The sequence below is a fragment of the Vulpes vulpes genome, unplaced genomic scaffold (assembly GCF_048418805.1).
Source record: "Vulpes vulpes isolate BD-2025 unplaced genomic scaffold, VulVul3 u000000719, whole genome shotgun sequence".
NCBI classification, from domain to species: Eukaryota; Metazoa; Chordata; class Mammalia; order Carnivora; family Canidae; genus Vulpes; species Vulpes vulpes.
Window position 1 is genome coordinate 28,315 of NW_027325762.1, and position 72,089 is coordinate 100,403.

Genomic DNA, 72,089 nt, shown 5'->3' on the forward strand with positions numbered 1-72,089 from the left:
GTGTATCTAGAAGGGGGATTGCAACTTCCACTCTTCTAGGAATGGCCAAACTCTACAAAGTAGATAAGCCCTTCTACACTGCAACATCCAGTACGTTCTTATAATTCTATCACTGTATTTTACCAATTCTGAGACTTAGGAGGGACATGATGAGTGTACATAAGTTTAAAAGTATTATGTTCCTAGAAAATAGGACCTCTTATCAATTCGAAGTGATCTTTATCTGTGAGAATTTTTTTTTATTTTGAAATTAATTAAGTCTTCATATAGCTATAAAAGCTTTTTAAAATATGTCAGGGGTGGGGAAATAAGGGGGATATTGAATAAATGGCAGAAGACAAGCATCCTCTGGAGAGCTAATGCACAGCACTGTGATTTCTAGCGAACAACACTGTAGTATTATTTCACAGGTGCTACGAGACGAGATCTTAAATGTTCTCAACATACACGTGCACATACACACAGTCATAAAGGAAATTATATAACATGATGGAGATTTAGATAACACTATGGTGGTAATCATATTGCAATATATAAATGTATCAAATAAATACCTTCCACTTTAAATGTATATAATGTTATATGCCAATTATACCTTAGTTTAAAAGAAGGAAGAAAAAATAAATAAAATAAGCATTTGCCTGGTATATTCATCTTTGTACTTTTAAACAGTCTATTCTTAGGTATGAGGAGTATCCCCATAAAAAGTACCCCAACTGGATTTTCTTAACCTTCCCTTATATCACCTTTTTAAAAGACAAGTTCTGATTCTTGATATTCATTGCTATTTTTTATAGTTTAACGACCATTATGATATACTAGTATATTTATCTATTAACATTTGTTGTTACTAATTATATATTTAATATATACACTTAAAAACATATGTGAATATATTTCATCATTTTATTTTGGGCATTGCCTTTTATCTTGCTTCTCATTTCCCTCCCTATATTTTCTTACATGTTTTGATTTAATGATTTTCCCCTCGTGTCATCATAGAAGGTATGAATACTATTTCTATCCCCTTAGTGGTTATCCTTAACAGTTCTATCACGTACAATGAACACAATCGAAAGTTTATCTGTATGTTTTCCCTCCTACTGAATAACGAGTCCTGCAGAATCTCCTGTCTCACATGTTATGTGTAAGTCTTTTATTTGTGTCTTGACTTTTAAAGCCTGATATGGAATCATTATTATTTAACACATCAGTGTGGTTTAGTTTTATACATTCTTTTTTTTTTTTTTTTTTAGTAATTTTTTTTTTTTTTTAATTTACGATAGTCACAGAGAGGGAGAGAGAGAGAGAGGGGCAGAGACACAGGCAGAGGGAGAAGCAGGCTCCATGCACCGGGAGCCCGACGTGGGATTCGATCCCGGGTCTCCAGGATCGCGCCCTGAGCCAAAGGCAGGCGCCAAACCGCTGCGCCACCCAGGGATCCCAGTTTTATACATTCTTAATGATTACTTGACTTTTCATGCTTTCTGACCTTCAGAGGATCTGATGATGGTAAATTCTTCTTTTATATTTGATTGAAGATGACTTTATTTTTCATTTGTTATTAAGTGAAAGTGTACAAATCCAATTAGATGTATATAACAGACTATTTTTCACATCTCTTAGCCATTTCCATCTCTCTGTATTGCACCATTTGCAAGTTCTTTAGAATCAGCTATCAATTATCTTCAGTAGGAACCTGTTAATAGGACCATTTCAGTTTTTAATTTCCGTTAATATTTTAAGCTTTTGTAAGTTTTTATTTGGTTCTTTTCAATTATGCTTAGTTTTTGATAAAATCTTATTTTTTCCTCATGGTGCTTAGGTCTATTTAAAAAATACTCCTGCTTTCTTTTAGAGGCCGATTTGAATGGTAAATGGTTCTCCAACCTTTTATTTCCAGGTGGTAGGTGTCCTTCTGTCTAAAATGAGTCTCTTGTAGACAGAAATAGATGGGTCCTGCTTTTTTATCCAGTCTGAAACCCTGCGCCTTTCGATGGGGTCATTAAGTCCGTTCACGTTCAGAGTTACTATTGAGACAGAAGTTGCACTGTTGGGTATTTACCCCAAAGATTCAGATGCAATGAAACGCCGGGACACCTGCACCCCAATGTTTCTAGCAGCAATGTCCCCAATAGCCAAACTGTGGAAGGAGCCTCGGTGTCCATCGAAAGATGAAAGGATAAAGAAGATGTGGTCTATGTATACAATGGAATATTACTCAGCCACTAGAAACGACAAATACCCACCATTTGCTTCAACGTGGATGGAACTGGAGGGTATTATGCTGAGTGAAGTAAGTCACTCAGAGACGGACAAACGGTGTATGTTCTCATTCATTTGGGGAATATAAATAATAGTGAAAGGGAATATAAGGGAAGGGAGAAGAAATGTGTGGGAAATATCAGAAAGGGAGACAGAACTTACATACTCCTAACTCTGGGAAACGAACTAGGGGTGGTGGAAGGGGAGGAGGGTGGGGGGTTGGGGTGAGTGGGTGACAGGCACTGAGGGGGACACTTGACAGGATGAGCACTGGGTGTTATTCTGTATGTTGATAAATTGAACACAAATAAAAATTAATTAATTAAAAAATACTCTAGATATTTATATAATTTACCTTATCTGATAAATCATTATCTTAAGTTTTTTTTGAAATCTAATGCTGTTATTTGTGCTTCCTCCTGTCTCCTGCTCATGGCTCTTGTTTCTTTGGAGTTATGGGCTCATGTTTGGTGGTCTTTATCTGTTAAAATCCGGTGACCCTTAGGTTGAGGGTATGTCCCTCCAGACAGCATTTGTGTTTGCTTCTGCCAGGCATTCTGGGATGCTATCAATCAAAGGCCATTTTAAGTTTATTTCTTGCTTTAGGGTTTTCTGGTCAGGGAAGTATTTTAGGTCTGAACTCTAAACACACTTGAGGGAAAGACTGTGGTTACAAACTCGAAGGAGAACTCTTTCTCTCTAGCCAGCAATTACTCTGAGACAGTCCAATGTCCTAAGCATCTTCGTCTGCCAAAGGTAGATTATTTCCAGTCCCTGATTTAATTTTGAGTATCACTTTTCTAGGGCCCCAGCACTGTGGTGGGATGTGGTTCCATCTTGTCCTATAACCTAAATCCAGAGCTTGCCTCCCTTTCCATCACCACTGAAAACCAAACCTTGAATTTACGGATACTGGCAAACACCCTGAAGGTGTTCTCATTCTCAACTTAACCTTATCACTCTGGCCTTCGGCTTCAGTTTGCTTTGTTGGATTCTGGGGATTATTGTTACTTTTTTCCCCATAAGTTCAGATATTTGCTATTTGCTTTATTATATCCAGCATGGGTATGTGTTTTGTATAGGACCTCTGTATTTTAAATGACTGTTCAAAGTAACAGAAAAACACTGCATTTTCTTGGCAGTCCAAAAAATAGGATGTTTACTGCTTTTTTCATCTAGTCTAAATCAACAAAATCTCTTTTCACATATCACATGACCTTTGGTGCCTATTATTTCTGCAAACATTGCCCAGTTTAAAACAAAAAACTCGAAAATGTAGTTGTAGGTATTTAAATCAGAAATTTCTTGGAGTTGCTGGGACTTTCATTATATCCAAATGTTTTACTTAAACTTGTATTTTAAAAACATATAAGGATATATCAATATGATGTATATGAAAAGGAAAAAGGGAAGGTTTTCTCCCTACAATCTATCTATAAAACAAGATCTTGTGAAGAAGTCAATCACCATGGCAGCTGCAGTGACAGCTAAGTGTCTGGCAGAGAACAACCGAAGACAAGACCAAGTATCTGGATGACTTCCTAAGAGAATGATAGAAGTTTCCAGGAACAAAAGGCAATGAGAAACAAGGTCTGTGCATCACTGATTAACAACACCCCTCTAATTCCTAAATTTCTTCTTAGCAGGTACTGTCTAGGTAGGCATCCTACAGTGCCCCATGGATACTATGAAAGGTTCTGAGCCAGTGTATGGAGATTATGGCAAAAGCATAAGGGTTTTATAGTTATCACAAGTTTTCAAAAACCCAAATGTGTATTATTCACTGGCTTGGATGGAATAAATAATGTTTTACACACACATTCACACACTCATATATTGATATTTTTCAAATGTTTATAAATACTACTGGTGATTATTTCAATACACTTTATTTACAAATGTCACTGAAATTTTATTACCTTCGCTTATTTATTTTCTCCTATAAAAGACATTAAAAATACAACTATCATGTGTTTCTGTGTGTGTGTGGGCAGGAAAGATGGGCTGAAATTTATGTTAGAAAGGTTCCTCCAATTCAAAAAGTTTGAGAATTATAGTTGTAAAAGGGACTCATTTAAAGAAGTAGTTCTCTGCCTGGACTCCTTCCTTTGTATCAAGAACCATTTGAAGCTGAGGATTCCTTGGGGTTTTGTCCTAAGATTATCAGCTCACACGCTCTACAATCACCCTTCTATGTCAGTCTAGAAAGAAAGGTCCTCTGAGTCCTTTAGGCTATAGCAAAGTATAGTAAGAAGCCATGTTTGCCTTTCATGTCTGTCCATCTCTTTTATCCCTAAATCTTAAAAAATATACAATTTTCTTGATATTACAAGGAAGGATATAATTTCTGACATATTTGGTCACAATGCCATATAGCGCTCCTTGGAAAGAACTTTAATGTGCACCCTTGCAGGATCCCTGGGTGGCCAGCGGTTTAGCGCCTGCCTTTGGCCCAGGGCGCGATCCTGGAGACCCGGGATCGAATCCCACGTCGGGCTCCCAGGGCATGGAGCCTGCTTCTCCCTCTGCCTCTGTTTCTACCTCTATCACTCTGTGTGTCTCTATGAATAAATAAATCAAATGTTTAAAAAAAAAAAAAAAAAAAAACAAGCTCTGTTCCCAGGCCCTTTGCTTTCCAAGGAGGTCTTTGGTCCCGCTGGGGCATAGAGACCTCAACTCTATGGCCTGTACAGCCGAGATGCCCAAGCGTGGGGTTCGATGCAACTTGTCACAAAGTTAGATGCAACAGTGCACAGGCTGGACCCCCTCCCTCGCCCCGCCCCCCACCCCCCCTGCCCTGGCGATCCCCTAGGGCAAGATTGTTCAGACACCCCCGCTCAGAGGCCTTCCCCGGGCCCCCCTCTAGCCTCCGGGGCCCCCTAAATCTTACCGACCCCCATCCGTGTTGGAGCCCTTCCCTGCAGCTCCTCTGGGAGCACCATTTCCAGCCTGGTCGCAGCAGCTCCGGTCAGCCCCAGGCCCCTCGTCGGCCCTCCGCGGGGCAGGGAAGCCGGCGGGGGAGAGCGCGAGGAGCCCGAGGCAGCCGCAGGTGGGCGTCCTCCCGGGTGAGTGGGGTCGCCTCTGGCCCCCGCAGTCCCTCCCGGGCTCCGCGCTTCCTTCCACTCTCTCCGGCTGCGCCCAGGGCTCCGCGGCACACACGGAGGCGCTGGGGAGGGCGGCGGCGGCGGCGGAGGTCAGCGTGGGGATGGCGGGTCCCGCGCGGCCTAGTGAGCCCCGAGGCCTGCTCCTCCCCGTCGGAGCCCAGCGCTGGGGAGGCGGCGGCGGAGGGCGGGGAGGAAGCCCCAGGGGAGCGCTGCGCGCGCGGGAAACGCTCGCCACTGTGCCTGGAGGGATTGGGGCTGGGGCGGCGCAGGGCGGGGCGGCGCGGGCGGCGGGGTCGGTGAGCCAGCGAGCAGGCTTCAGGGGCCGCCTCACCTGGGCTCCTCGTCGCTCCTGGCGCCCCGGAGCCCAGGGCCTGCAGAGGCCGAGGGGGCTGCCCCTCCAATGTCCTGTGTTCGCTGTGTTGCCCTTTGGAGACCAAACAAGGTAGTTTGCTGAGCATCCCCCCTTCCCACTTCCATTGGGGGCGCGGGGCTGGGTGCGGGGTGGGGGCGTCGGGGTCACGCCCGCGGGGGTGTGTGTTTTCTAAATAACACACCTGTTAGAATTCTATCAGTCTTTAATCCTGAACTCCATCTTTTCATTCTTACTTGCTACTCTGCATGGTTTTATAATCTCTGGGTCTGCGCTAATATTTCAGGGCATCGTTTAGTTAAAAGGCAAAGGAAAGATGGGTGTAAAAATAAGAAAAGCAGCCGATTTCAAGTAGAAGTAAGCATCTGCTTGTTCTCAAAGATGCTTCTGGTTTTTAATCAGCTCTGAAGTCTGGAAAACCCTTGTAAACAAGAAAACAAGCTATTTCATCGGCTTTGGTTTCCATTTCACCGCCAAGAAGGATGATGGATTGCGAGTTTGACCTGTCACGTATGGAAATTAGCTTGCTTTATTCAGTCACCCAGGCAATGTTTGGATTTATGGACTCGTCTACTCTTAATTATACATGGCCTTTTGTTTCTTCTATTGTAGATGGATCTATAGTTAAGTATGCAATGTTCGAGAGCTTTTATGGGTCATAGAAAGCCTATCGTGATAGGACTGCAACTATACTAAATACTCAACTGTCACTCATACACAAGTAAGCAATAAGTACCATGTTAGGTGAGTACACACATGCGCATTTGCTAACCACTGCTAATTTGATTTGCTAATCACTTTTGGGTTCAAAATTTACTTTTTAAAATTTATAACAATATACCTCACCTTCCTGAGCAGAACACGATAATAAAAGGTCTTTCTTGACTCCTTGACATAAGCTCATCATGCACTTTATTATATATACTACACCAAATGGTGATGTTCACAGGAATCATTGAGCTGCCACGTGAAGGGCTCCAAAATGTGCCACAGTGAAGTAAGGACTATTCTGGGCTGAAGATAGCTGTGAATCCACAGTACAGGGAGAACTTTCTCTGAAGTCCCCTTATCCATCTAAAGATAGATCCTCCCCCTAGGAAACCTCAATTGTCTTAAATCCTCTCCCCAAAAGTCTCACCCCCCAGGGAAGACCGATTCATCACAAGGCCGCAGAAAGGTAGGCACTACACTCAGACAGACATGGGCACAACCCATCATGTCTTCCATCTGTTCCCCTAAGGACTCACTTGTCTTTCCAAAAATTCATTTACTCTCCCTTCAGTGGCCTTTCTCCCTGCTCCTTTCCCTTTTTAAAATGCTCTATCTGCTCTCAAATCTCACCACATCTCTGGGTATTTAGTTCTTGTCGTGAGGTCCCTTTACATGTAAAATTAAAATTTTATAAACGTGGATGCCTCTACTCCTGTTATTTTGTCTGTTGTCAGTTTTGTTCACAGGCCCCCAGGTACTGAACTGAGGAGGTCAGGAGCAAGTTTCTCCTCCCCTGAGCAGCATTTCTGGCCACTGTCTATGTGGCCCAAACTGCTTTACTCATTTCATTTAAGGTCTTACTCTGTTAATTCCTTAGATGTTTCTGTTTTCCTTCCATCCCTCTTTCCTTCCTCCCTTCCTTCCTTTCCACCTTCCTTTTCCATTTTCTTCCTTCTTTCTTTTTTTTCTCTTTTTTTCTCTTTTTTTTCTTTTTTCTTTTTTCTTTTTTTCTTCCTTCTTTCTATTCCTCAGTTCTCTTTCCCTTCCTCTGTCTCTGCCTCTGCGTTTCTTTCTCTTGCATTAAGCTTCTATTTCATCTGCCATAGTTCCTTTCACTTCTTGCCGTTAAGAGTGTAATCGCCTCCACTCTAATCTTCCATGGGAAGAGAAAATAAATGCCCATATGTTTTAGAGTTATTGCTAAAAGCAGGTCGAGCAGGATTCACCTGAAGACTTTTTATAATAAATTTATTTTTTATTGGTGTTCAATTTGCCAACATACAGAGTAACACCCAGTGCTCATCCCGTGAATGGGTGATGGGCACTGAGGGGGGCACTTGACGGGATGAAGACTCTTAATATAAAACTCTTCCTTCAGTGAAGTGCATGACTTTAGTGTATAGGCCTCGTAATGTCTATTTTAATTCCTCGAAAGAGATTCTTCTTTCCTTCTAGATTTGGTCAGTTGCAGATAACTTACGTAGCTACAAATATTTTCTAGATATATGAAGCATTGTGTATGAAACATACATGTGCATTACGACGAAAAAAGTTAAAATTTCATTTTCATGTAATTAGAAATGTATACACCTTCTTGCACATACATATTCATATGTATTGTATATATTTGTATATGTGTATGTAACAAACTGCACATTTACACAAATTAGTGCATCAGTTTCTTTTGAGTTGTTTTGTTTTGTTTTAAGATTTTTTTAAGTAATCTCTACATCCAACCTGGGGCTCGAACTCACAATCCTGAGATGAAGGGTCACACACTCCACCGACTGAGCCAACCAGGCATCCCTCTTTTGGCATTTCTATTCGAATCTAATCACATGTATATTCTTAGTCTCATTCCTTTATATTAGTTTATAGTTCATGATAGATTTTTGTATCAATTAAACTACAACCAAATTACCTACCAATGAAAAAAAACACCATATCCCGATTTTACACTAAAAATTATTTTATGGAGGGTATTTGTCGTTTCTAATCGCTGAGTAATATAGCCTTTTTCTCAGCTTATATAAAGTACTTTTCAATGAGAAAAGATTTTTGCGTGTACTAGGTTCTAGACATTGCTCTAGCTAGGAGTCAGGGGGAGAGTGAAGGGAGATGAACTGATAAGGCTTCTGAACTACAGGTGTTATTTGGGTGTTAGAAGTGAGGAAAACTATATAAAGGCAGGAACTTTTAAATATCTGTGGATATTTTAAATATCTGTGGATCAAGGGCATTGTTGACCACTCATTCCAACGAAGGCAAGCAGCAATGGAAACAATAGTACCAAGGACTCAGGTAAGAAACACATGACACCTTTTTGGAATTGTAAGTAGTTCAGTAAAATTAAAAATTCTCTCTCTCTCTCTCTCTCTCTCTCTCTCTCTCTCTCTCTCGTAAGTAAATGTGTGAAAGCAGATTGTCTTTGCTTCTCTGCCTATTTGGTTAATATTCTTGGGAATAACTGTTATTGTTATTGTTATGTATCTGTACAAAGACTGAGTCACAAAAAGGACATTTGTGAATAAAAATGACCTTAATTACGTGGCATCATGGAGCAAATGAGTATCCATGGAGATTATGTAGCTAATTCCCCACTCAGAATATTTTCACATTGTGAAGATGTTTGGCTTTTGTTTTGTTCCATTTCGATGTGTGGAATGTATTTATTTGCTAGCCCTATACTTACTTTGTTATAGCTTTTATTTCAAAGAGGCTATCATCTGGTGTATACTCTTAGCATTTAAGGAAAAAAAACCCACATCACATACATCCTAGAGATTGCTATTCAAATCTTCCCTCTATCACTAACTAGCTGTGAGACACTAGGCAATTCTTTCAAGCTTGTTGGGCCTCAGTGGCCTCATTTGTATAAATTGAGGGTTTGAGTCAATGACCTCCTATGACTGCCTGAATTAAAGTGATTATTACCTCTGCTTCTCTGAAGTCCAAATTGACATTCAAGTAAAAAGGTCCTCAGCTACCAACCCTGTACTTTACAGCAGTGAAATGTAGAAAGATTTGTGCTTCTTTATGTCTTTCCCTCTTGAAGCCTGCATGCATTAGCTCTTCCTTGAGTGTTAATGAAAATGTAAATTCATGCTGAGGTAGCTTTCTAATTAGATTTGTTTATAGAGTGATTTCAATTGTAACTTTCCTGAAAAGTAGAAAAGGAAAATGATCACTTATTGAAATCACTGAATTTACCATACATTTTAATTAAGCAAGGTAGGTAATTGTGTTCTCATTTCACAAGTGAGAAAAATGAGTTAAAAGAGCTTTTAGGTTTATATTATGTGCATTTTATCACATAAATAATTTTTTAAAGAATTGTTAAATGTCTAAGATAGTGAAGTACCTGAATATATATACATACATATATAACTTTGACCCAGATCTGTACCAGGCCAGGTCTATATTATATCATGAAGGTTTTGTATTAAGAATCAGGGTTGGGGATCCCTGGGTGGCTCAGCAGTTTGGCACCTGCCTTCGGCCCAGCGTGTGATCCTGGAGACCTGGGATCGAGTCCCACGTTGGGCTCCTTGCATGGAGCCAGCTCCTCCCTCTGCCTGTCTGTCTGTCTGTCTGTCTCTCTCTCTCTCTCTCTCTCTCTCTCTTCGTGTCTCTCATGAATACATGAAAAAATCTTAAAAAAAATAATCAGGGTCAATTACACATCTTTTAAACTCTTTGCTATCTCTGATTTTGGGGAGGCCTTCTATCCCATCCATCTTCCATTTTTGACCCTAAGTTCTCTATTTTCTAGCTTTTATTACTTTTTTTCATCCTCCAGGACACTTTCATCAACCTTGTAATGACTGATAAAAAAGGAAAAGCTGAGACGCCTGGGATGTGCAGTTGGTTAAGTGTTGGACTCTTGGTTTCAGCTCAGGTGGTGATCTCAGGTTTGTGAGGTGGAGTGGCACAAAGGGCTCTGCACTCATTGCAGAATCTGCTTAAGACTTTTTCCTCCCTCCACCTCTGTCCCTCCCCACTGCACTCTCTCTCTTTCTTTCACTCTAAATAAGTGAACATCTTTTTAAAACATATTTTTTTATTCATTCACGAGAGACACACAGAGAGAGGCAGAGACACAGGCAGGGGGAGAAACAGGCTCCCTGAAGGGAACCCGATGTGGGACTCGATTCCAGGACCCCAGGGTCACATCCTGAGGTGCCCCTAAGTATGTCAAGAAAGAAAGAAGAAGGAAAAGCAAAATCTTTGTTGGCCTTACACTACTTCAATCACTGAAATGCAGAGAAATATGAAGTAGCAGAGTGGTAAAGTGCACGCACTATGAAATGGACATTTTTGGGTTTGAATACAGGTTCCAAGGCTTTATTAAGTTTGTAATCTGTGCAAGTTACATGGATTCTCTGTGCCTTGATTTCCTTGCTGGTGGAGTGGGGTTAGTAGGGATAGTATTCAACTGAAGGGTTGATGGTTGGATAAAATGGGCTAATTTTATGAGAAGAAAGCATTATGATATGAAAAGCTAAGTAATAATCCTAGGCATTCTCCTTACATCATTGGAAGCCTATACTACTGGAGTCTTTAAGCTATTCCATTTAATTGGAGGTTCTTGTACTCATCTTAATAACAATTCATACATTTGAGTGATTTATGTGACTTCCAAATTATTTTTTTCCAGTTTTTTTTTAACTTCATCCCTCAATTCCACATTAGTTCCGATTCTAATCTCAGCATCTTTGACCCCAAATTATAATCAAACCTATACCTGAATTGCTTCCTTTCCTAGCATTGGCCTAAAGTTCTTGAGGCCTGGACTGTGCCAAATATCTTAGTCGCCCAGTCATGATTGCTTTGAAGGAAATACCTGAGCCATTTCCTCTGTCCCAGATGACTTTATCATATTGATCACATTCACAACTAGAGAAGGGAACTCTGAAAAAGTTGAGCCTGGAAAGGAAAGTAGGGTACAGAATATAGATTATTTCTCAGTAGAAATGGATGGACCTTTTGTTCAGAATGTGGAGGATGGAGGTACAGTGTGCTGGGTTGATGGGAAATTCATCCACAAGATGGTGCACACTGCTTATCTTTGCTTATAGACATTCCATCTTAAACAAAAATGTCAGATATTATATTTTCACAGAAAAGATAGAATAACAGCTTTTGTTTTGACAGACAGCTTTTGTTTGTCATGTGTTATAATCTGTCATACTTTGTATTTCAAACTCTGTTTTGCTTTGGACATTTATGGTATGGATGTGTGTGTAGGTGTTTGTTTCTACGTGAGAATTGACCCATATGACCCATTATTTAGTCTTCACTAAATAATGTAGACCCAGAAAATTTTGAAGACTGGGGCAGGGTTAGGGGGAGATGGATTCTATAAGAAGGGGAGACTTGTTTTTTGTGAGTATTTTGCCAAAAGTAGAACAATAAGGATATATTGACTATTTTGAAACACTACTTCTATGCAAAGAAAAATGCATGCATTTCTATATTATTCATCTTTTTAATTGCATAGTTTTTCATAAATCACTGCGTGTGACTTTTGCTTCCTTTGTAATTCTCTCACAAGTTTTGTATATTTGCGTTCCACGGTTATCATTCAGTTGTGATTGATAACTTAAGATTGGCAATAGTTACAGCTAAAAACAGGAAAGAAATACAGGTGACATAGGAACCAGTTACAAAAGAGCATATAATATAGCAGAAACAGCAGCCACAGAAATGGAGCCAGTTGCTCATGCATTTAGAATGTCCTTGAGCCTGATCTCATGCATACCACTCTACTAGATGCAGTGTTGCTGAGCATGCCCAACATCACATCTTTGTAGATCATACATAACTCATAGAGGGAGGTCAGGTCACATGATAATTTGATGGCCTGTAGAAAGCTTTCCACCTTTTCTAAGATCATATAAATCAGAAATTGCTTTTTCATAGAAGAGATGAAGAGAGAGAATAGAATATCACGGTTGCCCAATCCTAAAGACCTATGCTATGATGACCCTATAGGGGCCCATCAAAGTCTCCATGCGGCATCCCTATTCAATATATAGACTTCAAAAATTATCATTATCTTCAAAGTCCATTTATTGCTTCTCAATAACTAACCAAATCTGCTCAAAGGTGATGGTATTTTCAAAAGGATAGAAATTAAGAAAAAAATAGTTAAAATAGTTAAAATCTCATAAAGCAGGATTTGCACTATGAGCTCATGACTGCTTAACTCTGGTGCTAAATTTGGGTAAACAAATTTTCTCTCCCTACACAGTAGATTCCTATTTTGAGCCTCTGATTGGGTTGAATTATGTGCAAGATTCCGTGGCCCTAATTCTGGACAATAGACAGTACAGATATTATCGAAATATTACAGAGAAAATGACAATGTTTTCATGTTTGATGTTATCTCCCTATTAGAGTTGAAGAAATAAGTATCTGTAGGTTAACTTACATTTGGTTGAACTTAATATTAGGTTAAGGAAATCATAAACAGTAGGTGGAGGTATAAAATAACAATACTCCTTACAACATACGATTTTATTTCCCTATCATAAAAAAAAAAGGTTACACAAGGCAGGAAACCACAAATGTTGGAGATGATGTGGAGAAAAGGGAACCCTCTTACACTGTTGGTGGGAATGTGAAATGGTGCAGCCACTCTGGAAAACTGTGTGGAGGTTCCTCGGTTCCTCAAAGAGTAAAAAATCAACCTGCCCCACGACCCAGCAACTGCAGTGTTGGGGATTTACCCCAAAGGTACAGATGCAATGAAACGCTGGGACACCTGCACCCCGATGTTTCTAGCAGCAATGTCCACAATAGCCAAACTGTGGAAGGAGCCTTGGTGTCCAGCGAAAGATGAATGGATAAAGAAGATGTGGTTTATGTATACAATGGAATATTACTCAGCCATTAGAAATGACAGATACCCACCATTTGCTTCGACGTGGATGGAACTGGAGAGTATTATGCTGAGTGAAATAAGTCAATCGGAAAAGGACGAGCATTATATGGTCTCATTCATTTGGGGAATATGAATTATAGTGAAAGGGAATACAAGGGAAGGGAGAAGAAATGTGTAGGAAATATGAGAAAGGGAGACAGAACATGAAGACTCCTAACTCTGGGAAATGAACTAGGGTTGGTGGAAGGGGAGGGGGGCAGGGGGTAGGGGTGAATGGGTGATGGGCACTGAGGGGGGCACTTGATGAGATGAGCACTGGGTGTTATTCTGTATGTTGGCAAATTGAACACCAATAAAAAATAAATTTATTTAAAAAATGTATGTTTCCAATAATAGAAATTATGGTAATAGTTCACTAAGACCTTTTACTTAATTCATCACAAAGCCCTATGTGTGCCTGTCAAAAAGATTCCTAATGTGTTAATTCATGTATTTCTTTACAAAAGAACCTCTCACCTGGACAATTACTATAAACCTGTGACAGAGCTTCTCTTTCCATTGTCCATACTGTTCTCCAAGTGAAATTTCTCAAAAGCTATCTGATCAGGTTATAGCCCACTTTAAAATCCTTCAGTGGATTCCTGTTACCCTTGGTTTGAAGTTTTCACTTCATAGAATGGATCACAAGGCCTTTTTCAATCTTCTTGAATTTAGGAAGAGAATTTAGATTATTCTCTAAATTTTCTGCCTCTCCTACTCCCTAATCTCCACCCACTTTGCTCTGCTGGGATGCCAAACCATTTGTAGTCTCTCAAAACAGGTCCTGCTGACTCGTTTATGTAAAGGCCTTCAGATGCTTCCTGGCATGTTATAAATGCAAAATAAGTGCTGCTATTATCTTTACTATCACTCCTGATCCCTGCTTTACTCTCCCCCCACCAAATTGTTCCAAATTTTCACTCCATCTCATTGTCCAGAAGTTAATGATATGGCCACCCCTGACCTACAGGAGAGCCTGGGAAAGGCAATCTTTGAATCGAATGGCCATGCACACAATTGGTTTTTAGGAGTGCCTGGGTAGCTCACTTGGTTGAGTGTCTGACTCTTGGTTTCAGCTCAGATCATAATCTAGAGTTATGAGATGAAGTCCCACATTAGCCTTCCATGCTGGGCATGGAACCTGCTTAGAATTCTCTCTCTCTCTCTCTCTCTCTCTCTCTCTCTCTCCCCCCCCCACCCCTTGCTCTCTCTCTCAAAAAAAATTGGTTTTATTAGAGAAAGGAATAATGTATCATCTTGGGAAGCCATTAGTTCCTGATTATAAAAGTTAATGTCTGAACTGAATTTTTATAATATCACCACTCCCTTGTTTAAAAATACTGGCAGTGGCTTACAGGTGTGCTTACAATAAAATATAGCATCTACGGGAAAAGAGAAAAAAAAAGGTTAAACAGGGCTGTTATGGTGGAGTTGCCATCATTCTTCTTCTTAGTGCATCCTGTAATACGCAGCTACAATCTTTTGGTTCAAGAAGGCTGCACGAGCTCCAGCCATTGATTCCACATTTTACCAAACAGGAATGAAAAGTCACAAAGAAGGATGCACCCCTTCTGTAGTAGTGTGGTTAGGCTGTCCTAACCAAATACCACTGACTGGGTGGCTTAAACAGTAAAACCTGTTTTTCTCATAGTTGTGGAGGGCAGAAGTTAGAGAGGGGAAGATAGATGTGTAGAAGAAAATTAGTGTGCAGGTGATGCTTTTACTAGAGAGAGATGAAATGGACCCTCGACAGGAAAAGAAACAAAACTTCAGTACTCAAAGCTAGAGATCCCAAAATATACAGCTCTTAAAAACATGATGAGAATATAAATACTAAATCCAAACATATAGAAGATCAGAAGTATTAAAAATGAGAAATGACACATAAAGGAGCTTAAACCCTGGGATTGCGAGTAATAAATAAGAATTAAATGCAAGAGGGAGGAGGGGCAAGATGGTGGAAGAGTAGCGTCCCCAAGTCACCTGTCCCCAACAAATTACCTAGATAACCTTCAAATCATCCTGCAAATCTACGAATTCGGAAAGAGAGAACACCTGGAATGCTACAGTGAGAAGAGTTCGCGCTTCTATCAAGGTAGGAAGACGGGGAAAAAGAAATAAAGAAACAAAAGGCATCCAAGGGGGAGGGGCCCCACGAGGACCTGGGCTGAGGACAGGGGAGCCCCGTCCTGGAGAAGCAGGAGCTGCACCATCCTTCCCAGGTGGAAAGGCGCCCCCAAGGAGTTAGAGCCAGACCCCAGGAGGGCGGGGATACCCTCGGGCTCCCTGGGACACTAACAGGCACCTGCAGCGCCCAAAGGAGAGTGCACCGAGCTCCCTAAGGGCTGCAGCGCACACGGTGGGGCCTGGAGCAGCTCCGAGGGGCTCGGGCGGCGGCTCCGCGGAGGGGGCTGCGCGGCCGGGAGCGCAAATCCAACAGCGCAGGCCTGAAGCACAGGGCGCCGGGACACAGCCCCGGATCCGGCTTCCCCCCGGGACAGGCAGAGACCCGGAGGGCCCAGGACAGCAAGGACACTCCTGCCCCGAGCTGAGCAGATCAGGAGCCCCGCCCCGGAGCCTCCAGGCCCAGCAGACAGAGAGCCCCAGAGTTACGGCGGGGGCTGAATCCAGGTTTCCAGAGCTGGCCCCGCCACTGTGGCTGTTCCTCCTGGGGCCTCACGGGGTAAACAACCCCCACTGAGCCCTGCACCAGGCGGGGGGCAGAGCAGCTCCCCCAAGTGCTAACACCTGAGAATCAGCACAGCAGGCCCCTCCCCCAGAAGACCAGCTAGAAGGACCAGTTCCAGGGGAAGTCAAGGGACGTAAAGTATACAGATTCAGAAGATACCCCCCGTGTTTTTTGTTTTTTTATTTTTATTTTTTTTGTTTTTTTTTTGTTTTTTTTCTTTCTTTTTTATTTCTGATTGCTTCCCCCACCCCCTTTTTTTCCGCCTTTCTTTTTCTTTCTCCTTTTCTTCTCTTTTTTCCATTTTTTTTCTTTCTCTTTTCTTTTTCTCTTTTCTTTCCTTCTTTCTCTCCTCTCATTTTCTCCTTTTCCCAATACAACTTATTTTTGGCCACTCTGCACTGAGCAAAATGACTAGAAGGAAAACCTCACCTCAAAAGAAAGAATCAGAAACAGTCCTCTCTCCCACAGAGTTAAAAAATCTGGATTACAATTCAATGTCAGAAAGCCAATTCAGAAGCCCTGTTATACAGCTACTGCTGGCTCTAGAAAAAAGCATAAAGGACTCAAGAGATGTCATGACTGCAGAATTTAGATCTAATCAGGGAGAAATTAAAAATCAATTGAATGAGATGCAATCCAAACTAGAAGTCCTAACGATTAGGGTTAACTAGGTGGAAGAACGAGTGAGTGAGATAGAAGACAAGGTGATGGCAAAGAGGGAAACTGGGGAAAAAAAGAGACAGACATTTAACAGACCATGAAGACAGATTAAGGGAAATAAACGACAGCCTGAGGAAGAAAAACCTACATTTAATTGGGGTTCCCGAGGGCACAGAAAGGGCCAGAGGGCCAGAATTTGTATTTGTACAAATCCTAGCTGAAAACTTTCCTAATCTGGGAAGGGAAACAGGCATTCAGATCCAGGAAATAGAGAGATCCCCCCCTAAAATCAATAAAAACCATTCAACACCTCGACATTTAATAGTGAAGCTTGCAAATTCCAAAGATAAAGAGAAGATCCTTAAAGCAGCAAGAGACAAGAAATCCCTGACTTTTATGGGGAGGAGTATTAGGGTGACAGCAGACCTCTCTACAGAGACCTGGCAGGCCAGAAAGGCCTGGCAGGATATATTCAGTGTCCTAAATGAGAAAAACATGCAACCAAGAATACTTTATCCAGCAAGGCTCCCATTCAGAATGGAAGGAGAGATAAAGAGATTCCAAGACACGCAGGAACTGAAAGAATATGTGACCTCCAAACCAGCTATGAAAGAAATTTGAAGGGGGACTCTTAAAATTCCCCTTTAAGAAGACATCCAGTGGAACAAACCACAAAAACAAGGACTGAATAGATATCATGATGACACTAAACTCCTATCTTTCAATAGTAACTCTGAACGTGAATGGGCTTAATGACCCCATCAAAGGCACAGGGTTTCAGACCGGATAAAAAAGCAGGACCCATCTATTTGCTGTCTACAGGAGACTCATTTCAGACAGAAGGACACCTACAGCCTGAAAATAAAAGGTTGGGAAGCCATATATCCTTCAAATGGTCCTCAAAAGAAACCAGGTGTAGCCATCCTTATATCAGATAAACTAAACTTTACCCCGAAGACTGTAGTGAGAGATGAAGAGGGACACTATAGCATACTCAAAGGATCTATCCATCAAGAGGACTTCACAATCCTCAATATATATGCCCCGAATGTAGGAGCTGCCAAATATATCAATCAATTAATAACCAAAGTTAAGACATAATTAGATAATAATACACTTATACTTGGTGACTTCAATCTAGTGCTTTCTACACTCGCCAGGTCCTCTAAACACAACATCTCCAAAGAAACGAGAGGTTTAAATGATACACGGGACCAGATGGATTTCACAGATATCTACAAAGCTTTACATCCAAACTCAACGGAACACACATCCTTCTCAAGTACACATGGAACTTTCTCCAGAAGAGACCACATACTGGGTCACAAATCAGGTCTGAACCGATACCAAAAGATTGGGATCGTCCCCTGCATATTCTTAGACCATAATGCCTTGAAATTAGAACTTAATCACAACCAGAAGTTTGGAAGGACCTCCAACACATGGAGGTTAAGGACCATCCTGGAAAAAGATGAAAGGGTCAACCAGGAAATTAAGGAAGAATTAAAAATATTCATGGAAACTAATGAGAATGAAGATATAACCATTCAAAATCATTGGGATGCAGCAAAAGTAGTCCTATGGGGTTAATGCATTGCAATACAAGCATCCATTCAAAAACTGGATAGATCTCAAAAACAAAAGCTAACCTTACACATAAAGGAGATAGAGAAAAATCAGCAAATAGATCCTACACCCCACAGAAGAAGAGAGTTAATAATGATTCGAACAGAACTCAACGAAATCGAGACTAGAAGAACTGTGGAACAGATCAACAAAACCAGGAGTTGGTTCTTTGAAAGAATTAATAAGATAGATAAACCATTAGCCAGCTTTATTAAAAAGAAGAGAGAGAAGACTCAAATTAATAAAATCATGAATGAGAAAGGAGAGATCACTACCAACACCCAGGAAATACAAATGATTTTAAAAACATATTATGAACAGCTCTATGCCAATAAATTAGGCAATCTAGAAGAAATGGACGCATTCCTGGAAAGCCACAAATTACCAAAACTGGATCAGGAAGAAACAGAAAACCTAAACAGGCCAATATCCAGGGAGAAAATTGAAGCAGTCATCAAAAACCTCCCAAGACACAAAAGTCCAGGGCCAGATAGCTTCCAGGGGAATTCTATCAAACGTTTAAAGAAAAAACCATAGCTATTCTACTAAAGCTATTTAGAAAGATAGAAAGAGATGGAGTACTTCCATATTCGTTCTTGAGGCCAGCATCACCTTAACTCCCAAACCAGACAAAGATCCCACCAAAAAGGAGAATTATAGACCAATATCCCTGATGAACATGGAATCAAAAATTCTCAACAACATAAGAGCCAATAGGATTCAACAGTGCATTAAGAAAATTATTCACCGTGACTGAGTAGGATTTATTCCTGGGACACAAAGCTGGTTCAACACTTGTAAAACAATCAATGTGATTTTGCAAATGACATATCAGATAAAGGGCTAGGTTCCAAGATCTATAAAGAACTTATTAATCTCAACACCAAAGAAACAAAGAATCCAATCATGAAATGGGCAGAAGACATGAACAGAAATCTCACAGAGGAAGACATAGACACGGCCAACACCCACATGAGAAAATGCTCTGCATCACTTGCCATCAGGGAAACACAAATCAAAACCACAATGAGATAACACCTCACACCAGTGAGAAAGGGGAAAATTAACGAGGCAGGAAACTACAAATGTTGGAGAGTATGCAGAGAAAAGGGAACCCTCATACACTGTTGGTGGGAATGTGAACTAGTGCAGCCACTCTGGAAATCTGTGTGGAAAATCCTCAAAGAGTTAAAAATAGACCTCCCTATGACCCAGCAATTGCACTGCTGGAGATTTACCTCAAAGATGCAGATGCAATGAAACGCCAGGACACCCGCACCCCGAGGTTCAGAGCGGCAATGCCCATGATAGACACACTTTGAAGGGGCCTCAGCGTCCATCGAAAGATGAATGGATATGGAGGGCGTGTGGTCTCTGTACACAATGGAAGATTAGTCAGCCGTTAGGAACGACAAACACCCACCATTTGCTTCGACGTGGATGGAACCAGAGGGTGTTACGGATGAGGGAAGAAAACAATCAGTGAAAGACAAACATTATATGGTCTCATTCTTTTGGGGAGTATGAAAAAAATTTTGAAAGGGAATAGAGGGGAAAGGAGAAAAAAATGAGTGGGAGATGGCAGAAAGGGAGACAGAACAGGAGAGACTCCTAACCCTGGGAAACGAACAAGGGGTGGAAGAAAGGGAGGAGGGCGGGGGGTGGGGGTGACTGGGCGACGGGCACCGAGGGGGGCACTGGATGGGATGAGCACTGGGGGGTTACGCTCTATGTTGGCAAAATGAACTCCAACAATATATAAACCGATAAACAAACACACAAACCTCCCAAGGCACAAAAGTCTAGGGCCAGTAGGCTTCCCAGGGGAATTCTATCCAAAGCTTCAAGACAAAAGCATACTTATGCTACTAAGCTGCTCCGAAAGATAGCGAGAGATGGAACCCTTCCAACCCTGTTCTTGGAGGCCAGTGTCACCTTGACTCCAAAACCCAAGAACCCACCAAAAGGGAGAATCCTGGACCAATGTCCCTGATGAACGCGGATGCACACCTTCTCCACAAAATACGTCCCAACAGGATGCAACGGGATATTATTAAGAAGTTACTCACCATGACCCAGTGGGGTTTATCCCCAGGGTGCAAGGCTGCTTCAGCACTCGGAGAGCACTCCATGTGCTTCTCCAGATCTGCAAGTGAGAAAACAAGAACCATATGATCCTCTCAAGAGATGCAGAGGAAGCATTTGACAAAATACAGAATCCATGCCCGTTCCAAACGCATCAGAGTCCGGGGATACAGGGAACATCCCTCAGCATCTTCCAAGCCATCTCCGAGAAGCCTGCAGCAAATTATCATTTGCAATGGGGAACCCCTGGGAGCCTTGCCGTGAAGACCAGGCACGAGACTGGGATGTCCACTCTCACCACTGCTATTCTCAACACAGTACGAGACGTCTTGGCCTCAGCAGTCAGGCAACAAAACGAAATAAAAGGCATTCAAACTGGCAAAGAAGAAGTCAAACTCTCCCTCTTCGCCGATGACATTATTTTGTACCTAGAAAACCCAAAAGACTCTACCACATGATTGCTCAAACTCCCTACAGCAAGTTCGGCAGTGTGGCAGGATACAAACTCGGGGCCCAGAAACTAGTGGCCTTTCTACATGCGAACAAGGAGACCGAGGAAAGGGACATGAGGAAGGGGTCAACCCCATGTATACAACTGCAGCACCCCTAAAAAAGCATGAGCTACCTAGGAAGAACCCTAACCAAAGGTGTAAAGGGTCTCTACCCAAAATGCTGCACAAGTCTGAAGGAAACTGAGGAAGACACAAAGAGATGGAAAAGGGTTCCATGCTCCTGGATTAGAAGAATTAATATTCTTGATAATATCAACGTGACCCAGGGCAACTTACACAACTAATGCAATCCCTGTCAGAAATACCACGGACTCTCTTCAGAGAGCTGGAGCAAGTCCTCTGAAGACTGGTGTGGAATCCGAGAAGACCCCAAATGGCCTCGGGAAGAGTAGCCAAGAAAACCACTGTGGGGGCAGCACAATGCCGGATTTCACGTTGTGCCACGAAGCTGTGACCGGCAAGACAGTGTGATACTGGCACAAAGACAGGCACGCTGATCAATGGAACAGAAGACAGCATCCAGAGGTGGACCCTCAACTCTACGGGTAACGAATATTCAGCCAGGCAGGAAAGACCATGCACGGGGAAAAAGAAAAGACAGTCTCTTCAATAAATGCTTCTGGGAACACTGGACAGCCACAGGCAAAGAATGAAACTGGACCATTCCTCTCACACCATACAGAAGGATAAACTCAAAATGGAAAGGATCTAAATGCAAGACAAGATTCCATCAAAATCCTAGGGGATTTTTTAGGGAGAACACAGGCAACAACACCCTTCTTGAACTGGGCCACAGCAACTTCGTGCAAATTACATCAGCCACAAAGGCCAGAGAAACAAGAGCAAATATGGATCGCTGGGACTTCACCAAGATGAGCAGCTTCCGCACAGCAAAAGAAGCACTCAACAAAACTTAAAGCCAACGCACAGAGTGGGAGAAGATATGTGGAAATGACCCTGTCAGGTAAAGGGCCAGTATCCAAGATCTCTGAAGAACTTCTGCAACTCCACAGCAAAGAGACCAAGGATCCAATCCGGTAGACGGGCAAGAGATGTGAACAGAAATGTCACAGAGGAAGACGTAGGCGTGGCCAACAAGCACATGAGACAATGCGCTGCATCACTGGCCGTCAGGGAAATACAGGTCAAAAGCACAACGAGATCCCACCTGACATACCAGTGACCACGGTGAATGTTAACAAGACAGGAAGCAGCGAATGTCGGCGAGGATGTGGAGAAAGGGGAACCCTCTTGCACTGCTGGTGGGAATGGGACCTGGTGCAGCCACTCCTGGAAAACCGTGTGCAGGTGCCTCAGAGAGGTAACAACGGATCTGCCCTGTGATCCAGCATGGGGGTGCACTGGTGGAGATGTACCCCAATGATACAGCTGAAGGGAAATGCCAGGACACCCGCACCCCGAGGTTTTGACCGGCAACACCCATGATAGCCACACTGCGGAAGGAGCCTCGGTGTCCATCGAAAGATGAATGGATAAGGAGGGCGTGTGTTCTCTGTACACAATGGAAGTTTACTCAGCCGTTATGAACGACAAACACCCACCATTTGCTTCCACGTGGATGGAACCCGAGGGTATTAAGGCTGAGGGAAAGAAGGCAATCAGCGAAGGACAAACATCATATGGTCTCATTCTTCTGGGGAGGATGAAAAAAATAGTGAAAGGGGATAGAGGGGAAAGGAGAGAAAAATTAGTGGGAGATAGGGGAAAGGGAGACTGAACAGGAGAGACTCCTAACACCGCCCCAAGGCCGAGCCCTGACGTTGGACGGTGCCTGCATCGTAACCCGTCTGAGGGCGCAGATGGGTCCACTGCACCTCCCTGAGACCGGGGAGGGGCCCCGCACCCTCCCTGAGCCACCCGGAGGAGACCTGGCCTGACCCATAGGAGGCACCATCGCCACCCCCCTCCGCCAACAGGTCCCACCACTCCTCCCCCGTGCAGCCCTCTGCCCGGCACCCCGGCGGCCCAAAGGGTGTCGGCCCGGCTTGCCACTTGGGCACCTCCATGTGGCCACCGAGGCCCGCCTTCCCCGGCCCGGCCCCTCCCAGGCACCCGCCGCGCCACCAGCGAGGGCCCGATGCCTCTCCCACAGCCACCCTGGGGCCCTCACGCCTCCCGGGGCCCACGCTGACCTGCGCCGGGGGCCGAGGACTGCAGAGCCGCTGCCGGGAGCCTGGAGCGCGGGGAACCGCGGGCCTGGAGCGGCGGCGCGGCCGAGCAACCTCCTGCCAGGGCCGAGGGGTCACTGCATCTGTGCCCAGCTCCTCCCGCGGCCACGCCCTGGGGCCTTTGGGTCAAGCTGGGGTCAGGTGCCTGGGCAAGATCCCGGCCATGCCCCAACCCCAGCCACGCCCTGGCCACGCCCAGGCCACAGACAGGCCCGCCCCCAGCAATATACCTAACCAAATAGGTAGAAGATCTATACTCTTAGAGCTATAGAACACTCATGAAAGAAATTGAAGCGAACACAAAAGAATGGAAAAAATTCCATGCTCATGGATTTGAAGAACACATATGGTTAAAATATCTATACTACCCAAAGCGATCCACACAAGTAATGTAATTCGTATCAAAATACCACCAGCACTTTTCACAGAGCCAGAAAAAACAATACCCAAATTTGTATGGAATCACAAAAAAACCCAAATAGCTAGAGCAATCTTGAAAAAGAAAGCAAAGTGGGAGGCATCACAATTCTGGACTTCAAGCTGTATTACAAAGCTGTGATCAAGACACTATGGTACTGGCACAAAAATAAACACATAGATCAGTGGAACAGAATAGAGAGCCCAGAAATGGATACTCAACTCTATGGTCAACTGATCCTTAACAAAGCAAGAGACAATATCCGATGGATAAAAGACTGTCTCTTCAACAAATGGTGTAAGGAAAACTGGACAGCCCCATGCAGAAGAATGAATCCAGACCACTTTCTTACATTCTACAGGCCAAAATTAATTTAGTCAAAATAAATTTGAAACCATAAAAATCCCAGAAGAGACACAGAGTAACCTCCCTGATATTGGCCATAGTAATTTCTTCCTAGACGTGTCTCCAGAGGAAAGGGAAACAAAGCTAAAAGTGAACAATTGGGACCTCATCAAGATAAAAATCTTCTGCACAGTGAAGGAAACAATGAAACTAAAGGCAGCCTACAGAATGGGACAAGATGTTTACAAATGACATACTTGATAAAGGGTTAGTAACCAAAATCTATAGAGAACTTATCCAACTCAACACCCAAAAAACAAATAATCCAGCTAGGAAATAGGCAGAAGACACGAATAGACATTTTTCCAAATAAGCCATACAGATGGCCAACAGACACATGGAAAGATATATAACATCACTCATCATCAAGGAAATACAAATCAGGGATCCCTGGGTGGCGCAGCGGTTTGGCGCCTGCCTTTGGCCCAGGGCGCGATCCTGGAGACCCGGAATTGAATCCCACATTGGGCTCCCAGTGCATGGAGCCTGCTGCTCCCTCTGCCTATGTCTCTGCCTCTCTCTCTTTCTTTCTCTGTGACTATCATAAATAAATAAAAATTTTAAAAATTTTTAAAAAGGAAATACAAATCAAACCATGATGAGACATCATCTCACACCTGTCAGAATGGCCAAAATTTACAACACAAGAAGCAACAAGTGTTGGTGAATATGTAGAGAAAGGGAAACCCTCTTTCATTGCTGGTGGGAATGAAAAGTGGTACAGCTATTCTGGAAAACAGTATGGAGTTTCCTCAAAGAGTTAAAATAGAACTACCCTAAGATCCAGTAATTGCACTACTATGTATTTACCCAAAAGATACAAAAATACTAATTCGAAGGGGTACATGCCCCCTGATGTTTATAGCAGCATTATCAACAATAGCCAAACTATCAAGAGAGCCTAAATGTTTATCAACGTTCATGGATAAAGATGTGTTCTCACCCCAGTGAGAATGGTGAAAATTTACAAGAAAGGAAACAACACATGTTGGAGAAGATGTAGAGAAAGGGGGACCCTCTTGCACTGTTGGTAGGAACGTGAACTGGTGCAGCCACTCTGGAAAACTGTGTGGAGGCTCCTTAAGAAGTTAAAAATAGAGCTACCCTACAGCCCAGCAAGTGCACTGCTGGGGATTTACCCCAAAGATACAGATGCAGTGAAACGGTGGGACACCTGCACGCCAATGTTTATAGCAGCAATGTCCACAATAGCCACACTGTGGAAGAAGCCGAGATGTCCTTCAACAGATGAATGGATAAAGATGCGGTCTATGTATACAATGGAATATTATTCCGCCATCAGAAAGGACAAAAACCCACCATTTGCTTCGATGTGGATAGAACTGGAAGGTATTATGCTGAGTGAAAAAGTCAATTGGAGAAGGACAATAATCATATGGTTTCATTCATATGTGGAATATAAGAAATAGTGAAAGGGATTATAAGGGAAAGGAGGGGAAGTGAGCGGGAAAAATTAGAGAGGGAGACAAATCATGAGAGACTCCTAACTCTGGGAAAGAAACAAAGGGTTGCAGAAGGGGAGGTGGGTGGCGGGATGGGGTAACTGGGTGACTGAGGAGGGCACTTGATTGGACGACCACTGGATGTTACACTATATGGTGGAAAATTGAATTTTAATAAAAACAAATGTAAAAACAAAAACAAAAAAAAGATATAGTCTATATATATATATATATATGATGGAATACTACTTGGCCATCAAAAAGAATGAAATCTTGCCACTTGCAACATCCTGGTTGGAGCTAGAGCGTATGATGCTAAGTGAAATAAGTCAGTCAGAGAAAGACAAACACCATATAATTTCACTTATGTATGGAATTTAAGAAATGAAACAGATGAACACATGGAGAGAAAAGAGAGAGAGGCAAACCAGGAAACAGATTCTTAACTACAGAGAATACGTTGAGGGTTGCTGAGGGGAGGGGAGAGTGGGAGTGGGTATTAAGGAGGGCACCTGTGATGAGCACTGAGCAGTATGTGTAAGTGATGGATCACTAAATTCTACCCTTGAAACTAATAATAGCTATATGTTAACCATTAAATTTATATAAAAGCTTGAAACCTAAAAGGAATAATAATACAACAAAGAATGCAGCTAATTAAAAGAGGAAGGGAAAAAGAAGAGGGAGAGCAAGAGAGACAAATTATTACTGTTAATAAAGTAATCAATGGAATAATAAATACTATTTTATATTTTAATAGAATAACAAAAATATTTAATCCAAAGCAGGCAGAAAAAGAGGGAAAATACCACAAAGAACAGATGGGCAGACATGACAAATAGGAGACAGCAAGATAAAAGATTCAAATCCAATGCATCAATAATCATATTAATTATAAATGGTCTGAACAGCTCAATTTAAAAAGCAGAGATTTATAAGTTGGATAAGAAGGCAAGGTCCAATCATATGTTGGTCCAACTGTTTTTTGCTTATGAGAAACCCACCTTAAGTAAAAATGTATACATAAGTTAAAAGTAAAATGATAGAAAAATTTATAAAGGGAGCTGGATTACCTATACAATATCATGTAAAGTATACTGCAGAGCCAAGCACATTACCTGGGAAAAACAGCTCTTTCCATAGTGATAAATGGGACAAAGGTTCCAACTTACCAAGAGGACAGCCTCATCGTAAACATTTATTATGAACCTAATAATGAATTGCCAAAATACATGAAGGAAAAATTGGTAGAACCGCACAAAATTCTGTCCACAGGTACAACGGGAGATTTCAATATCATTCTCTCAAAAATTGGTAGAATATCTGGGCATAAAGTCCATTAGGGCATAGAAGACCTATGAGCATCCTCGGCCAGGGTGGCCTCATTGGCATTCATGAAACACACCGTCGAAAAAAATAAAAAATAAAAAAATAAAAAATAAAAAAATAAAAATAAAAATAAATTTTAAAAAACCACACCATCCAACAGCCACAAAATGAAACATGGATGATAGAGTTCGCAAAAATGAGTTCAGGAGCTTAACCGAGCCAGCCACGTGCCCCTCTTTCTCAAGAAATCTAAAAGAATTCAAGGCATAATCTCTGACCACAGTATAACTAAGGAGAAGTCAGTAACCGAAAGATCCCTGAGTAATCTTCAACAAAAGAATGTATGTCTTCATAACTCTTTGTTGAGGAAGAAGAAAGAAGAAAGAAGAAAGAAGAAGAAGAAGAAGAAGAACAACAACAACAACAACAACAACAGCAACAACAACAAGAAAGATCTTTGAGCCAAAGGAAAATGAAATGACATTTAAAGGCAAAATTTGTGAATTAAGCAGCACTTGGAGGAAAATGTATAATAAAACCCCTGAGTTAGAGAAAGTACAAATCATCTTGAGAAACTAGAGAATATGAGTAAATTAACCCCAAAGTTATCAGAAGAAAATAAAGATCAGAGTAGAACAGTGAAATTGGAAACTCAAAATAACAGAGAAAGATCAGTAAGACCAAAAGCTATTTCTTGAGATCAATAAAATGTATCAACTTCTAGTCACATTGATCAAAAAAAAAAAAAATAGAGTCTACACAATCCTACATCAGGAGAGAGGGGATGTCACCACAAATCTGACAAATGGTAAAGTGGGTAAGAAGGGAATAGTAAAAACAAGTTTGTGATAATCGAATGAACAACGTGAGGGAATGACATAAATTCCCAAAGCTACCTCAAAAAAGAAAAAAAAAGGAAAGTCTTATGGCCCTTTATCTTTAGAGAAGTTCATTTTAGTTCAAACCTTCCTACTCTAAAGAGAGACATACAAATCCAAGTCGAAGGCTTCACTTCCCAAAACGTCTGAGGAAGAAATGGTACCAATTCTACAAACTCTTCCAGAAACCCGCAAAGGAAGGAACAGGTCCCCCCTGGTGAGGCCTGCTTCGCTCTGACCTCAAAGCCTTGTCTGGCCTAGAAAATGAGAGAACAACCTATATGTTGGCAAATTGAACACCAATAAAAAATAAATCTAGATAGATAGATAGATAGATAGATAGATAGATAGATAGATAGAAATGAGAGAACTACATTATTCATGAGCTTCGACGCAAATCCCCTCACCACGTTTTGGCAAAGCGAATCCAACAACACACAGAACCATTCCCGCATGACAGGCAAGCCCACGCCGGGCCACCTTCCCTCCGAGTGCCGCCACTATGGCTCCACCACCGATGGGAATCACCCTCCTGAGACAGGCATTCCCTGTGCAGGAACAAGCTGCCCTACTATCACCCAAACTAAGGTCGGCATCCCGATTGTCTGGGGAATCCAAAGAAAACACGGCTCTGGCACACAGGCATTGCGGTGGCCACAGACGAGGAGGCAAGCTCATGCATGCAGGCTCCTGTGACCACCTGGGGTCCATAATTAATTAACCCCAAGACCTGGCCTGACCGTTCCACAACGGCATGAGACTCTGTGATGTCTGCGTGACAGGCTTACCGACCCACAGAGAAAACAGCCAAAGTCAAGAAATGTCCTTGTTTTGCTGGGTTTACAGGAAGGTGAGGTGGCCTTTCCCATTACACGTCCTTGGGAAAATATGTCAGTGTGTCGCACGTAGGCACCCCTTCCCAGTGACACGTGGAGGGTCTCCCTGCCACTGAGCTCCCTGGAAAACTCACCTAGAGGTGGGGGCCCGGGGTATTGCCAGTGGGGAACCCCAGGGCAGGCCCAATCACTGGGCTTACACCATCTAAAGGGACACCGAGAAGAGCGCCTGCCAACCCAGGCGGGGCACCGCAGCCCCTAACTGTGCCGCTGGCCGCACGGCAGGTGCCTGGTGAACAAGCCGGAAGCCAGATGCGCACACCCCAGGCCAACCCGGCTCTCCAGCGCACCCTGACTGCTCTCCTCAAGCTGAGTAGCTAATCACAACTAAAGACCTGAAACCAGATGGGCCAGCTGACCGTGGGGTGGGCACCTCTAGGGACCAGCCAGCCCGGTCCCCCTGGACAGCCAGCCGCAGCCAGACAAGAGTCCCCTGAGTCCCCTGGCACAGCCCACGAGAGACTCTGTGCTCCGTCACCTGGTGAGGCTGTGGCAAACAGCAGCAGTCGGGTCTCCCTTCTGGGAGCCCTCGTATGCGGCCATCTGTCTGGCATCGGCTCCGACCTGAGACCTCTGGGCTTGGCCATGGTGGAGCATCAGCAGGCCAGGGGAGAACGTGGCTGGGCCCCTCCTGGCATGGTACAGAGGGCCAGCCGGGTCCCTTGGCTGAAAGCTGTGAGTCTTGTCTGGTGGCCTGCCTCGGGGCGCCTGCAGTGGCCCTAGACCTGCCCATCTCAGGTGAGCCGATGGTCCTACCCCTGACCCACCCAATCCGGGCTGTGGTCGGGCCCTCATGTGGGATGACGGTGGCAGCTCAAGTCCCTTCAGGGACAGAGCCAGCATCTGGTGCGTTCCCCGATCTGCAGGGGGACTCAAGCCCCCCCAGGACGTCCCAGCCCCATGGACAGGGGTTCAGAGGGCTCGGCATTCCAGAGCCTCTGCCCACCCAGAACACAGAATCCACTGGGTGTACACTGAAGACGGCACCAGGCAGCGAGCCCCTCAGGATCAGGGGTCTCCCCAGCACTCGGGGGCGTGGGCTGCCCAGAGCAGACGCAGGATGGGCAATGAGCAGAAGCACGCATCCACGGGGTTGGAGCGGCAGACGTAGGGAGTGACCACTGCTGGGTACAGGGCTCTCTGGGAACGTGAAGATGCTCTAACCCTGACCATGGCGACGGTGGCCCAAGTCTGTAAATACACTGGAAATCACCGAACTGCATACTTTACAGCCATGAAGCGTGAAGAGCGTGGTTTTAAACTCAGTACACGTGTTACGCGGTAAAGAATAATTAGGCTACGTTGTCCCCCGGCATACGGACGTGTGTGCAGACCCCCTATGTACTCGGGTATGCACACGCGCATGCACACAGCTTCCCCTCCTCTGTCTACCCGGAGGAATGGAATCACCCTTCATGGTCCCGTACACGCATCCAGCCCATACATCCTTAGCGGGGACCTGTCTTTCCCAGGTTAACAAAACCAGAGTAAAGGTATCAGACTGGCCTCCTGCAGGTGGAGCGTCCCAAGAGATGAACAAGGCAGCGTCCAGAGGCCGCCCAGCCACACCGAGCGCTTACTGCATGCCAGGCCCACCGCCAAGCCCGTCCTGGTGGGGAACTAGTCACTGTATCCTCACCCAGGCTGGAAGGTTTTGTGTCACCTGGACCGGGCCACAGGGCGCCCACACGGCCACCAAACATCACTTCCAGGTGTCCGTGCTGGTCTCTGCAGCCCATGGTCTTCTTCAGCGAGGGTGACCTCACCCCCCAATCCTCTGGGCTCCACCTGTCTGGCATAGACCACTGGCTCTCCCTGCACTCTGGACCCCAGGCGGGCCCCAGGCTGGACATAGCACTCCCAGGATGAGGTGACTGCCCCCCTGCTCCAGACACCATTCAGACCCTGGCTCCTCCCTGCTGGGCCATGTATCAGCCGCCCGGACCCAAGCACCTCACATCGCTGCCCTGCTCCCCACCTGCAGGCCCATGCCCTGGGCAGGGCTGCCATGAAGACCAGACACCATTAAATGCCTCGGATGCTAGAGAGTGGCTTCGTAATACATCAGGATTAGAAAAAGCTCCTGAGAGCTCGCATCCACCGTCTCTGTTCTAGAGCATGCCCCCTGCTCACTTCTAGCCGGGGAAGCCAAGGGAGGCCCCCCACTCAGGGTCCAGACGTCTGCAAGTTGCACGGGTGGACTTGTCCAGCAAGCCGGATGGCCTCCCCATCCGGAGGTGAGGGACACAGCAGGTGACGAGGGGGGCCCCTCGCGCATGCCCAGCTGGCCCAGACGTGCACTGGTGTGCTGGTCGCCTGGCAGGTGCACAGCCCATGCCTCCGGTTGTCATCCCCTCCCTCCCCGGCTCGGGGCCGACAGCTCACATACCTGCACCCGCACACCTACTAACTTGGGTGGGTGGTGCAAGAGTCAGTGTTTTCTGGAGACTCCCATGACCCTGGGGAGACCCGCTGTCCCATGCAGCGCAGCAAAGGCTGAGCCACTGTGCGCGGCAGCCGTAATGCCAGATGCCTCGGGATGGGGAGCTCACTGTTCAGGATGCCACCAAACTCCTGTGCCTGTCAGGCGGGGCTCATAGGACTGTACTCAGCTTCCCCTGGTCCCCATCCTGCCCCAGCACTAGCCCCTCCACCCGCACGGCCCCTCCCCAGGGGCTCCTTTGCCGCACCCCACCATTCCTGAAGCACACAGAGCGCATCTTGCCTGTGCTGTCCAGAGGTAGTCCAGCTGCAGCGTGACATCCACCTGCCAGGTGTGCAGGGCCAGCATTCACGAGAACAGCAGGATGGCCATGATGGGCTTGAAGCCATGCCTGGACACCGCACCACCCCTGGTGGGGGGCAAGGAGGGAAACCTCATCAGTACAGAGGGCCTGAGACCTGTGCACGGGCCCCCGGGGCAGGCAGGTCGGCAGCACCTGCCACCGGCCCGGCTGCAGCACCTCCCGCCCGAACCGAGGCCTCTCTGGCCCTGGGCCCAAATGGACACACGGAGAAGCCGCGGAAGCAGGCAGCGCCTGACGGGTGTGTCCAGGGAGCCTGGCAGCAGCGCACCTACCCCAAGGCCCGGGTGTAGCCGCTGAGCTCTAGGACCAGGATGTAGGACGCGGTGAGCACGAGGAGCAGGATCATTTTGGGCAGGGAGGACACTCGCAGGAAGATGGCCAGTGGAAGCGTTCCCACCAGGCCGCAGAGCAGGGCGTGGGGCGCAGACTCGCAGGGTGAAGTGGCTAGCAGTGTGTTGTGGTTGCCGGGTGTCAGGACCACCAGGGACCTGTTGGGGCTGGAGCTCCAGGCCCAGGGCAGACAGCCCACCTGGAGGGGGCAAAGGGGTGGGCAGAGGGGGCAGCAGCAGAGGTGGAGGGGGAAGGGGTGGAGAAGGCAGGGGCAGAGGGGACAGAGGGTCAAGAGGAGGCAGGGATGGAGGGGATGGTGGGGAGTGGAGACAGCAGGGGCAGGAGTGGAGGGGGCAGGGGCAGAGGGGTCAGGGACAGAAGAGCAGGGGTGGAGGATCCAGGGGCAAAAGACCAGGGGTGGAGGAGCCAGGGGCAGAAGAGCAGGGGTGGAGGGGCAGGGGTGTTGAGGCAGGGGCAGGGGTGGCAGGGAGACGGGGGCTCAGGACCAGCTGCCCTCAGCCCCACCTGCACCGTCCACCTGCTGCTACAGCTTCCTGTGGGAAGGAGGGGATGCCCCCAGGTGCCGCCCGCCCCTCCCTTGCTGTGCCCTCCAGGCTCCTCCCAGTGTAGGCTGGGAGAAGCAAGAGACCCCCCTCGGCCCCCCAGACAGCCCCTGCCACCCTCCTGGTACTCAGCGCCCCACCCCCCTGCCCTGACTTCTGCCCCAGCTTCTACTGCGCACTGGGGAGGGGCTGGGTGTCCCTTCACCCGGAGACAGCCCCCCTCACCCCTGCACACCTCGTGGGACTCCCCCCGCTACACCCTGCTGCCTGCAGACATGCTCACCACACATCCTTGGGCGACGGAGTAGGTCAAGACCACTATGAAAATACACAAGACGGTGCGGATCTGGATGGTCAGGCATCCTGGAAAACACTGGACAATAAAACATATTACTGTGAACACAGGCGTTTCTTAGAGTTGGTTCGGGTCGCAGGAACGGTCACAGCACAGAATGTGCCGCATGCCCTGGTGCCGCTGGCTCCCCACCCAGCCCCCACACACACATCTCAGCTGTGCCCAGGCTTCCTCTCCCAGGTCGACGCTGCCAAAATTAAAAGAAACAAAAACTACTGTCTTTCAGTGAAAAACAACCACACCCGCCACCGTGTGCCCCACACTGTGACTCTGGCACTAGAATGAACTGATTAATTTGAGATTTTTATTACATTAAATCCTTACTATGTCATGTGTTTTGCAAGTTCATATATTGTTATTATATTAAATAAGGATTTACACATACTTGTGTCTTTTTTTAGGTACTTTAAATTTTATCATTTTCTTCACATAGATTTTAAACTGTTTTTGTTACTAGAAATTTTATTTTAAATCTATTTGGGTGAACCTGGGCAGCTCAGGACATGATCTCAGGGTCCTGGGACCGAGTCCCACGTCGGGCTCCCCACTCGGCAAGGAGTCTGTTTCTCCCACTCCCTCTGCCCGTCCCCAAAATTGTGCTCTTTCTTGCTCTCTCTCAAATAAAATCTTTCTAAAAGTGCCTGCACGCTTAATAGAAGGCAGCTTAAATACATTTTGCAATAGTCAACATGTGACTTTGTGGATAAAAGCGCAAAGCTCTTTTTAGATTCACGCTCGTGAAATTTGAAAGAAAAACTAATATAAAGACTGCAGGGACCCTGCACAAGATGCTGATGAGACCCGCAGCCAGCCAGGGCCAGCCCCCTCCGCGGCCCTCCCCTGGGGAAGTCTCGACCGTCCTGTCCCCACCAGCTGGCCTTCTGGGTCCAACGGGACTCCCACGGCGCAGCCACAGTTCCGGATTCCATTCAGGATTCCTGAGCCTGATGCTGCCACACTGCGCAGACACGCTGGGCCCCCAGATCTCAGGGAGAGGAGCCCCCTGCGGTGGCGCCAGCCCCGACTGCTCACACCTCGCACTAGCCACCTCCCTCCCTGTCCAATCTCGTGTCCGCCCCTGGCCGGGACAGAGATGTGCCCACGGACCCTTGCCCGGCCGACAAGGCACACGCTGCTCACGCATTCGCTCAGCAAACGCAGGGTAAGGCTCCTCCGGCTGTGGACATCAGGAGCCCCTGGAGGCACTGCCCAGGCCTGGCCTCTGGTGGCCACTGGTGACTGGAGGGCCACCGGCCGATGCTCAGCAAGCTGTGCCCGGGGTGCAGGGAGGCTGAAGCGGGAGGCAGCCCGGAGTGTGCAAGCGGGGCTCAGAGTCGGGGGCAGCCTGCGGGGCGGATGCGCCATTCCCATTTGGCTGCCAACTGGCCAAGCGGTGGTGGGTTCCGACGATGATGCCTCACGGGGGACACAATCTGCCCACGTGGCTCCTCTGGTCTGGCCCTCCCTCTGCGCTCTACTCACTGAAGGGGACACGCGGCGGGCACTAGCCGCTCCCGGATGTCCTACTGATGAGCAGGGACTTACGAGTCCTGGATGCACTCACCCAGGACAGCTCTGCTCCCGCCACACACGTGCCAGCGCCACACGACGCTCGGCGGAAATGGGAGAGCCAGTGAGCCGCCGGGGGCTGGCCTCGGTCACATCTGCCCCGGGGCGCCCGCTGAGCGCCTGTCACACCGTCCACACTCCGGGCACCCCGGTGCTGCTCCATCGGCTGCCCGGGCGCCAGCTCCCCTGCACTCACTCCACAGTGCACAGTGACATACAGGGACCCGGTGTCTTGGGACCCAGGCCTCGGGGCCACTGAGCACAGCGGAGTGCACAGTGCTGGGCACACTGCCTCGCCGGGTGCAGAGAGCACGCCAGGGCTAGGACGCAGGCTAGCAGGAACCACGGGGTGCTGTGGCCTTGCGTGACCTGTCATCCTCGTCACAGGCCCAGCTCAGGGTCGTGGACACCTGGCCAGCTGGGTGCTCCATGCCAAGACCCCTGCCACATGAGATCGGAGACGTGGGCAGTCATCTGCTCACACTCGCAGGGCCCCAGGGTTCCTGCCCCTACCCCAGCCAGGTGTCTCCCCTGCCCTCTGCCCGCCCTGGGGATCTCCAGGCCCACCGGCAACAAGCCCACAGCAGACACAGACCAGCTCGTGGGCCTTCTCCATTCATGAGCTCGCGGGTGGGTGGGAGCCCCCAGAGCGGCTGGCTGCCCCGATAGGTGAACCCCAGCCCCAGAGGGACAGGCAGGGACTCGGAAGGAGCACGACCAGAACAGTGTGCCAAAGAAGCCACTGCCGTGACACACGTATGTGGAAAGAGTGGTCTGAGTGGGAGGAAAGTGCCCGTGTCCCGTGTGAACAGCACCCACGGGGACCTCGGTGGATGCAGTGTGATGATGGGGGCGGGGACAGCCCGCTCTGCAGACACGGAGGAGGTGACATTCAGGACACGGGGCCCGCTTGCCTCGGCCGACCTGATCGCGGCCAGTGCCGAGGCCCAGTGGCCCCCAGAGATGCAGGGAGCCCCCACCAGCCGAGCTCCCCCCAACCAGGGACCCGGGAAGGGATGCCGGGAACGAGGGTCCCTCCCCGCCCAGTGACAGGCCCCAAAGCCAGCAGACCCCTCACCCCAGCCATGCTGCCGAGCCTACTGCGGCCCGGCGTTCTCACGGGGGAGGGAGGGGACCCCACAGCCTGGAGCTGCTGCTCTTGCCACGGCCCCACCCCCACCCCATCTGGACACAGCAGCTTTGCTGATGTGGAAATGGCCTTTTGAAGATTCAGGGATGGTGTCAACTGGGCAGCCGCCCTTGCAGAGCTGGGGCACGTCCTCCTGGGCGCTGGGGTGCTGTCTGGGCCTGGCGGTGCCCCGTGACCCCCGAAACATTTGTCGAAACGTCAGAACTCTCAGCCTCAGTCATAAACACAGCCAGAGGCGCACGGTAAGACCAGCCTGGATCTGCTGCCTGTGACACGGCACAGGACAGCCCAGGGTTCCTCCCCCAGTGCCATGCCCCGAAGAGCTACCACCCCTGGCCCACGGCCACCCATGGCGGAGGGTCGCAGTGTGACCGAAGGGACGGGTTCCTGACCGAGGACTCCAGAGGACCCAGCTCAGCAGCAAGAGGTCTTGAAAGCCAGACGGTGGCAGAAGGGGAAATGGGTGGACTGGGGCGCTAAAACTCCACGCGCCAGGGCAGGTGACGGCCCCCCAACGAGCCCATGGGACCCCGCCAACAGCGAGCCTGCGGGTCGCTGCCCTCTAGCACGTGCTGCCCACAGCCGGGAGCCAGCGGGCGTGCTTGCCCTGAGACCTCCGAGGCCGTGGTCACTGGCCCGGCAGCAGCAGGAGGTTGGGACTGACGCTGCAGCTGGGAGCGGGGGTGGCCAGAACCATGCAGCAGGGCCATGCCCGCCCACCACCTGCTTTCTACTCATGTCCTCGCTCTCCTGACCCGCAGGTTCCAGACTCCCCCGGGGATGGGCACCAGCCCAGCTGAGGAGGAAGGCCAGGTCCTGGGGAGGGACCTTCCTACACAGTATGCTAGGATGTGCTGCTTCCTGGGGCTGCCTGGAGACGCCAGGGCGCAGGGAGGGCAGCTCGCGGGCTCTCTGCGGGAGATGCCACGGGAGCTGGCTCTTCTGTTACCTGTGAAGCCACGGTCCTGTCGGCCAGCACGCCCACAGCCCTGCAGGAGCGGGACTGCCAGCGTGGGTGCTGAGACCCACCCCCCGTCTCGCCCCCAACTCCTGAGCCTGCATACGCATTCGCTCACATGTAACGGGGTAGCACGCTCTTCTGAAAAGTGAACGCTGCTGGTCACAGAGACCGATGGCCACGCGTGGACTCCATGTGGCCTCTCCTAGCTGTGAGGCCGGTCGCTGCTCATCTTTTCGGTCAGTTTGCTTATACACTCGTGGAGCAAACACATCCGTGGAAAATAGTTGTAATACAGAAAAAAAAAAAAAAACAGCACATCAGCTCCAAACCCGGGAGAAACCCCCTCGGAACGTTAAGCACAGCCATCAAACATGGCCTGGCGGATTGTCCGTGGTTGCACGTCCTTGGGCCACACCATCCACACGAAAGGCAGCCGTGCCAACTCCAGCAATGACCCTGTGACCGCCTGTAAGCACAACAGGTGTGTAACATCGCCAAGGCCACCAGGAGCGATGCCACGGAGCACAACAGGATACCTGCCTCTCCGTGGAGGGTGCTGTGGCCAGGACCCCACGCATCGACCTAGGCACACGGTGCCGGTATCCCGAGCCTGAGCCTGTGGCCGAGGGTGTGTGAGACAGGCAGCCGTGGCCACCGTGGCCACCTCCCTGGGCTCGACACAGCCTGATTTACACGGGCACCTGGAGCTTACGGCCCAGGATGAGGTGTCGCCAGGGGCAGGGCCTGTGCAAGCCTCTGTGCTGGACGAGGATGCGTCCACCCCTTCTGCTCACAACATGGGTCTGCCCAGGCTCCAGCAAGCACCCTCAGAGCAAAGCATACCTGAACCTGCAGAGGCTCGCAGACAGTCCCTTCCTGCCCAGCGGCCAGCCCTGGTCCCACTGCCCCCCACCCAGGGCAGGCTGTCCTGCTCCCACTGGCACTCGTGGCCACCTGGTCCAGCTCAGGCCCCTCCTAGCTCTCACCCTGCACCCTCACGCCCGTGCTCTGCTGGCCCACGGCACTGCAGCCCCCCCCCATCCCCAACTCCTGGCCTCCTCCAGGCCCCACTGACCCTGTCCCTTTGTCCTCCAGCTTCTCCCCTTGTGTGCCAGGCTCCCGCTACTGGTGCATATCAACTCAATTCTGTCCTGCATCACAGACAGGGACATGGAGGCACGGAGTTCCCAGTGCCAGCAACCCCAGCAATGCGGGAGCCAATGGGAGGATGGAGGTCCCAGGGGGCCATGGGGCTGGCCCAGCAGCCCGGATGCCCTGCGTGTGGCCTCCTGCCCTGTCCCAGAGGAAAGCGCATGCCCAGCTGACTCGTGCTTTCCCACGGAGGCCCTGCTACCCTGGACCCTGGCTCAACCATATGCACAGCTTCGCCCACCCGTACCTCCCTCCACTGAGGCTGGGCCCCACCTGCTGGTTGCCACCCCTCCACACCATCTCTGAGCCACACCCCGGGGAGGACACTCAGAGCTAGCGCAGAGGCACCAACGGACATGACACTCCGAATTCCACATGCTTCGGCTAAGCCACCTCTGCCAGGAGGGACATGTCCGTCACAGCACCCGGCTCCCGGCTCCCCGGGAGGGGGTGGCAGGCCATCGAGTCAGCTCCACCTGTCACACTCTCCCCCAAAATTACATGAAAACACCATCTTATTTAAAGCTGAAAATTGCAGTTTCCAAACCACGTATCACCCTATGAAGAAAAAACAACTGGAAATTGGTTTAAATAAATAACATCTTTTCAATTAAAAGAAAAAAAAAGTTCCCAATGAAGAACAAAGAAGTAAAGTGGATAAAAGCAAATTTAGTTTTTTAAAAAGTTGCCGTTTCCAACAATTACACAAAGAGAATCCTGAGTCAGCAGGACATGGCCATGGGGTGAAGCAGGGTAATGGGGTGCATAAAGACACGGACGGGGGAGCCACAGCGGGGCTGGGACCGAGCACTGTCCCAGGAGCACAGCCACCCATGGAGCCAGCCCAGCCCCCACCCCAAAGCTCACAGCAGCAAAGCCAACAGAGAACCCTCCACAGTGCAGGTGTCCTGTCCACCACGCAGGCGTATGATGGATCGCTGGTTCCCTGCCCTGAGGGACTCTCCACTCAGAACACCCCACGGCCCTCATCCCATCACTATGGACCACCTGCCCAGTGTCCCAGGGGCGCTCCTGGAACTCCGAGCAGGATCCAGCACACAAAAGGGCTTGGGGAGCTCCTGCTACTCTCCACTGCCCCACCGTCCTGTCAAGAGGACAAGCGGAGGCCACACATGTACCGGCCCAGGTGATGTGCAGGTAAAGGACACAGGCAAATACACATACCTGCCCAGGTGATATACAGATGCAAGACACACATGTACCTGTCACAAGCAGGATGTAAGCACACACACGCACATACACCTGGATCTAGGTGATGCACAGGTACGGGACATATGCACACACACTCCTGGACCTGAGTGATGTGCGGGTACAGGACACACGCATACATAAGTATCTGGACCCAGGTGATGTGCAGGTACAGGACACATGCACACATAAGTATCTGGACCCAGGTGATGTACAGGTACAGGACACAAGCACACATAAGTAGCTGGACCCAGGTGATGCACAGGACACACATGCACACACACGGATCATAGGTCCACATGGACCATAGGTCAGGGAGAAGTACAACAGGCACCTGGACCCAGGTAATGTGCAGGTACAGGACACAGGCATACAGGCACCTGGGCCATGTGGATTGCAGGTCAGGGAGACACACAGCAAGCACCTGGACCCAGGTGATGTGCAGGTTCAGGACACATGCACACACACTCCTGGACCTCAGTGATGTGCAGATACAGGACACATGCACACATAACTACCTGGATCCAGGTGATATGCAGGTACAGGACACACGCACCCACACTCCTGGACCCAAGTGATGTACAGGTACAGTACACACGCACACACACCTGGACCTGAGTGATGTCTAGGTACAGGACACATGCACACATGCACCTGGACCCAGGTGATGGCAGGTCTGGACTTATGCACACACACACACCTGGACCCGAGTGATGTGCAGGTATAGGACGCAGGCCACCAGGAAGCAGATGCAGAACACCAGGAGCAAGAGGTCAACCACGTTCCTAGAACAGAAGATGCAGGGTCACTGCGGGCTGGGGCCAAGCAAGGTGTGCCCAACAAGTGCCCGCAATTCCAACCCCCGACTGCTCCACCAAGTCCCTTTCTTTCTTCCCCCCAACTCCTAACCAGCGGGGCCCATGGAGAGGCCCTCCCTCATGGAGGACCTGCTGCTGGGCACTGCCCTCCTGGGCCAAGTCATCTGGGAGCAGCTTTTCTAGGAAAAGCTTGATCCCCACACGGGCCATCAGATGGTCGCCGTGTTTACAGCATCTGGGAACGGAGCAGCTTCCTGTGCTTCCTGGAAACTCTGGAAACCCAAGGAGAGCCACTCCACCAGGGGGTCTAAGAAAGTGGCCTCTCTGGAAGGAAAGTGGACTTTCCTCCTGAAAACAAGCACTGCCAAACTCAGACTTTGGGTAACTGATTATTACTAAATTACTACGTTTGTCTTCCTTTCCAGAGGCCACTATTTCTCACTTTAACATATCTGAAGATGACGCGCACCTAGAAACAACGTCCCTCGAAATCTGTCCTGAAGTCAAGAGTGCACGTTGGGCAGATGGAAAGGCGCTGAAAATATCTTGTGTCTTAGAACTGTGTAAATGACACACGAGAAGTTGAGCGTGAGCATCCCACACGTGTGCCACCAGGGCCTGACGGCTGACTGCAACCAGGGGACAACAGGCTGTGGCTCATGCCGTCTCGGTGCCAGGGACGACGGGGGCAACGAGCAGATGAGGAAGCGCCTCTGGCACCCTCCTGCCCTGATGGCCAGGCCCGTCACACTTACTGAGGGATGATGAGAAGGTAGATGAGGCCGAACAGGGCGGTGAGGATGAGCGCCAGCACAACGGCACTGGTGAAATCCCGTCCTGGAGCTGGTGGTACTGGGAGACACGGAGACCGCCCATCAGTGGCTGTAGCTGCCAGGACACATGCAGGGTCCCCGCAGCGGCACCTGGGACCTGGGGACCACGCCGCCTGGAGACGGGTGGGGGACGGCACCTGGGGCCCCTTCCACCTACCTTGAGCTCGCGGTCAGCCTGCTTGTACTTCAGGGTGAAGAAGTCCAGGTCTGCCATCTCCAGCTCCATCTGGAACGCTTCCAGGAGGCGGCCGATGTACCTGTTTACACGCATGCCCGGCGTGGTGTAGATGACGTTCGCAGAGAACGATTAGCGGTGTCTGAGTTTCTCTGATGTGGTTCTCAATGCCATCTGCTGCCACCAAGGAAGGAAAAAAATAAATGTCAAATCCTCCACTTATTGAAGAAAAAGCTCTTCCATTCCCTCAGCCTGCTCTCTGGCGGGGCAGGTGTGGGGCCGAGATGTGGTCATGCCTCCACCACCTGCTGGCGCTGAGATCCCAGGTGACTTAGCACATCATTGGCCCTGAGATGCCTGCGTCTGCAAATATGGGCACGGGACGTTCAAAATGTGGCACTCCATGTGGATGCGGGCGGAACCCAGCAGAGAGCAAGAAAACAGAAGTTGTTTCTTTAAAAATATCAATAAAATTGACAAATCTCCAGCAGGCATGACAAAGAAAAAGAGAGAGAGACTAACAAACCTGGGGATGAAAACAATTCTACTACAGACCCTGCTGACATCAAAAAGGTAATAAGAAAATACTGTGAACAATTACACACATTAATTTGACGACCTGGACCAATGAACGACTCGGGAACACACACACTACCACAATTCACCTAACGTGAAAGATTATGAGATTAGCTCTGTAATTTACTAAAGAAATTCAACTCATAACTGTAAAGGTTCCGAAAAATGAATCTCCAGCTCCAGGTGGCTTCACTGGAGAATTTTACTCAACATTTAAGAATGAAGAATTAACACCAATTCTGTATCATCTCTTCCAGAAAACAGAAAAGGTAACACCTTCCAACTCACTTTATAAAGTCGGAATCATCCTGATACCAAAATCAGACCAAGACAATACAAAAAAAGGAACACTACAGGCCATCTCTTTCAATACCGATGCTATAATCCTTAACAAAACAGCAAATAGAATTCGGCAGCCTCAGAACAGAAGCATGCACCATGACCATGTCTGGAGATGCAGATCCTTTTACACATCTGCCCATCGATACAATACACCACATAAATAATCCCATGGTTGTGTCAATTGACACAGAAAAATTGACAGTTGAATCTGACAAAATTCAACACTCATTCTTGATAAGATCAGAAAACTAGGGAGGGAGGGGAAGTTCTCCAACTTGATGAAGATCTACAGAATACTGAAAGCTACTATAGTACTCGCTGGTGAAAGATGGAGTGCTTTCAGCAACCCCAGCCATTGCAACAGGGCAAGAAAAAGGAAAAAAGAACATCAGAAAACTGTCCCTTTGCAGATGCCACAATGGCGTACATAGATATTCTATGTAGGGGAGGAAATAACTCTAGAACAAATGAATTCCATAAGGTCACTGGATACAAGATGAACATAAAAAACGTATTTCTTGGGGCACCTGGGTGGCTCAGTCAGTTGGGCCTCTGAGTCTTGGTTTCAGCTCTGGGCATGATCTCAGGGTCCTGGGATGAAGCCTCACATTGGGCCCCCTCAAGTAATCTGCTTGAGCTTCTCCTTCTCCCTCTGCTCCTCCCCTTGCTTGTGCACTCTCATTCTCTCTCTTGAAAAAGAAGTGTATTTCTTAAACTAATAATCAGTATGTGAAGACCAAAGTTAAAATTCAGTGACATATGTACTCATGGAGAAAAACGAAGTACTAGGTACAAATCTAACACGTACACAACTTGTATGCTGAAGACTATATGATACTGATGAAAGAAATCAATGATTTCAATGAACAGAGGGACACACGTGCTCATCAATGAGAAGACATGACACAGTAAAGCTGTCGATTATCCTCATACTGATGTGCACAGGTTCTTTAAAAAAAAAAGATTTTACTTGCTTACTCATGAGAGACAGAGAAAGAGGCAGAGACCCAGGCAGAGGGACAAGCAGGCTCCATGCAGGGAGCCCAATGTGGGACTCGATCCCAGAACCCCGGGTCAGGGCCTAAGCCGAAGACAGATGCTCAAACAATGAGCCACCCAGGTGCCCCGCGGTGCATGGGTTTAATGTAATTCTTATCAAATTCCTAACAGGAAATTTTGCATAGACAGGCTTATCTTAAATATAAATGGAAAGGGAAGGGGATGAGAATAGCTCATTTTTCTCAAAATCACTCAACCCAAGGTTAAGACTGATTGTGTAGCTACCCTGGTTGGAGCAGTACAGCACTTGTGCCAGGAGAGACACAGAGATCTACAGAATAGAGAGCCCAGAAACAGCCTCACACCAGTATGGTCAATGATTTTTTACTAAATGCAAAAGCAGTTCAATGGAAGAGGATAGTCTTGTCAACAAAGGGGGCTGGATCAACTGGTCGTCCATGTGCAAAGAAGGAAATTCGACCTAAAACTCACATGTTATAAAAAGAACTTATCAAACTTAATCCCAAGAAACAAACAATCCAATCCTGAAATAGTCAAAAGACATGAATGGAAATGTCACAGAGGAAGACATAGACGTGGCCAAGAAGCACATGAGAACATGCTCCACATCACTGGCCATCAGGGAAATACAGATCAAAACCACAACGAGATCCCACCTCACCCTGGTGAGGACGGTGAACATTAGCCAGACAGAAAACCACAAATGTTGGAGAGGAGGTGGAGAAAAGGGAACCCTCCTGCACTGTTGGTGGGAATGTGAACTGGTACAGCCACTCTGGAAAACTGTGGGGAGGTTCCCCAAAGAGTTAAAAATAGACCTGCCCTACGACCCAGCAATTGCCCTGCTGGGGATTTACCCCAAAGATACAGATGCAGGGAAACGCCAGGACACCTGCACCCCGATGTTTCTAGCAGCAATGTCCACAATAGGCAAACTGTGGAAGGAGCCTCGGTGTCCATCGAAACATGATGGATAAGGAAGATGTGGTCTCTGTATACAGTGGAATATTCCTCAGCCATTAGAAATGACACATACCCACCATTTGCTTCGACGTGGATGGAACCAGCGGGTATGATGCTGAGTGAAGTAAGTCAATCGGAGAAATATGGTTTCACTTATATGGGGAGTTTAAGAAATAGTGAAAGGGAATAAAGGGGAAAGGAGAGAAAATGAATGGGAAAAACCAGACAGGGAGACAAACCACGAGCGACCCCTAACTCTGGGAAACGAATAAGGGGTGGAAGAAAAGGGGGTGGGTGGGGGGTGAGGGTGACTGGGTGATGGGCACTGAGGGGGGCACTTGACGGGATGAGCACTGGGTGTTATGCTATATGTTGGCAAATCTAACTTAAACGATGAGATAAAATATATGTATATATAAATATTAACTCAAAATGCACCATAAGTTTAACCAGAAAACATAAAAGTATAAACTTTTAGAAGAAACATGATAATCTTTAGGGTTTGGGCTACATAGAAAATTCTTAGAACACCAGAAACACAGTCCAGAAAGGAAAAAATATCAGTAAATCGGACATCTTTGAAATTTGAAACCTCTGTCGTGGGAAAGACACTGTGAACAGAACGGAAAGACAAGCCACACGTGTGACAGTAGAATCAGATCCAGGATTCATCGAGAACTCCAAAAAGTCAACAGTACCAAGAAAAAAAAACACTCCAATTACAAAGCAGACATTTTGCCAACAAAGAGAAAATATATGGGCAGAAAACAAGCACTTGAAAAGGTGGCTGGCATGACGAGCCACCTGGGAGATGCCAATAAACACAAGTCACTAAACGTGTTAGAACAGACAAAATTTTCTAAAAACAGAGACAGCACAAAGCTGGCTGGACGCAGAGAAGCTGCGTCTCTCACACGTGGCTGCCGGGAACGTGGTATGGGACGGCCTTTCTGGAAACAGTTTGGCAGTTTCTTTAAAAAAAAAACAAAAAACAAAAAACAAAAACAAGACCCATCCGCAGTACAGCTGGGCATCTGTCCCAGATAATAAGCATTTTGGTCCCCACGAAAGGGAACGCAAGCGTATTTTGCGGTTTTATTTTTAACAGTCATGGTTGGGAACAAGCTAAACATCCTTCAACGGGTCCGCCAACGGTGGCCCGCCCGCCCCGCGGAATGCCAGCAGAGCACGGTGGGACGGGGGACCCGGGGCTCCATCCCGAGTGAGGAGGAGCCAGAGTCACGGGGCGCATCCCAGGGTCCGCGTCCACGATGTCCTCAGTGCAGAAGTCAGCACGGAGAGCCGTCCATGGGGGGCCCGGCGGCTGGGGAGGGGACAGTATGGCTCAGCAGAAGGGGGATCGTGGCGTGAGGGAACGTTCCGGGCCCCGAGTGTGGCCGCCAAGACACCCCAGGGCACAGCCACAGGCACCACCCAGCGGCACCCATCACTAGCTCGGGTGCATGGGTCCTGGGGAGCTGCGACCTCGGGGAGCCCGCCGGGGGCCCCAGTGTGCACACTGTGTGGTGCCACCACAGACATGCGTGCAGCCAGGGTGGTGCATCACCACCCCACTCCGGAACGCAGCGAGAACATAGGATGGGTTGGGACAGCAGGCCCAGCTCCTTCGAGGGCAGGACCTCCGCTGCACCCCCCGCCCCCCTGCCCCGCAGCGAGGCCACGCACTCCCTCTTTGTCGTTCTTCCCTGGACTTTCCACAACAATAGTGTTTCCTCAGAAAACAAGTCAGAGCCAAGGTCACAAGGAAACATGCCCGTTTTGGTGCAGACTCTGGCCGCCTGAGCCTGTTTCTTGACCTGCCAGAGGGCAGGCTCGAGGCCTGGGTACAGAGCCCTGGGTGCGGGGCAGCCGTGAAGCCCCGAGGGCGCACCTAACATCTCTGCTCCAGCTTCCCGGTCTGCGACCCACAACAAGGGTGTCACGGCGTGCTGCCAGCAGGAAGCACCAGAGTCCATGCAGAGACCCAGGTGAGGCAGAGCCGCAGGGAGCAAGAGGCCCTCGCGGGAAGTCGGGAGGCCTGGCTGGGCTGGCTGACCCCAGGCAGGAGAGGTGACCCCGACCCGCTCTGCTCGCCACCAGGCCTTGTGGGGATGTGGGCATGACGGGGGTGGGCAGGCAGTAGAGCCAGCTTGGGAGCCAACATGGACTTCCCTGCTCTGCTTCCATCCCGCCAGCTGAAACGAGGACTCAAGGACCAGAAGCCCCAGCATCCGTGCTGGCACACGTGGCGATGACGGCAGGCAGGCCGGAACAGGGTCACGGGTCTGGCTCAAGACGATCATGAAGCTGCCACGTGGGCTCCCACCTGCCTGCTCTCTGGGTTCACTTTAAGTGTAAGAAAGCTAACCTCTCTCCTGTTCAAGCAGCCACGACCACGGATTTGTACAACTGCACGATGCCCACGCTGACTCACAGAGGCCCTGAGCGCACACACATGTGACATGAATTTGGGGGGCTCAGCGGTTGAGCGTCTGCCTTCAGCTCAGGGCATGACCCCAGGGTCCCGGGATCGAGTCCTGCATCGGGCTCCTGTGTGGAGCCTGCTTCTCCCTCTGCCTGTGCCTCTGTCTCTGTCTCTCTCTCTCTCTCTGTGTTTCTCATGAATAAATAAATAAGCCTAATAATAATAATAGTAGTAATAATAATAGTAATAATACATAGTGGAAAAGAGATGCCAAAGTCATACCTACAACCATTCGTCCAGAAAACCGAGAGAGCTAACCCTGGCCATACACGAGGGTGCCTGCGCAGGACTCAGGCATGGAAATGAACGACCGGGACACAGGGCCAGTGAGAGACCCCATCTCAATGGGGACACGGGCCCCGGGGGGCAGTGGGGACAGTGCCTGTGGGCAGAAGGGCCTGCCCAGCAGGGTCACCCAACATCCACCTCCCCAGCTGCCCAGCTGGCATCCTGGCCCAGCCTCGGTGCCTGTTCCCCGCCCTTCGGAACCACCGGCCTTGTCACTGCCCCGTCTCCACCGCGGGGGCAAACCCAAGGTGGGAGGCCAGGACCCGCTGTCCCCGGCAAACAGACAAAGGACCAGAATCGGCAGGTGTGCACGGCCCCACCTGGGAGGCATCCCGCACTGCAGACAGAGGTTCAGGGGTCAGGGGCTGGGCCAGGAATCAGGGACGCGGCCCTGTGCTCCCAGGTAGGGCAGGAATCCAGCAGGGACATCAGACAACAGGGAGGGAGGGAAGGGCTGGCGCGCACGAGCACATGCATGCGTTCTCATGCACACACGGCCATGCACACGCATGTACACTCACTCAGGGACACTTACAGATGCACAAGAACGTGGTAAGAAAGGGAAGCTGCCAGGGGCCCTCAGGACGTGGGAACCCAGGCTGGGCAGGTGGCAGATGCACCAGAGAGCTCGCGCAGCCCGTCATCCTGACTGCAGCCACGCAGGGCCTGAGAGAGATGGGCAGGAAGCTTCCCCCCAAAACCCCACCAGGAAACACGGACATGGGGAGACCCTGCCCCCCGTGGGGGGGGATGGTGAGGACCATGCCCGCAACCCCCACCTGTGCCCCCAGAACCCACCTGTGCCCTACGGCCCCCCCTTCTGTGCCCCCTGCCCCTCACCTGTGCCCCCCAACCCTCGCCTGTGCCTCCATCCCTCGCCTGCGCCCCCACCCCTCGCCTGTACCCCACGACCCCTGCCTGTGCCCTGAGACCCCGTCCTGTGACCCCAGACCCCACCTGTGCACCGTGACCCCCCTCCTGTGCCCCCCGCTCCCCGCTTCTGTGCCCCTCGCCCCCCACCTGTGCCCTGCATCACCCACCTGTGCCCCCCAACCCCCACCTGTGTCCAGCGCCCCTTGCCTTTGCCCCCAGCCCCTTGCCTGTGCCCCCTGCTCCCTGCCTGTGCACCACAACCCCCACCTAGTCCCCATGAACCCCGCCTGTGCCCCACGTCCCCCACCAATGCCCCCTGCCCCTCACCTGTGCCCCGCATCCCTCACATATGCCCCACACACCTCGCCCGTGTCCCCTGCCCATGCCTATACCCCGCACCCCCCACCTGAGCCCCGCACCCCCTGCCTGTGCCCCTGCCCCTCGCCTGTGCCCCGCACCCCTCGCCTGTGCACTGTGCCCCCTGCCTGAGTCCCCCGCTCCATGCCTGTGTCCCCCGCTCCTTGCCTGTGCCCCTCACCCTACCAGCCTGTACCCCGTGCCCACCGCCTGTGCCCCGTGCCCCCAGCCTGTGCCCTGCGCCCCCTGTCTGTGCACCACACCCCTCGCATATGCCCTGAGACCCTCCTCTGTGACTTGAACCTCTTGCCTGAGCCCTGGAAGAACTAGGCCCCCTTAATCACACCCAAATCCATTTCCTTGGGCACAAAACCTTTGAGGGCCCCCATGCAGGTCACGGGCCCTCCCACATGCACAGCACCCTCAGCCCTCAGCAGCCCCACCCCTGACCTGTGCTGCTGGAGAGGAGTTGAGGCCCAGGAAGGTCAGTGGGGGGAGGGTGGTTGCAGGGGGCCCCGCCCCCGAGAGGACCCCGGGCTCTGCCTGGGGATCCAGGAGCCCGTCCATCCCAAGGGCCTGGCCCAGGCCCAAACAAGGGGGGCCCCGTCCCCCTCCCGGAGCCTACCTTCTGCCGGTGAGACGGCACGATGAAGAACGTTTCGTGCCGTGTTGTGAGTTTTCAGGAAGCTGTTCCTCTTGTGCCCGTGATCCGGCACCACCTCGTAGTCACCATTCAAACACGCCAGCGTCATCCTTGTGATGTGGACCTTCCTGCAACACAGCAGCCCCGCCATGCCCAGGGCGGCCCTCCCCGCGGGTGCATCCAGGACTCAGGCTCCCCATGTCAGTGGCAGCCCAGGCACTTGGACACACAGTGCCAGGAGGAAGCCGGCGTGCCCTCCGGACTCTGAGGCCACGGGGCCTCCCTTCCTCACGTGAGTGCAGGGGACGAGCAGAGAGAAGCGACAGCACCAGGTGGTCCGAGCCTCGGACCTCCTCTCCGTCCACTGTGGCTCCTGCAGAGGCCGGGGGTCCTTGGGCCCCCCCGCAGGCCCCTCCCAGGTGGCTCCGAGAAGCACCTGCACCAGTCCTCTGGCCCGGAGCGCATCGCCTCCCCCCGACTCACCCAGGCAGGCCAGCGGCCTCCATGACACTGGCCAGGATCTCGTCGTTGGACCACACGTCGTATTGCCACTTGCGCAGGCCGAGGACCCCGCGGAGGACCCTGCCGGTGTGCAGCCCCACACACATGTTCCTGTACACCTCAGTGGCCTCGGCCACCGACCTGCAAAAAACAGGTCATGGGCATGAGCTGGGCCCTCGTGTACACCCATGAGGAGAGGCTCTCCTGAACAGGCGGGAGCACGGGGTCCCCGCCCGGCTCTGGGACGCACGGCCACAGTCAGGTGCCGGAGGGAGTGCTGAGCCAGGTGACTAGCCCCTCTGCCGCCCTGGTCTGTCCACAGGTGGCCCCCACAGCAGGTGTGTCCAACGGGCCTTCCGCATGAGCCCTCGGCTCCTGCCTCCTACAGCCCCACCCACACCCCACGTGAGACGATGGGGTGCCCGCCCGGCCCCCTTGGGCTCCCCCGTAGACTGCGAGCTGGCCGCAGGGATGTCCAGTTCTCACCATTCAGTCTCCAGAGGACAGCGGCAGCCACCTTTTTGGACCCCTCCAGCCTCCCTGCCTCCAGAAAGGAGCTCCCGCATATCCCACGGGAAGGCCATGCTGGTGGCGGCCTGTCCTCTGCTGGTGTTGGGGAGCCGGAGCCAGATGGCTGGAGGCAGACGCCCCCACCCCGGAAGAGCCGAGGGCCGGACCCCTGGGAGTCAGCCAGCCCGCGTTCCTCAGCCACGCTTGCCAAGCCTCCAGCCAGCAGGAAGCCCTGGGCTCTCTCCCAGCTCTTCCAGAGCGCTCACCCTACTGTCCCCATCGTCCCCAGTGGGCAGGCAGGCCAGGACACCCATGCAGGCCAAGGACAGGGAGCCCTCTCCCAACGTCCCCTGTCCCCAGGCCTGGGGTCCAGGGATGGCACCAGAGGCCACTGCCAAGCCTCGCCCGTCTCCTGGGCGTCAGGGCGTCCTCCCAGAGACCAGCCCGGGGCTGCAGACCCCCACCTCCGAGGAGCCCAGGAGTGACGGCACTATTCCTGCAGCCGGCCCAGGTCCTGGTACCTCAAGGGTGATGTGTGCCCATCAGCACCTCGGCAGGGCGTGCCTGTGCCTCTGGCTGTCTCTGGACCCCAGGTGTGCGACAGCCACAAGAAGGCAGGGAGGTGCCCACGGGGAGCCCTGGGAGTGAGCACGCTGCCCGCACGCCGACCTCCAAGTAAGGGCAAAGCCACTTAGCAGGTAGCGGCCAGAGGCCACAGCCTCCTAATTACAGGCTGTCAGCGGCAGATGTGTCCTTCATGAAGGTCCCACCGCACAGCCTCCACCCCTCCCAGCTGCCTGGCCGCGGGGCAGGGCAAGGCACAGCGCACAGCAGACTGGGCTGAAAGCAGCGAACGCCTCACCTCGTCTTCTAACCTCCAATGTCCCGGCTGCCATTCGCCAGCTCGCGAGACAGAGGAGGTGCTGCATGGACTTGAGCGTGCTCCAACCTCAAGCCCCCTGAGGGGCACCCCTGGAGCTGGAGCCAGGCCTCTGCGATGACGACGGGACAGCGGTTTCTGAGACCTCCACCCACATGTCCACGCTGGGGGACACAGCGGCCAGCGAGGCCCGAGGGGCTGCAGGAGGATCCAGGCAGGAAGGCCACACGCGGGGCCTCATGGACAAGCTCTGACCCGCCGCCCGGCGGAGTGGGCAGCCGTGGGGCCCGGACCCATGACGACAGCCAGAGCGATCGCTGGGAGGAGGTGCGGACCACCATCCACCGTGACTTCCGTTCCTCCTGAACCGTCCGCACAGAATTCCCTTTACCCAGCCCTTGAGAGCTGGCTCCCGGCTAGGATGAGGGTCCTGTGTTCCCAGAGCCTCTGCCCACCGGGGGGGGGGACCGCACAGGAGCCATGTCTGTCAAACCGCAGAGAGGCTGTCAGCCCAGCACCGACTCTGCAGGCCCAGGCAGGCCCAAGACGGCCCCGTGCCCGGTGTGGCTCTGGGCAGCAGGCGGTCATCGTGCACGTCGGCTCCTGGTACTGGTACCGAGGGGACTGCCCAAGGCAGCACGATGCCCGACCCCGTGGGCGGGGTGGCCCTCCCTCCACGCACAGGTCTTGGGGTCTCCACCGAGGAACCAAGCCATGCAAATACTATACACAGTTCAAAAAATTCAATTGAGGGACACCTGGGAGGCTCAGCTGAAGCGTCTGTCTTCAGCTTAGGTTATGATCTCAGGGTCCTGGGATCAAACCCCATATCGGGCTCCCTGGTCAGCACGGAGTCGGCTTCTCCCTCTGCCCCTCACCTTGCTTGTGTTCACGCTCTCGCCCTCTAATCAATTTTTAAAAATCAAAATAAATAAATAAATAAATAAATAAATAAATAAATAAATGTCAAGCAGCGATGCTCAAAACGCAAAACCAAAATGAAATAAGCCCTAAGGGTGACACCGTCGGGTGGGCGACGGCATCGGGATGGCGACCGCATCCGGGTACGGCGACTACGCGTCCAGTGGGACGTCAGCTGCAGACAAAACAAAGAAAGGCCTCGAGGAACCCAAAACTGCACGTGGGGTCCTGTCGCACGTTTCGAGCGGGCAACATCCCTCTGAGCCTTCGATGCACAGAGACATGAAAGAGGGAAAGGCCGTCGCCAGCGCGGGGACTTCCAGCCTCGGGGAGAAGGGACGTGCAGGTGAGAATCAAAGGAGCGGAGTGACTCAGTGGTCGGAAAGAGCAACACAAACACAGAACTCGCAATTATTCTTCTAAAACACAGCCTCACCCCTGCGTCCTGAGACGCCGGAGGACAAGGAGCTGGAAAACCAGTTCCCGTGGATGGAAGCAATTGCTGCATCTGTGTGCGGGGGGGCGTCTCGCTGTCCAGGGACATGGGCTGGGGGCGGCCTCGTCCCTGGAGGCAGATGGCACCAGCGGGGAGGCCCCAGAGCAGGGGGAATGCATCCAGGCACAGCGGGCACCCACAATCCCAGGAACGCCCGGGACGGAGGGGCCAGAAGGCGGCTCCGGGGCGCCCATTCCTCAGTCGGAAAGCACATCGGTGACAAAAGCCAAGCGGGCACCGTTTTTGAGGATCACCAATCAGCTGACGTGTGAACCTTCTTCAATGTAAAGAATCACGAGCCAATAAGTGCAGGAACAATGATGGCAAAAGTTCACCGCAGTAAGTTGCCAAGCGCCCCGCTTTCCGGGCAGCTGCCACGGCCCCCCATGGGACGGACGTCATGGGAAGCAGCCGGCAGGTGGGTCGCATGCATGCAGGGACCATGGAAACCATGAGCCTTGAACCACCTGGGAGCCGGCCAAGGGGCACGCCAGGGGACGAACAGGGAGACCGGCGGCACCCAGGAAGGCTCCCCAACATGAAGGAACCAGGCAGGGTCCCAGCCCCAGAGGCCGCGACGACCAGTCCCGCTGTCTCCATGGTAGCCCAAGGGTCTGGAGCCCCCACCCCACCCCACGTGCTCTACTTGCCCTGCCACCCAGGCTGGCTGCCAGATCACAGAGGAGGGGACACCAGAGCCAGGGTCCATGTACCGACTGTCAGGCCCATCGCCCGCCTCGCCCTTCCTCTGTGGAAACCCCGTGAAGGCCCCACCACGCAGCCCAGCCCCCTCTGTGCCCCGCATGCCTTGCCCTGCCCTCTTCAGGGTCTGTGGGGCCGTGACCAGTGGCACGAGCTCCGTGCCATCGGACAATGCCAAACATACATTAAACCCAGACACGTATCCCGCCTGGAACGACGCTGCCAAGGAGAGAACACCTGACATGATGAGCAGGTGCCACAGCCCAGAGAGACCCAGAGCTTCCATGCTGGCGGTCCACTGGGTGGGTGACAAAGGCATCACGGCGGCCTCGTCATTCTCGAGGGAAGGGCTGGGGCCCAACTGTGAGCACAAGGTGCGGTGACATCTAGAACCCGGGAGGAGAGCCGCCAGCCAGAGGGGCTACAGGGGTCAGGTGGGGCCGTTGTGTCCTCCCTGCCATCATGCATAGGTGAGTCCACGCGACACGTTCCCCAGCCCCCGAAGGCAGGGCTGGACCTCTCCCTGCAGCTTCTCTGAGCGTGTCCCCAGAAGCACGCAGGCACCCCCAGGGTCGCCAGGTGCCTCCAAGCTTCCCGGGGGCCCACACCCCACAGCCCTGAGCTGCCAGGGACGAGCAGTGATCGTCTCCTCCTGAAACGAAGCTACATCTCTGCACACAGAAGCAGGCGAAGCGGGGATGACCAGGTGAGTGACCCTGGGGAGGAGGACCCCAGGCCCCTGGGGGACTATGCACTGGGGACAGCCCGGCCCCCGGCCCCCACCCCCAGGGACTGCGCACTGGGGACCGGGCACCGGGGCAGCCCCCTGGGTACCACGCAGCAGGGACGGGGGATCGTGAACCGGGGCAACCCGGACTGCGGCTGGGCTTCCACCCACGGGAAACCCCAGTGGTCGCATTCCACACACCGCCTGCTGTTTCAGGGAAGTGTTTATTTCCTGCTCATTAGGGAAGAATTAAATCGGGCTCATCATAATGCAGGAAGCTCCAAAAAATTAAAACTCAGCGAGAACCCACAGCCCTGGGGCCCTCGTCCCCGCAGCCCACCCCCGACGGCTCGTGGCTGCATGTGCACATGCTCTGCAGCCGGTTTGTGCCCCTGGCCGTCATGCACATGCCTCCACAACGTCAAGGCTCGCCAGGGGGGACAGTCCCCCAAGCTGAGGGTGGACGCCGCCTGCTCTGCCCCCTCCTCCCTTGGGACAGCCGGGCCCAGTCCTGACCACACCGCCCCATGAGGGCCCCTCTGGCTTGGGACACTCCAGGCGAGCCACCACGTGCCCCACAGCCTGCCTGCGTGCAAGCCTGACGGCACGGGCATAGCACGTCAGCACGGGGCAGCTGGGAACGCAGCTGGGGACGCAGCTGGCCGTCGCACACACTCCCTGCCCGCAGCACGCTCCGGGAGGAGGCCACCTCCGGGGATGAGGCCACCGGGGCTCCTCATATTCACTGGCCAGGAAGCCAAGGCGCGAGGAGACCCAAGGACGCCACTGAGTCTTCGCGCTGCCTGCTGAGCCCAGGGGAGCCCGGTGAGGAGGAGGGACGTGGGCACACACTGCAACGAGCTCTGGCTCCCAGACTGGCTTCTGTGGCCACACGCAGAGGATCCCCGGGCACTGGAGATGGACAACCTCACCCTCATCGGTCCTCATGGTCACCTTCCGGCGGCTCCCGGGGGAGCACAGCACCGCGGCTTTGGCCAGCCTCTCCGTGTCCTCACCGCCCCGTCTTCCCTCACAATCCCAAACAACACGCTCCCTGCATTCCTATCCAGCGGGTCGGGGGGCCAGGAAGGCTCCCCACTGCATGTGCGGCGGAGATTGCGCAGACTGGCCAAGCCCGGGGCGGGGTCCCAAGGTGAGCCCCCGCGTGGACATCATGCGCCCTGACAGGAAATGCTTCCCAGGCTTGTCCAAGCTGGCCGACTGCGCTGGACCCCACGCCAGTCTAGTCCGAGTGTATACGCCTGCTGTGTGACAGGCACAGGCCGCCTGGGGGCTGAGAACCGACCAGAGTGCACCAAGCTCCGGCCGGGAACTCCTGGGGCGCAGCCCTGACGGAGGATGGTCTCCAGCTGTCAGCCCCGAGGGGCGCGTGGGACCCAGGCCGCCTCCAAGGCTGGCACAGCCAGAGTCTGGGCCTCCGCAGGGAGCCTGCACGCTCATGGAGCAACGTCTGCTTCTCCCAGTGGGGCTGCTCTCCCCGCATCCAGAGAAGAGCCCTGTGGTCAGAGCAGATGTAAACCTAAAGTGGCTCAAGCAATAAATACTGTGTCCATCTGCGGTCCGCTGGGCACAAGGGTAAATAAACATCCGGAGACCGTGGAGACCAAGCCAACACGCTCACCCTCGGTCTCACTGCTCACAGCGACCCTGGTAAGGCGGGGTGAGTCTGGGTGACCGCATGCAGGTGCACTCATGGGGCTCATTCATCACTGGCTGGCCCGCCCTCCTCCCTGCAGAGCACCCACATGCAGACCCGCTGGTGACCCGAACAGGCTGGACCCCACTTTCCCTCTTCTAAAGGGAATGGCTCGTTTGCCCAAACATAAATGGCAACAATGCAGAACAGGGTTTATAACAAGAAGTGAAACATGCACAGCAGCAACCTCACAAAGGCCAGGAAGGGAGGCACATGAGGAGGCACATCCGCGAGATCCTCGGACGACGTCAAGGAACCTGCCGCAGACCCTGGAGCAGCCAGCCCAGTGACAGAGCCAACGGTGCACACTCATGAGCCAACAGAGGTGCAAGGGCAGAGTCACAGAACGCACCCCCTACACCCACAGAATGGCAGGAAAAGTAAAACCACGACACAGAACAGATGGGACAAACCAGGGATCCCTGGGTGGCGCAGCGGTTTGGCGCCTGCCTTTGGCCCAGGGCGCGATCCTGGAGACCCAGGATCGAATCCCACATCAGGCTCCCGGTGCATGGAGCCTGCTTCTCCCTCTGCCTGTGTCTCTGCCTCTCTCTCTCTCTCTCTCTCTCTCTGTGACTATAATACATAAATAATAAATAAAAAAAATAATTAAAAAAAAAAAAAAAGATGGGACAAACCAAACCCGGGCTGACGGCACAGCACAGCAAACGCAGACGGTCAGATTCGAGGGAGAAAAGACAAACCCAGCCCGTTAGAGAAAGACATGAACCCCTTGGGGGAAAAGAAAGGGGGATGGAAAAGACATGCTTCCCGACAATAATCAAAGGAAAGCTGGAACGGCTATGCTCACACAGGACGTTAGGTCTCCAGGTAACGAGGGTCATTTCTTCATGAAAATAGGGGATTAGGGGAGCGTGGGTGGCTCAGTAGGTTGAGCATCCGACTCTTGGTTTTAGCTCTCCCTCTGCTCCTCTCCTGGCTCACACGCACACACACACTCTGTCTCTAAAAAACCAGAATGGGACCGCTGGGTGGCTCAGTGGTTGAGCGCCTGCCTTTGGACCACGGTGTGACCCCGGGGTCCTGGAATCGAGTCCCATATCGGGCTCCCTGCAGGGAGCCTGCTTCTCCCTCTGCCTGTGTCTCTGCCTCTCTTTCTGTGTCTCTCATGAATCAATAAAATCTTAAAAAAGTTAATTCATCAAGAGGACCTAAGAACCCTAAATGTTACAAATCAAATAGCAGAGCTCGAGAACACAGGAAGCAGACAGATCTCTAAGTATGTCGCAGACTCCATACCCCTCGATCAGGAACTGAGAAACCCGGGAGCCAGGACATAAGTAATGACGCAGAGTAAGAACGTGAGCAGCCCGTCCCCAGCCAGCCTCAGCGTGTGTACACAACACCCCAGAACACAAGGATGGCACGGAAGCACAGTGCATCTTGTTGCTCAGTTACTGAGGAGACCGTGTTCTGAACCGTACACTTAAGAGGACTCAAATTTTTGATAAAATGTGTTCTCTGACCACAACAGAATTAAACGTGAAGTCAAAAACAGAAAGACCTTTAAAAAAATCCCTCACAAAACATATCTCTAAATAAGCCATGGGTGTAACCACAATTAAAAGGGAAATTAGAAAGCATCTTGAACCAAGGGGAAATGAGGACACAGTGTCACAGCAATGCGGGGATGCCACCTTAGCCAGACACCTGCCTGGTCTGCGGCACCAACTCTTCACATTTGGAGGGAAAAGATCCTGATCAGCAGTCTCAGCTTCCATCTTCCCAAACTACAAAAACAAGAGTAAAAGAAAAACAAGGAAAGCACAAGAATCACAACAATAAAATATCAGAGCAAAACAATAAAACAGAGAAATCAATGAAACCAAAAGCAAACTCTTTACAAAAATCGATATCATTGATAAACGTGCAGCCAGAATGATGGGGGAGAGAGGGAAGATACAAATTAGCACAGTCAGAAAAGGAGGAGATGATGTCACTGCTGCTTCTGCAAATATTAGAAAGCTAACAGGGAAATACCATAAACACCTTTATTCTAACAATCTCGGTGACTTAGCTCACGTGGACAGATACCTTGAAAGACTATGAAACACAAAGCTCACTCTGATATATGTACATAGGCATATCGTATATGGATATATCACATACATATAAAAAAAAAACGATTCTAGGGACCCCTGGGTGGCTTAGCAGTTTAGTGACTGCCTTCGGCCCAGGGCATGATCCCGGAGACCTGGGATCGAGTCCCACATCGGGCTCCCTGCATGGAGCCTGCTCTCCCTCTGCCTGTGTCTCTGCCTCTCTCTCTCTCTCTCTCTGTGTGTGTGTCTCATGAATGAATAAATAAAATCTTTTTTAGAAAAGCCCTGATTTTATAGATATATATATATATATAATAGCCCTATTTTAAAAAATTGAACCTGTACATAAAAACTTCCAGGGGTGCCTGGGCAGCTCAGTCAGTTAAGTGTCTGCCTTCTGCTCAGGTCATAATCTCAGGGTCCTGGGAGGGAGCCCCCAGTTGGGCTCCCCGCTCAGTGGGGAGCCTGCTTCTCCCTTTCCAGCCTACTTGTGCTCTCTCATGCTCTCTCTCTAATACATAAATTTTCTTAAGAATTCTTTAAAAGTTTCAGAAAGAAAATCTCCAGAAAGTGGAACAGGAGGAAACATGCCCAAACTCTTCCAGGAGACCAGCCTGACCAAGATTCCACATGAAGACGACATAAGGAAAGCCACAGAATAGCATCCTTCAGAAACATAACAGGAAGACATCTAAAATAATTTTAGCCCACATGCACATACTCACACATGGACACCTGCACACATATACGTGAACAAGCATGTCCATATGCACATGTGTGTGCACAACTGCATACGCACATGCTCTCATGCATGTATGCACTGCACTCGCGGATATCCATACACACGTGCATTCCCCCACACACACAGCTATATGGACATGTCCCACCACGTCCCACTGCAGCCCACCCACCACGTCGCTCCCACGTGTGCAGCACCCGCTGTCTGGTGTGCGCACTTCTCTCGATAAAGGTATTTAAGCCAGAGTCCCAAACACAAGCACGTGTCCTGGTGAAAGAGCCAAGTAGTGAATAAAAAGGGACACATCTTATACACCAGCAAACCTGACAACCTAGAAGAAATGAATAAATCCCTACAAACACTCAACCGACCAAGACTGAATCATAAAGAAACAGAAAATCTGCAGACATTTCTAGTACAGAGACTGAAGCAGTGATCAAAAGCCCCCAACACAGAAAAGCCCAGGACCGGATGGCTTAACTAGTGATCTCTACCAAACGTTTGAATAAGATCACCAACAATTCTTAAGCTCTAAGAAAGCTCCCAAATTCACTCTATGGGGCCAGCATTACCCTGAACCCAAAACCACTGGACCTGATCAAAAAAAGATGATGATCTTTTTTTTAAAAATTTATTTATGATAGTCACAGAGAGAGAAAGAGAGAGAGGCAGAGACACAGGCAGAGGGAGAAGCAGGCTCCATGCACCGGGAGCCAGACGCGGGACTCGATCCCGGGTCTCCAAGATCGCGGCCTGGGCCAAAGGCAGGCGCCAAACCGCTGCACCACCCAGGGATCCCCGATGATCTTTTACTAATACCAATACCCCCAATGATCACAGATGCAGAAATCCCCCCAAACACACGAGCAAGCCACTTCCAACAGTACATTAAAGGGACTGGACACCACAACCAAGTGGGATTTGTTCCCAGGATGCTAGGATGGTTCGATATCCACAAATCGATGGATGTGATGCATAGCATTAACAGAAGAAAGGGTAGAAATACATGATCCTCTCAGCAGATGCAGAACAAGCATTTGACAGGACGCAACATCCTTTCAGGATAAAAACTCCCAACACGGTAGGTGCAGAGGGCACGTTTCTCGACACAGTGAGGGCCGGGGATGCCAAGCCCACAGCACACATCGGCCCCGACAGTGAGAACAGGAGAGCTTCTCCTGCAGGGTCAGGAGTGGACAGGGAGGCCACTCCCATCCAACAGCATAAGTCCCAGCCTCAGCAACCGGGCATGGAAAGAAAATCACACACTATCTCCTCTGCAAATGGCTTAGTATCTACAGAAAACCCTAAAGATGCCACCAAGAACTTGTCAGAACTAATAACTGAATTCAGCAAATTTTCAGGATGTGAAATTAACACACAGAAATCTGTGGTGTTTCTGCACACAAACAATGAATGCTCAGAAAAGCGGAGAAAATAATTGTATTTACAACTGCATCAAAGAGAATAAAATACCCAGGAATAAATTCAATGAACAAAAACAGGAAGGCAAGTCTAATGACTTGAGAGATGTTTGGAACACGTCCTGTCCCCAGAGTAGGCCCAGCAGATGTCCACCGCGTGAGCCCCGAGTGGGTTGCCGATGCAAAGGGATGGTGACATCGCAGCTGGGGTGCAAGCCCGGGAGGCCCCGCCTGGGCCAGGGGGAGCCCAATGTATCCTGAGCTGATGAAGAAAGAACGGGACAGGACAGCGAGCCCCCACATCACACATTTCATCCCGAGAACAAGACCCAGACCATGCATCCCTGGGACAGCCTCTCTGCCCTCCACCCTGCGGTCAGGGAGGCCCACAATGTAGCCCCCACCCCGAGCAGAAGTGGGCCAGCCAGCACACCCCTCCCTCACACTGGGGATGCCATGGTCCACACGAGAGGACACTGAGAAGTGGGCTGCACTCAGAGTCACACGCCATGTAAGTAAACTGGCGGAAGCCAGGGAGAAGACATCTGCCAACCGTGTACCCACGGAAGGACAAGCTAAGACTCTACAGACTCCTGTCATCCTGGGGTCGGGGGCTGTTGTAAGCGACCCAAGCAGGGGCGGGGGTTGGCGGTAGCCTGGTGGCACTGCTGACCACTGAGTCACTGAGGGAACACGTCCCCTCCGGGACCAGGAAAGACAGATTCGGACAGTGGGGGGAGGGCACACCCCTCACATCAGCAGCCTGTCTTCAGAGCCCCAGTGGCCAGTGAATCCTCATCCAGAAGATTCTTCGTGGAGGGGCAGGGGAAAGTCGCAGGCCCTGGAAAGCTTAGAGCAGCACCCAGAAAGCCCCGGGCCACCAGGCACCCCGGCCTCGGACAAAACACATGTTCTGACTCTAATATGGGAGGCCGTGTCCGTGAGCTCCACACGCCACACGGGACTCGTCACCCTGACTCCTCCATCAGGCTTCCCCAAAACCACAGGTGTCAGGGAGGGAGGAGGTCCCGGAGGCTCCGGAGGCCGAGCCTCAGCTGCTCCCCAGGGCACGAGGCCAGCACCCCTGCTCCCAGGCTTCCAGGGCACCTCATGGCCCGGCGCGCCCGCAATGGACAGAGCCGACCCCCCCCTTCATCCTGGTGAAAGACCCAGCAGCCTTCCCCACACGGGGTCCAGCAGAGCCCACAGCAGCGGGTGCCTCAGGAGAAAGGCCTCCAGTGCCAGCCCGGTCAGAGCAAGTGGCGAACTCCCAACTGGGCATCTCAAGATCCTGACCAGCCTCCAGGAGACTCCGGGTGGAGGGCGAGGGGCAGCGTCCAAGGGCCGCATGCCGGCCCCCTCAAGGCCCAGTGGTCAGCTCGTGCCACTTGTTCCTGAAGCCACGAGTCGGGGGCGGCGGGCAGCGTGGGTGTGGGAGGCCGCGGACAGGGTTCTGCAAGGTCAAGGTGCTTCATGTGCCCCGGGCGCAATCGTGGGCGCCTTTCCACCCCCATACGCTGACAGGTTCCCGTGCGGAACACACGTCTTTTCCGGGCCAACGCACGACCCGTCTAGCCTCTCTGTGCCCCCGCACGGTCTCGACTGCACGTTTGGCAGCAAGGGGACCGGCGAGCCACGTGCCCCCCCTTCAGCCCGGCACCCCACAGCCCCCATGCGGGCACCCCGCTCGGAGGCACAGAGTGGGAGGTCGGGACCCCACGGGCTGCCCTGCCCTGGGCCAGAGGCGGGACACGGGCCAGCGGGAGGCCAGCGGACCAGGGGAGAAGCGGACAGCAGAATGGCAGGGCCCAGGTCACTGCCCTACACGCACCTCATCACTCCTTCCCTTCCCCCCCGCCACGAGGATCCACCCTGGGAAACTGAGGCCCCCTGGCTCGTCAGCCCCGTGAGCGCTGGTGAAGCTCCCTGCGTGCAGGAGGAATCTGTGTCCAGCAGGCCGGTGGTGGGGCTCCTCTGCCTGGCGCTCTGCATGCACCCGGCCCGGGGCCTCCCCGCACCCCCACCTGCTGGCTGGCGCTCCCCTCCCTCCTGGCGTCGCCTACACCCTCTAGTCAGGCACAGCCCTGCCCGGTGGGCCGCAGGGCGCCCTCAGCGTGGGCCACGTAAACAGCCACCAGTGATGGGGGTGATGCCCGGAGGTCACCTGCTGACAGGTGGGACCAGGGGCGGGGGGGGAGTTCGCATGGGGAACTGTGGGGTTGGGGGACAATCCGAGGCCGGGGCAGGGCATATCGGGGTCCAGATGAGCACCCCAAGACCCACAGGTTGGCAGGGCCACAGGGCAGTGGGGCAGGAGCCACAGGGCCGGCCAGGGAGTGCCCGGCGTAATCTGCTGCCTCTCTCATTCGGCCTCTGGGTCCCCACCAGGAGGCCGGCCCGTGGAGGAGGGTGCCCCGAAACCCTGCTCATCCGTGCCAGCCCCCTCCCCCCGTGAGGAAACACTGCCCACTCGGGCCCCCGGTGCTGCCCTCCTCGTTGCTCCACGGCCAGGTCAGAGCAGCCATGCCCACTGCTGCCCCACCTGGCACCTGGCGCAGGCTGGGCCAGGCCACAGGAGCGGGACGTCTGCACCCCTCACGCACTAATGCTCTGGCCTCCCTTGCTGCAGCGCTCCCCCAGGGGGGCTCCAGCCAGGGGTCCCAGGGAGCGAGGCCCCGGCCCTGGCCACTTCCAGACCACTGCCCCATTCACCAACTGCAGAGCGGTGGCACCTGGCCGCTCAACCACAGGGGTTCCTGGCAGGTGACTGGTCCTCGCTGCCCCCACCGTCATCGCCACCAACGGACACAGCTGCGCTCAGGATGTGCGGCCCTGGGCTGAAGGGACTGCTGCACACTCTACAGCCCTGAGCTTCTGGCCTCTGCACACCTGCCCCACGTCCCCGGCCTCCTGTACCTGCCCTCACCCCCCGCCTCCTGTACCTGCCCCACACCCACGGCCTCCTGTACCTGCCCCACGCCTCCAACCTCCTGTACCTGCCCTATGCCCCCGGCCTCCTGTACCTGCCCCATGCCCCTGGCCTCCTGTACCTGCCCCAGGCACCCAACCTCCTGTACCTGCCCCATGTCCCCGGCCTCCTGTACCTGCCCCACACCCGTGGCCTCAGCACACTGGCTCCTCAGGACTGTCCCGCCCTCTGCTTTCCAAAGCCCACACTGCTCTGGACACAGGGCCCTGTCAGGGCCTCCAGGCTACAGGTATCCCGCCCTGGAAGCCCCAATCCGTATTCTCTCCTCCTCCCACCTACCCCCTTCCCGCCACTCTCCTACTCTGGGAGGAAAATGCAGTCCACGTGACGGGCCCTGCTCAGTCTACACCAGGGCTCTGGGTGCACCTCGTGTGGCTGGAGAGTCCTGCATTTGCCCCTCCTCCCTCGGGGCCCGCACCTGCCACCCAGGCCACAGGACTCCCTCTGCCCTCCGGGCGGGACACATGGACCCGGCTGCATCCCCTTCGGCAGCTAACACACCGAACTGTGGTTCTTCCTCTCGTCTGAGGACAACACGCTTCTCCGGGCCCCTGCTGCCCCTGCCAGTTCTGCACCATCTGCCCGCAACAAGCCAGGAAAGGCCCCCGCCCCCTAGGCCCCCCCAGCCCACCCGCCCTCCCGGCGGCCCAGGCTCTGCCCAGGTCAGGTCCCAGCACCCAGCACCCCTCCCTGCCCCTTGGGCCCATGCACATGCCTGGGGCCTCTACACCGACAGCACCCGTCCCCCTGCCCTGTGCCTCTGCACTCCACGTGGGACCCGACGCCTGGGCCAAGGAGCCACACCTCCAGTCTGGCCCCATCCCAGCCTGCTGCGCCCTTAACTCCAAAACCCAAGAACCCACCAAAAGGGAGAATCCTGGACCGACATCCCTGATGAACATGGAAGCACACCTTCTCCACAAGACACGACCCAACAGGAGGCAACGGGACATTATTAAGAAGTTACTCACCATGACCCAGTGGGGTTTATCCCCGGGCTGCAAGGCTGCTTCAGCACTCGGCGAGCACTCGATGGGCTTCATCAGATCTGCCAGAGAGAAAACAAGAACCAGATGATCCTCTCAAGAGACAAATTCAGAGGAAGCATTTGACAAAATACTGCATCCATGCCAGATCCAAACACTTCAGAGTACGGGCACACAGGGAACGTTCATCAGCCTCTTGAAAGCCATCCCCGAGAAGTCCGTGGCAAATTATCATCCTTAATGTGGAAACACTGGGAGCCTTTCTTCGAAGATCAGGAATGAGAGACAGGGATGTCCACTCTCACCACATCTATACAACATACTAAAAGATATCTCGGCCTCAGCAATCAAGCGACAGAAAGAAATAAAAGGCATTCAAATTGGCAATGAATGAGTCAAACTCTCCCTCTTCACCGATGACATGGTACTGTACCTGCAAAACCCAAGAGACTCCACCCCAAGATTGTAAAACTCATACAGCAAATTCGGCAGCGTGGCCGGATCCCAAATCAATGCCGAGCAATCATTCAACTCTTTATACGGCAATGATGAGACTGAAGAAAGAGAAATTAATGAGTCCGTCCCAGTGACAACTGCACCCAAAAGCATGAGATACGTAGGATTACACCTGACCAAAGACGTAAAGGATCTCTACCCAAAAAACCACGGAACACATCTGAAAGAAATTGAGGAGGACACTAAGAGATGGAAAACTATTCCATGCTCCTGGATTCGAAGAATTCATATATTGGGAAAATGTCAACGTGACCCAGGGCAACTTACACATTGAACGCAATCCCTATCATCAAAAATACCAAAGGCTCCCTTCAGAGAGTTGCAACATATCATCTGAAGATTAGTGTGGAATCAGAAAAGACCCCGAATGGCCAGGGCAGTATTAGAAAAGAAAACCACAGCTGGCGGCATCACAATGCCGGACTTCAGGTTGTGCTACAAAGCTGTGCTCATCAAGACAGTGTGCTACTAGCACAAAAACAGACACACGGACCAATGGGACAGAATAGAGTAATCCAGAAGTGGACCCTCAACTCTACAGTCAAGACCATATATTCAACCAAGCAGGAAAAACCATCCACTGGAAAAAAGACAGTCTCTTCACTAAAGGCTGCTGGGAACGTGGGATGGGACAGCCACATGCAAAAGAATGGTACTGAAGCATTCTCTCACACCATACACAAAGATAAAACTCAACATGGATGAAGGATGTAAATGTGAGACAAATTCCATTAAAACCCTCCAGGAGAACACAGCCAACAACAACACCCTTCTTGAACTGGGCCACAGCAACTTCGGGCAAATTACATCAGCCACCAAGGCCAGAGAAACAAGAGCGAAGATGGATCGCTGGGACTTCATCAAGATGAGCAGCTTCTGCACAGCAAAAGAAACACTCAGCAAAACTCAAAGACAACGTCCAGACTGGGAGAAGATACGTGCACATGACCTGTCACATAAAAGGCCTGCATCCAAGATCTCTGAAGAACTTCTGCAACTCCACAGCAAAGAGACCAACCATCCAATCCAGAAATGGGCACAAGACAGGAAGAGAAAAGTCACGCAGGAAGACATAGACGTACATGGCCAAAAGCACACGAGACCATTATCCGCATCACTGGCCGCCAGTGAAATACAGATAAAAACCACTATGAGATCCCACCTGACACCAGTGAGAATACTAAGAAGACAGGAAACACCAAATGTTTGGAGGCTGTGGAGAAAGGGGAACATTTTCAAAATGCAAAAATTTCAGAAGTAGCCGTACTCACCTGTAAGGGACCAAGGAGGGGGGGCGGGCTCCCGGCCAGGCTAGGGAGCTTAGGGGGGGACCTGAGAGCGGGGAGGGGGGCAGGGGCGAGGTGCGGGAGGGGGGCGGAGGAAGAGCCAAGGGCCTTGGTGGAGCTCCTGGGGCCCCGCAGCCCAGGCCCTAAAGCCACCGCCCCAAGGCCCTGCCCTGACAGTGGACGGTGCCTGCATCCTAACCCCTCTGAGCGAGTGGATGGGTTCGGGGGCACCTCCCCGAGCCCGGGGGAGGGGCCCCGCACCCTCCCTGAGCCGCCCATGTGAGACCCGGCCTGACCCATAGGAGGCCCCACCGCCACCCCCTCCGCCAACAGGTCCCACCACTCCTCCCCCGCACAGCCCTCCGCCCGGCACCCTGGCGGCCCAAAGGGTGTCGGCCCAGCTCGCCACGGGGCCGCCTGCATGCGGCCCCCGAGGCCCACTGTCCCCTCCCGACCCCTCCCTGGCACCCGCCGCGCCACCAGGGAGGGCCCGATGCCTCTCGCACAGCCACCCCGGGGTCCCTCACGCCTCCCGGGGCCCACGCTGACCTGCGCGCCAGGGGCCGAGGCCTGCAGAGCTGCTGCTGGGAGCCCGGGGCGTGGGGAACCGCGGGCCTGGAGCGGCGGCACGGCCGTGCAACCTCCTGCCAAGGCCAGGTCCGCATCTGGGCACAGCTCCTCCTGTGGCCACGCCCTGGCCCCCTTCAGGTCACTCTCGGGTCAGGCACGGGGCAAGCTCCTGGCCACGTCCCGGCCATGCCCCCCCCACAAGGCCCGCCGCAGAGCCTCTGCACAGCGACCCCCTCCACGGAGCCTACAGGGGACCCGAGACCGCCTCTGCCTCCACCCGCTAGTCTAGTTGGGGTGCCGGGGTCCGAGGCTAAGAATGCATTTAACCAAGGAGGTAAAAGACCTATACTCTGAAAACAATAAAACACTGAAGAAGGAAACTGAAAACGAAACAAATGGAAAGATATGCCCTGCTTATGGATCAGAGGAATTAATATATTTAAAATGTCCTTACTACCCAAAGCAATCTACAGATCTAACACAATCCAAATCAAAATACAAATAGTACTCTTCACAGAAGGCAAACAAATACTGCTAAAATTTATATGGGACCACAGGAGATCCCAAATAGCCAATGTAATTTTTTTTCCTGGTTTGGAAGATGCATTTTTTAATTTTTTATTTAAATTAAATTAATTGGAAGAGGCAAGATGGCAAAAGGGGAGGGATCCTCCTTTCATCTCGTCCCCTTATTTAGCTAGATAACTCTCAAATCATCCTGAAAACTATGAATTCAACCTGAGATATAAGGAAAGAATGGCTGGAACAATACAAATAGAAAAGTGAGGGGATCCCTGGGTGGCTCAGTGGTTTGGCGCCTGCCTCTGGCCCAGGGCAGGATCCTGGAGTCCCGGGATCCAGTCCCACATTGGGCTCCCGTCATGGAGCTTGCTTCTCCCTCTGCCTGTGTCTCTGCCTCGCTCTCTCTCGCTCTCTCTCTCTCATAAATAAATAAATCTTAAAAAAAATAGAAAAGTGACCATTTTTTGCAAGGAAGGAGTGTGGGGAGAAGAGAAATGGAGGGGCCATACTGGAAGACAAATGGTGTGGGGGTGTGGAGGAGCCTCTGTAAGCTGGTACTGGAAAGTGATGTGGCCCTGGAGCTCAAAATTGGGACCTTTAGAAATCTGCTCCTGTGAGAGACTTGTCTGCCTGAAAGATACTCAGGGGTGAAGTGGGGGCAGAATTAAAGGTGGGACAGTGGGGATCAATATCCCTGGAAGTGCAGAAAGAACAGGAGTGTCTCAGCTGAAGGAATTCCAAGCATTGCTGCAGGGAAATGGCTTTAAATAACTGAGCCAGGGAGGGGACCCTCAGCTTGTTTTGCCCTAAACAATGAACCAAGGCTGGCTTGGGTGACTGCTCTGGGTGTTGGGCCCCTGAAAAGGATGGGAATGCAGCAACCCTCTGTCTTCTTTCAGGAAAGGCAGAGCGGGTGCACACTCAACCAGATGAACACTCTGTGAACACTCCTGCAATGGACAGAAACAGGGTGACCCTCTCCTTCCTCTACGAGGGGGCGTGCAGTTCCATGCCCTAGTGGGGGAAGCTCTCCCTGCCAGAGCCCTGCAAATCACACAAATCAGTGTCCCTCCATCTTCCCCCTGGAGGATGTGAGTGGGTGGGCACCATAGCAGTCTGTAGAGTTTGACACACACCACGATCTTTCAGCTCTGGGGTTGGAGATGGGGGCCAGTCATTTTTATTTCCACCCTCTTAAGTGCTGTGGAAAGCCTTCAGGGAACAAAAGCCACAAACAGCAAACAGCTTAAACTGAGCCCAGCCCCCTGGCAAGGGGCGGGCAACTCTGCCCAGGCACAGACACCTGAGAACCAGCACAGCAGACCTCCCAGACCCCAGAATACTGGCTGGAAGAACACGGGAACAGCAAGTTTACTGACCAACCAGGACTGGAAAACTCCAGTGGGAGGGTAAAATAATATATATAAAGAACTCAAGGTTTTTTCTTATGGTTTGTTCGTCTTTCAGTTCAAAATTTTCCTGTGTTTTTTTTTTTCCCATTTCAACTAGTTTTTTTAATCCACTTTTTCTTTTTAAATCTTTTTTTAACTTTCATATTTTACAATTACATGTTATAGATATGTTTTTCATTTTTGGCTTCCTTTGACTCTATTCAATTTCATTTTTATAAAATATATGTAATATATATAATAAATATATTTTTATAATATATATATATATATATATATATATTTGTTTTCTTTATAACTTTAGAATTTAGGATCTTCTAACATATAGACCAATATACACTCAGGACTAAGTGGATCATCCTGTTTTGTCCACTCTGAGGTTATATTCTCTCCTCCCCTTTTTTCTTTTCTTTTCTTTTCTTTTCTTTTCTTTTCTTTTCTTTTCTTTCTTTCTTTTTTTTTTTTTTTTGGTGTGTGTGTGTGTGTGTGTGTGTGTTTCTTTGTGTTTTTTTTCTTTCCTGGTTCCTAACCTCTTCAGATTCTTCTAGTGTGTATTTTGCTTGGGTCGTTGTTGAAAATTTTAGTTCTGTTGACTCATACAGCCATTCTTCACTGGAAAAATGACTAGAAGGAGGAAATCACAACAAAAGAAATAACAGGAGAGAATATTCTCTGCCACAGATCTAATGGATATGAATTTAAGAAAATGTCAGATGGAATTCAGGATAACAATTATAAAGTGACTAGCTGGACTTCAGAAAAGCATAAAAGACTCTAAAGATTCTCTTACTGCAGAAATGAGATCTAATCAGGCCAAAATTTAAAATACTCTGAGATGCAGTCTAAACTGGATGCTCTAACAGCTAGAGTAAATAAGGCAGAAGAGAGAAAAAGCGACATAGAAGACAAGTTGATGGAAGAAAGGAAGCTGAGGAAAAAAGAGAAAAACAACTAATAGCCCATGAAAAGAGGTTCCTCATGGGCATAAATAATACTATTTAAAAAAACAAAAATCTGAATTACTGGAATTCCTGAAGGCACAGAGCGCGGGAATGAGGGGGAGGCAGGGGATATATTTGAGACAAACATAACTGAGAACTTTCCTAATCTGGGGAAGGAAACAGGCATTCATATCCAAAAGGTAGGGAGGACCCCTCCTAAAATCAATAAAAATAGATCAATACCCTGACATAGAATAATGAAGCTTGAAAATTTCAGAGATAAAGGGAAAATCCTGAAAGCAGGTCCAGAAAGAGATTCCCAACATACAGAGGGAGAAATATCAGACTGACAACAGACTTCTCCACAGATACCTGGCAGGCCAGAACGTGCTGGCATGATATATTCAGTATACTAAATGAGAAAAACATGCAGCCAAGAATACTGAATCCAGCAAGGTTGTCATTCAGAATGGATAGAGAGGTGAAGAGCTTCCAAGACAGATAGAAACTGAAAGAATATGTGACCACAAAGCCAGCCCTGAAAGTAATATTAAGGGGGATTCTGTAAGCAAAGAGATACCAAGAGTAACACAGACCACAAAGAATTGGAGATAATCCGCAGAAACAGGGATTGTACAGGTAATACAATGGCACTAAATTCATATCTTTCAATAGTTACTCTAAACATGAATGGGCTACATGCTCCAGTTAAAAGATACAGGGTATCCAGATTAGATTAAAAAAAAAGCAAGACCATCCATAAGCTCTTTAAGAGAGACTCATTTTACACCTAAATCTATCTGTAGACTGAAAATGAGGGGGTGAAGAAACATGTATCATGCAAATGGATCTCAAAAGAAAGCTGGGGTATCAATCTTCGTATCAGATAAATTAGATTTTATTTATTTATTTTTAAGATTTATCTATTTATTTACTCAGAGAGAGAGAGAGAGAGAGAGAGAGGCAGAGACACAGACAGAGGGAGAAGCAGGCGCCATGCAGGAAGCCTGACGTGGGACTCCATCCCAGGTCTCCAGGATCACACCCCAGGCTGCAGGCAGCGCTAAACCACTGCACCGCCGGGGCTCCCAATAAATTAGATTTTAAACCAAAGACTGTACGAAGAGATGAAAAGGAGCACTATATCATACTTACAGGGTCTATACAACAAGAAGATCTAACAATTGTAAATATTTATGCTCCAAATTTGGAAGCAGCCAATTATATTAACCAATTAATAACCAAAGTAAAGAAACACATGTAAGAAACATCAATGTCCTTTATCTTAAGTACTACAGCAAACACTAGTGATTTGGTTTTTGACACAGACAAGATACATTTATCTCCACTACAATAAGCAGGAAGATGCAAGGCTCATATACTAGCATAGGAACTAGGACCCTGAATATATGACTTCCTACCCATGTCTAGAAAATAAAGCCATAGCTACATAACATCTTGAGGTCCTGCGGGAAAATGAAAGCTGCAGAGATTATTAATAATCTTGGGTTTCTAAGAGGAAATGTAATAAGCTCATTTTTCCTTAATAGTTCTTCATCTAAACCATCAGAGACTCCTATTAACAAGCCAAATCCTCTGATCTGTCGCTGAGGAAAAATAACGTGTTTTTTTTTTTTTTTGAAAAATAATGTTTAAGAATTTTGCTACTCAAGCAATAGGGAAGATTATAAAGAAGAAACAAAAAGCACCTGAAACCTATAATTGTTAATATTTTGGTGACTATCCTTGCCCAAATATCCCCATTTATTCATTCATTCAGCAAATGGTTTTTGAGTGCCTACTGTGTGCCATGGGACACAAAGCCTATGTCCTCAAGATGTTTATATTCTAGTCATATGCCAGGTGGTAATAGATGCTAAAAGAAAAGTAAAGAAGGTTATTAGTATCAGAGATGTTATTTTGGGTAGCGTTGTCAGGAAAATCCTTTTTAAAGAAGTGACATTTAAGCAGAAGTATGGAGGAGAAGGCAGGAAGATGGAGATGGCAAAGGGGATTGCAAAAGCACGAAAGTTGTGAGGTGACATGGCATTCAGCACATCCGAGGAATAGTGAAGACAAGTGTAGCTGGAGTGTCCTGAGGGAAGGGAGAGAATGACCTGAGGTTAGAGAAGCTACAGGGGCCACATTCTACTCTGAGTGAGATGGAAAGTACTATCATGAACTACCATGTACTATCATGTACTCAGAGAGTACTATCATGCAGTACTCATCAGAGAAGGATCTGATTTAGCTTTTCAAATAATCACTCTGACTGTGTGCAGAGTGCTGCATGAAGGCAAGCATGGAAGAGGGAAATGAGAAAGAAGATTCTAAAGGGAATCCAGGAGAAGAGCTGATGTTTGGACTTGGGTGGGAGCGGTGGAAGTAGTATATACACAGACCTATACATAGACATATATGTCAATTATTTTTCGTGAATGGGACCATGTATATGCTGAATGTGTTCTTTAAACTTTTCTTGTGTACTCCTTTTTCTTTTATTTTCCCGCTCCCTAGTCCTGCGTCCCACGCTCCACACTCCTCCCTTCCAGTAACCAATGTAAGAAGCCAGCCATTTATGCAACCTTTCACATTTCTCTCCATTTCAAAAATCATCCATGGAGGACTGTTGTTTAATGTCTTGCTTTATGAAAACTGAACTATATTATCTTATTTTACTGTGTGAACTGCTAATACCTTTGCTTACTTTTCTATTTGGTTAGTTGTCTTTTTCTTACTTGGTAGGCACATTATAAGTATTGACTCTTTTTTGTGTTTTGTTTTCCTTTATCATGTGAATTCCATAACCCTGGCCTTCAAACTCCTATGTGATCACCTCCTCCCTAGAATGACCTAGAACCCTACATGGTAGAGGCTTCCTGGGGCTACTGATCTCTGGTTAGTCTCACGGTCCCTTCTTTGTCTTCTCAGCATTCTCATCACTGAGTAAACGAATTCCCTGCTTTAAATTTCCTATATTTTCTTGGTTCAGCCCTGATACTCTTCAATAGTATTTATCCTTGTGTCTCGATCAGAGGAAAAGCTGAAATATTTTTTTAAGCAATGATTATCATGGACGGCCTCCCACACGTCAGCAAATTAGTGGGAACTGTTCATTCTTACTTATTCAACACCCCATGCATCATAATCAACCAAACCATGTTGACTAGTATCACTCAATCACCACCTCCAAAAATACAGTGTCAAGTTTCCCCATCAACACAATGCTGCTACCATCCTCTTAGGGGCCAAAAGGCAGACCACCCCAGGACGGATAGCTTCTTTGAGTTCAAATGCAATCAAAACGTAGAAGATTCAGGAAAAGTTCATCTCCCCCACAACTGACTAAAAATACTTTAGATAGACACTCTGCTCCAGGAAGAGAGCTATCATCAGAGCTAACTACAGTACACTACAAACTAGATACGGTAGACAGGAAAGAACATAGCAGGGCCTGTTTGATCAAAGTCCTTTCTGTCCCATTGTTTCTGAGTGGTAAACAACAGTTTACCAAACATCAATCCACTTATGTCTTCCTGAGAATTGCATTCCTTCCCTTTGAAGTACCAGATCCCTATCTCTTTTTTCTTAGTTCAGAATGACATATATATACCTCCCTTGGCTTGACTATCTTTGGTATTTCCGAATGTGTGGATTTTCCATATGTAGGAAATTAAATTTTATTTCCTTTTATTAATCTGTCTCATGTCAAGTTGATTTTAACCCACCTAGAATAACCTACTAGGGAACAGAAAATTCTTGCTCCATAACACCTCATTAATAGATTCTGAGGATTCCAGATTTAGTTCAAAATTTCTCTGTCCTTCATTGCCATTCAGAAACATTTTTTCACCTAAGACTCTACTGAACGTATTGGTTATTAAGGTTTTTTTTCTCTCTTGACCTTCATGGTTTCTACCACCCAAACTCAACTGTCAACATTTATTAAGTCACCGAGCAAGTATCTAGTGAGAGTCCGATATCTGCCAAGCACTATGCAAAGCACAAGCCAGGTCCACCAAGAGATAGTACTTCAGGGATCTCAGCAATTTGGCAATTATAATGCAATGTGATAAAGGATATTTTGAGATGACTGATGTCTCAGTCATAAAGCAAAAATGGCAGAATTTTGAGATGACTCCCTAGATCCCCTACCCTTGGTATATACACACAGTATGATCCCCTCCCGCTTAAGT

At 50.4% G+C, this 72,089-nt stretch overlaps 1 pseudogene; it reads right to left on the reverse strand.

The window, feature by feature from the left end:
• Nucleotides 1–29,533: 29,533 nt before the first annotated feature.
• Nucleotides 29,534–40,621, reverse strand: LOC140597192 (adenylate cyclase type 1-like; annotated as a pseudogene).
• Nucleotides 40,622–72,089: the final 31,468 nt, after the last annotated feature.